The 72089-nt window shown below is 34.8% G+C and overlaps 3 protein-coding genes across 4 annotated transcripts; 2 read left to right on the top strand and 1 right to left on the bottom strand.

Moving 5' to 3' along the window:
* The first annotated feature begins 25376 nt into the window (after positions 1-25376).
* LOC108483826 (protein IMPAIRED IN BABA-INDUCED STERILITY 1) lies at positions 25377-30546 on the top strand. 2 transcript variants are annotated; one of them, XM_017787421.2, is made up of 8 exons: positions 25377-26520; positions 26911-27195; positions 27399-27716; positions 27830-28057; positions 28406-28503; positions 28971-29562; positions 29713-29824; positions 30096-30546. In XM_017787421.2, the coding sequence occupies exons 1-8, from the start codon at positions 26098-26100 to the stop codon at positions 30113-30115; spliced, it is 2076 nt and encodes a 691-aa protein (XP_017642910.1). In that variant the 5' UTR covers positions 25377-26097; the 3' UTR covers positions 30116-30546. The 2 variants fall into 2 exon arrangements, with proteins under 2 accessions (XP_017642910.1, XP_017642908.1); XM_017787419.2 differs by having other exon boundaries at positions 25394-26520; positions 29713-29845.
* A 28232-nt stretch (positions 30547-58778) lies between these two features.
* On the top strand, positions 58779-60834 carry LOC108483716 (probable xyloglucan 6-xylosyltransferase 5). The gene has a single exon (XM_017787274.2). The coding sequence runs from the start codon at positions 59138-59140 to the stop codon at positions 60515-60517; it is 1380 nt and encodes a 459-aa protein (XP_017642763.2). The 5' UTR covers positions 58779-59137; the 3' UTR covers positions 60518-60834.
* A 1430-nt stretch (positions 60835-62264) lies between these two features.
* Positions 62265-67686, bottom strand: LOC108483240 (two-component response regulator-like APRR1). Its single transcript, XM_017786522.2, has 6 exons — positions 66908-67686; positions 65790-65951; positions 65544-65677; positions 65106-65273; positions 64319-64403; positions 62265-63746 (listed from the first exon to the last, which is right to left on the bottom strand). The coding sequence occupies exons 1-6, from the start codon at positions 67062-67064 to the stop codon at positions 62794-62796; spliced, it is 1659 nt and encodes a 552-aa protein (XP_017642011.1). The 5' UTR covers positions 67065-67686; the 3' UTR covers positions 62265-62793.
* Between the last annotated feature and the right edge of the window lie 4403 nt (positions 67687-72089).

Genomic DNA, 72089 nt, shown 5'->3' with positions numbered 1-72089 from the left:
TTGTGTTCCCAACAATTGATTTAAAGAATGATATTCTTTTCAAGCACATAATAGTATGTATTCTATTCATCCGGTAGTACAAAATGTATGGTGATCTGAAAAAGACATATTGGTGGCCTAGTATGAAAAGAGAAATTTGAATTTATTGCAAAATGTTTGATTTGCCGCAAGTTAAAGCAGAGCATCAAGTGCCAACGGGTTTATTACAACCCATTATGATTCCCGAATGGAAGTGGAGCATATTTCAATGGATTTTGTGTCGGATTGCCGTGACTCAGAAAGAAAGATTCGATATGGGTGATTGTTGATAGATTGACAAAGTCAAGACACTTTATTCTAGTCGAATAGATTTTTCACTTAATAAGTTAGCGTAATTGTATGTGTCGAGATTGTGAGACTACATGGAGTTCCAATATCTATCATTTCGCATCGGGATCCGAGGTTTACTTCAAGATTTTGGAATAAATTGCAAGAAGCCTTAGGCACCAGATTGAATTTTAGTACAAAGATTTCATCCTCAAGCAGATGGACAATGATGGGCGAGTGATTCAAATTTTAGAAGATATGTTAAGATGTTGTATACTCGAGTTTGGTGACAGTTGGGAAAGGTATTTACCGTTGGTGAGTTTGCTTACAACAATAGCTATCGGTCTAGTATAAAAATGACACCATTTGAGGCTCTTTATGGTAGAAAATGCAAGACTCCATTGTGTTGGTCCGAATTGAGTGAATCAAAAATAGTTGGGGTTGATTTGATTCGAGAAACCGAAGAGAAAGTCCGGATTATTCGAGATAGTCTAAAAGCTGCTTCAGATCGTCAGAAGTCATATGCAGATTTAAAACGAAGAGACATAGAATATGCAATGGGTGATCGAGTATTTTTAAAAGTTTCACCATGGAAAAGGGTGTTACGATTTGGTAAAAAGGGAAAATTAAGTCCGAGATTCATAGGGCCATATGAAATTGTGGAAAGGGTTGGTCCTGTGGCTTATCGTTTGGCTTTACCTCCGAACTTGAGAAGATTCATAATGTGTTTCATGTGTCTATGCTAAGGCGGTATAGGTCAGATCCTTCACACGTAATTCCCCATACTGAAATTGAGCTTCAACCAGATATGACTTATTCAGAAGAACCAGTGAAGATTTTGGCTCGTGAAGTTAAGGAATTGCGGAACAAAAGAGTACCATTGGTTAAAGTATTATGGCATCGACATGGTATGGAGGAGGCAACCTGGGAAACAGAGGAGTCAATAAGATCACAAGATCAAGAATCTATTTTTCAGTAACAAATTTCGAGGACGAAATTTTTAAAGGGGGAGAGTTGTAATGGCCTAATTTTCAGTGGTGTCGGAAATGGTGATTTGAGATCACTAAATTCGACAAATAAGATTGAACAAGATAGTAATTTAATATTTATGAGTCAAGTAAGAATTTAGAAGAATTTGTGAAATGGTGAAATTAGTGAATTAAAAGAATTTATTAGGTCAAACGGGTCAAAAATGAGGTATCGAGACCTCAAAGTTGAAAATCGAGCTATAAATATTTTTATAAATATTTATGGAGTGTCATTGAGTTAGTATTAAAGTTTCGTTAGAAAATTTTAACGCTTGGATGGCTAATTAATTGAAAAGGATTAAATTGAAAATAGCACAAAATTTGTTAATTTGTGAGTAAATAGCTTAAGTATTTAAAAGATGGATTTAAAGAGCAATTAGACCCAAAGGTTAATGGCTGGACGGTTTGGGTATGAAATAAGCAAGAAAACAATGTGAACAAGGGCAAAATTGGAAATAGATAAAAGTTAATAGTTAAATAATGATGTAATTGAAAAATCTAGACATTTTCTTCATAATTTCTCAGCCAAAACGCCATAGAAGGTCTGGAGAAAGCTGGTTTTCATATTTTTACATCATGTGAGTCTAATTCTTGCTTTTTCTTGATAATTTTATGTTTTTATGACTTTTACAATTAGGTCCACTTGTAGAATTCATTAGTTTTTGATTTTATGGGTGAAATTGGAAGTTACCCTGGATGGATAAGGAATTTTATGATGAATTATTATGAAATTTAAGTTCTAATTTCATATTAAGGTGGTTTTATTAAGTGATTTTGATAGGAAATGATATTTAGGACCTAATTGTGAAAAAGTTGTGAATTGAAGGTTGCTGTTGAAATTCAGAATATAAAAGGTTTTGAAATAGTTTATAATGATAAAATAAAGTGTTAATTGAGAAAAATTAGTTCAATTGATGGGTGAATTGAGTAGGGACTAAATTGTGAAAATCGTAAATTTTGGGGTAAAAGTGCAATTTCGAAATTTGAACAGCATAAATTGTGAAGTGAAATAGAAATCAAATAAATGCTAATGAGTAGAAATATTTTATATTATAGATCAAGAATCCAAAGAAGAACGAGGAAAAGAAAAAGTTGGAATAGTCCCAAAATTTCAATATCTTCTACAAATTAGCGGGTAAGTTCATATGGTTGAAATTAGATGTTTATTTGTGAATGATTGAAGTATATAATGTGTTATTATATACTGAATTTGTTGTGGGATTGTGTAGATTTTGTTAATGAAAGAATAAATGTGGAAATGCAAATTAGGAAAACGCAGGATTGAGTACGTTCAGTATCGTGACGTGTGATGAATTGATTGGATAAGACCATGGTTGTTCCATGGCAAAGTGTGAAATGTAGGTATGGTATCATCTATCTTGAGTTGTGAAATGTAGGTATGGTATTATCCATCTTGAAGTGTGAAATGTAGGTATGGTATTATCAAATCCATCTTGAGTTAAGAAATGTAGGTATGGCATTTCCCATACCGAAGTTAAAAAATGTAGGTATGGTATTTCAATGAGGAAAACCATACTGAGTTGTGAATCGTGGCATTGAGCAACGACGTACTCAATTTCGTAAGCCGCTTCCTAATTTGATTATAAGAAATAAAGAGAAGTGATCCAAATGAAAGAGATTGAGTAGTTGTTCTTGTTGAGCTCAACTATGTGAATTATTATAAATGGTTGTGAATCGCAGAAACTTTAGTAAATGTTTTGGTATTGTTTGGAAATATTATGTTTGGTAAGCATTACTTTTAACCTATGAACTTACTAAGCTTCAATAAGCTTACTTGTGTGTGTTTAATATTTTATGTAGATTGACTTGAAGTGAAGTGGGTAGATCGGATCAACACAACAAAGCACACTATCCAGATCAATTCCGGTAGCTTTTGTTTTATGTTTGAAGATTTATATGGCATGTATAGAGTTTGAATGAATTGAAGTAAAGATGTTATAAACTAGTTAACAATATTTGTACTAAAATAGTTTTCGGTAAGTAGCAGTAGTTTGACTTTGAAAAATCACTAAAAATAGTAGAAATGGAATTAAATAATGAATAAATTATGGAATTGAATCTCGATGAGTCTATTTTCATATGGAAGAAGCAAAACAGGTATATGAGCTATATTTTATGAGATGTTTAAATTTTTGTGAAACAGGGCCAGAGCGATTTTTGGATCCCCTGTTCTGAATTTGGAAATTCACCATAAATTTTACAAAGATAATTAGAAGTCATAATTTATATGTACAGATTCCTTATTGAGTCTAGTTTTATTAGAGACAAAAGGCATAGTCATTGAAGCTCTGTACAGAGAGATATCTGATTCGTAATACACAAAGGTCAGAGTAGTCAAACCCTGAAACAGGGGAGATTTTAAATAATAAACTGTACTAATTGGCTTGACCAAAAATTCTAGAAAAAAAATTGGTAAGTAGATATATGAGTATAAATTCAGAGAAAATTTACGGATTTTGATTTCGAGTTTTATAACTCGAGATATGAATTATTTAGCAACTATGACACAGTTGGACAGCTTGTCTGGAAAGTGTGATATAAATTGTTTGAATTTGTTTAAGTGCTCAAATAAGTTTAGTAATGCCTCGTGCTCGACTCCGGCGACGGTCTCGGGTAAAGGGGGCGTTACATATTATCTATTTAAATCATAAGAAAATAGTTTGTTAACTTTGCTTTGAAGAACTCCACGAGATTTGGATCAATTTGAGCAAAAAGGTGTTAAGAAATAATGGAAAGTTGGAGAAATGATTAGTTTCTTTTAAAATTGAAGAAGAAAAATGTGTTTGGATGCTTAGAAAATCAGAATGATTGAGAGAAATTTGAGAGAAAACTCATAATTTGGATCTAACAAACTTTTCAAATGAATGGAAATGTGGAGGGAAGAGACAATAGGTGTTCTTGTATAGCTAACCAATTTTCAAATTTTGGTTTATTTCCCCTAAGGCCTCTTCCTGTTCTCTCCCTTTCTCAACTCAATCTCATTTCAATTAAAATTCTTTATTTTCATATTTGACCTCTAATTTAAAATTCGTTTCAATTTAATCTCTACTAACACATATATTTATTAACCTGATTATTACTATTATTTTATTTTAATTTCTACTACTCTAATTCTGATATCTCTCTCTTGAGCCCATGTCTTAATTAACAGATTTTAGTAACTCAATTTTCAGGGTGTGACAGTCTCGGCACGCTTGGATTACATGAGTTATGTTGACATAGTTTAGAAACCAAAATGCATATATAAAATATGGAAATCTAAATTCCCACTTTTCCCAAATGAAAGTATGTGGTCACCTATCTCGATATCTCCATTCAAGTTGGTACTACATATTACGTTGCATCGCAAGCCAAAAGGTCGACTTAATTTTACTTGAATATGCAGCAACATGTGTAACACCCTCTACCCAACCCGATCTCTATGTTCGGGTACCGAATGCTACACCAACTTGAATGACTTAACATGAGTTTCTACTTCGGGTTTAGTTACATATTTAAACAATCTAGTTTCAAAATTCTAATCGAATTCACAACTTATATTAAACTAGTAATAAAACTTTAAGGCTTCGTTCCTTCAGCCGATTACAATTTTTTTTTTTTTGAGTAAAGACTCTATAACATAAAATGATACTTATCCCTAATGCGGAGCCTCTACAGGTGCCCCTCTATACAAATGCACAACAACTGCATTTTACTTAGCTCTTAGCGAAGCCTGACTTGGTCCCTCTCAATTTTCAGTTCATTAACTAACCTGCATTTGAGTAGAAAACTTATAAGTTTAGGTGAACTTAGTGAGATCCGCATATACAATTTTAAGAAAAATTTGAGACATTCAGCTCAAAATTAAACTCCCTGATAATCATGTTCATTATTTTAGGCAGACAACGTTTGGTGCTAGCCCAAGTGTTTCATACATTAGAGGTCTTTCTTAGATTTCAATGACCCCACTGCCTTAGAGTACTAGAGCTCACTAACAACACCAAAACTCTTGCTCTGTCGATCTGTTTCCAAGGGTGGCTTCTTAGGACAGTAGTCCCTGCCTTTGGGGAAAACTTAACAAGATCTCTGCCACTCTCCATGGCCATGTTCGACCTCTACTTTCCACTATCCCCTAAAGGACTTTCTCACTCTTTCAAAAACAAGTATACATTTCCTCCTATGAAATATTGATTGGCATTTTGAACCCTTCAACAAGATTTTTTCAGTTTGCAATGATCGTATTCTACTGTAGACTAATCCACAATTGTTTAAGCTGTGTGGAATCCACAGCTTTCCTAACGGACTAGGACTTTTGCGTACCAAATATACCTTTCTATCTAAGGAACCTCTTTTTTTTTTCGCCCTAACTAAGGTTTGGATATAACCTTGACATTCCTCATCGTTTTGGTGGTCTATATTCCCCAGACATGCCGAGATTATTCATTTTTGAGACTTATCGCTCCAATCACTCCGCGAACACTACTTTCACTCTAGACATCATTAATGAATCATGAATTGTCCAATTATAACCCTCATGTTTGACGTTCTAACTAATTTCCCTTAATTACTATCCTGATGACCACCTCGTGTTTTCTGTCTTGGTGGACTACCCCATGTTTTTTGTCTTGGCAAACTATCTAGGTCGCCGTAGGCGAGCTATGGTCTTACAGCCTAAACATTTTGAGATGTCACCCCGAAGGTCCTTACCACTGTCATGATGCCACCCTATAGAGCCTATTGATCGCCATCACGAAGTTGCTCTATAGAACCTAATAATCATCAATATCGTTTTATCATATATCCACTTTGATGCTTAAACATCAAAATATCCTCCCCTCTGCAAGGCCCAGAGCTTTATACATCACAGTTTGCTCCCAGTAATCTCGGATAGTGAAAATCGAAATGGAATTCCAATTTTCCTTTTTTCCTATTCCTCTGCCCATTCCTCCATTCACCAGCCTAACTTTAATGCTTGAATATCGCAGTGTCCCTACTGTAAACCCTAGAGCTTTGCACATCACGGTTATACTTAGCAACTCTGTATGGTAGTAACTAATAGAATCACCATTCTCCCAATCCTATCTTTATCTAACCCGTCAACATTTCCCTCTCATACCATGCATACACCAATCATGCATACAGTACAATTTAACTACTGACAACAATCAACACATAACTAACAAGATTGCACAACAATGTTTACAGTTAAGAGGCAAGGCACAGAAACTCACCTGATGCTTCCTTACCTCGTCAGTTTAGCTTTTTCAAATGGCAGAACCTCCTTTGTCCTAGCAGCTAAGCATGAAAACTATATATTGGTTAAACTAAAGCTGTTCGTCCCTTAAAACCCAAAATCCACAATTATTCAGAAGTTTTGACAGTTCTCACTTTACTTCTTTTCTTTAATTCACAAGTACAGAGAGATAAGGAAACTTACTGGTCCTTGATTTCTCCCTCATCGAACTTAAATTCACACATCTACTGTGACATGTATAGCTTCCTTCATTTGCATCTCCCTCTTCTTAAGAACGACTGAAAAAGATGATGCTACGGAGAGGAGAATATTTATATACAAAATTGAGAAAAATATGTCTCCATTCATGCCTATATATGCTCTTTGGGCACAATCTTCACCTGTCATTCTTACCATACATTCTTAATCATTTTGTCTCTCACATTCGAAGTAACTGGTTCCAATGTAACTAATCTAGAATTGAAATCCAACTATTCACAATTCAGCCACTAAAATTTTCAAATCTCCCATTAGAGTCTGACAATTTACTAGTCCTTTTAATTTAATCCTAGTTTTCCCAATTTACAAGTCAACTAGAGTAACCGAGTGTTACAACACCCCCACCCTTAAAGAAAAATTCATCCTCAAAATTTTTCTTTCTCACCTAATCTTCTCAAGGCGATGTCTAGTTTAATTTCTCTTGTATTAGAAAATATTCTGCATACCTAAGGAGCAGTCGCTTCCACTTTTATTGGGGACATATCACTGCCTTGCCACCTTAATTTTCATCTAGATCTTATCCCTCTCATCGGTGGCTCTACCGTAACTTTTTACAAGGAAATTAGCAACAAGAGGACCATTTTGTACTTATTTTTCCAGATTCTTACTTACATCATCAACTAGTCATGCCTCAGCACAACATTAATAGGCATTTCCCGAAGTTAACATGGGTCGTATGAAGGAAACTCGATAAACGACCAGATGACAAACATTTTTGCTTTTTCAATGATCAATTGGCTTAAGAAAAACCCTTTCCAGCTTGACAAGTGCCAACTATGGATTCGGGAATTTGAATTGTTTACTTTGAATTCCCCCAAACTTCCTGTAGATGTTTGGCTACTTAAATCAAGACGTTTGGGAAGAAAGACCTTCATCTAAAATTACTCTTCAACTTTTTACTAACTAAGTCTCTTTCTAAATCTCTAGTTTCTCTCTTAGCCTTCTTTTTTCCCTTTTCTAAATCCCTCTTCGTTTCTTCCTTGATCTTTTCTTAGCACGTCTTCCAAGTAATTTTTTAAATCCTTTATGTTTCTTTCATCTTTTCCCTAAAATGGTCACAATTAAGCAAAGTCATTGTGATGGTACCAGTCATCATGACAGTAGTAGTAAGAGAGGTTGTAATAGTGTCAATGAACGTGACAGCGGTGGACCTAATGGTCGCGAGGTAAATATCCCAGTAGAGACCCCTCTTTTCCACTTTACCATATCCCAAAGGAAATGGTTTGCTTCCTTGGTGTTAGAGGAATGCAACTTCCCAACTTTGCTTACGATTTCAGCCTTGTTCAATGTGAGTGTCAACTAAATGACCACTCTGATAGTATCCTCCTCCTCTCTCTATTTGTTCAAAGTCGGGTTTCACCTACCCCTACATCCCTTCTTCTAATCTGTCCCTAACGAGTATAGAATGGCGTTGGGGTAACTTGCCAACGTATCTTGGTAGACCTTGGTAGCTTACTTTATCGATTGTAGCTTGAAGGGTGAGCCACTCATCATTGGTATTTTCTAGAGAATTTACCAAATAAAGGTGACCTCTCGTGGGTCCTCTGTTGGGCCAACCCATTTTTGTACCTGCTAGAGGTGTGAGCTCATTATCAGAAAATGGGACTCTAACCTTCACCTCAATAGAAATAAATTCATCCGAATAATGTATAATCTAAGGGGTAAATTCTAGTTCCCTAACCAATGGCCTATTCCTCCCGACTCGATTTGTACTCCAGGAAACAATTAGGTAATGAGGCTATGGAGGATCAATTCAATTGTTTGAACTTGGGTCACTCTCTCATGTTAGAAAGCCTTTTTACTGTCAGAAACGTATTTTGTTTCTACTTAGAGAACCATAGCCCAAACAGTTATAGGCCCTTGGGCTCTACTTCTAAAGCTATTTCTCAAGCTGTACGTCTTTCTGATTTGATGTGGCCATACAATGCTTTTGATAATTTAACTGTTGTATTGGTTGACAGGAAAGAGGAACCTCTAAACTTCTTTTATACTAATTGTAGGCAACGCGTGTGCCACTAGTCCATTCCGCCAACAATGGTTGTTGGTGAATCTCTTAAATAGAGATTTTATTCCTTGTATGGCTAATTTCTAACTTTTCTTTTGTGGGTACTGCTCAATCATCCATTCTGTATCAAACTTCAAGCAGTATGGATGTGGAGGCCATTATGGACAGGGTCGTAAGAGGCTGAGGGCTAAAGGGGGATCTTGACATACCAATGATAGCAATGGCAAGAGGTTGGTCTACCGTAAATGAGGTAAAAAACCAATTAATTCTAAAAGGGAGCTTACTCCACCCATCTTCTTGTCTCTTCTTGAAACTCAAACTGAGTCCATCACCCCCATGGACATTTCTCCCATTGCACAAAGTTCGCCTGATGAGTTTACTCCAGAAGCTACCCCTCTTGCACCGCCATCTCTCCATACTAAATCAAGGTAACTTGTTACTTCTTCTTGTGGGATATCGATTTTGCTCCTATAAAGGGACCATTTTTTTTGTGAGCCAAGCTCTCTTCTCCCCAATTGAAATTAGTCAATGCTAGGAGAGGAACCTACCTCAAGAATTGAAAGAATATACTCTCCTCTTTTCCTTCGAAGGTCATAAACCAACTTTTTTGGAGCCGGTGGACTTTTACCAAATCAGGCGGAGGAATCTAGTGTGATTGGCTGGGCCCTCCGTGACTGGTGTCATAACACCCTTTACCCGACCCGAATTAACATATTCGAATATTAGGTATTACAAGACCTAAACACTTAAAATTTTTAAAAATTTCTGTAACTTAATTACAACAAACTTCTTGTTTATTTCTTCACAACCATTAAAAAGAAATACTCATTAAATACAACAAAACTTAAATATGGTATATGTAACACCCCAAACCCGGCCTAGACGTTATGGTCAAATCTGGTGATGTCACATGAAATGGGATTTGAAAATTGACTTTACCAAGTTAAAACCGTTCCCTTTTATTAGCTTTTATTTATCTCTCGTCAATTTAAAAAATTATTTTCTCGTTAATTAGATTCGTTTAAAAATAAATTCTATAGCGAAAGCTTTTAAAACCGTGACATTTATGGGAAATCGTTTGAGCTTAGGAAAAACATTCTTTTTAATTAAACCGAGTTTTCATTGAGTTTTGCAGTTTAAAAGTCCATGAAAACAGTCAAAATCCAAAACATAAGCAAACAGTCCAAAAGTCCTAAATTACATCAAAAATACCCCAAAAATAATCGGAAGTAAAGAAAAAACCTTAAATGAAATTAAGTCAGTTCAATAATCATGTGGTCACTGTTGAGTCCTCCACTGCACCAATCCGCCTAAGTCTGGGGATTACTTGTACAGATAAATAGAAAGAGGTGAGTTTACGTAAACTCAGTGTGTAATCCCCACAAGAGATGTGCATACAGTCAAACAACAGTAATCAATCAAATGCAGTCTAGGTCTAAGCCCATTACAGATTCAGATATAGTTTAGGTCTTAGCTCATCTTAGATACAGTAATAAAAATCAGTATCCTACCCACCAGCCTCTACACACCATCTCCGACCATCCCTACACACCATGTGGGGTTTAAAACACCCACCCAGCCCTACACACCAAGTCGTACTGAATGCGGCACATATCAGTAATATTGCAGCTGAGCTGCCAAGTAAAAGGCATGAAAGCCTTTCAATACATTTCCTCCAATAATCAATTATCCCGCCTCAATGCATATGTAACTAAACATGCTCAATGCAAATATACAGAAATATATGCTTAGATGCTAAAATTTAGTTATACATACAGATCAGTAAACATGCATAAGTTTAACATGCTCGATACATACATTATATATTTAGATCACACGATTTAAGGTCTGAGTAGCGCTTACCAACACTATAATAGGCTCACAGTCAACTTAGGCGACCCGTGCAACCCTAAGAAATAGTTTAGCTCAATAGGCCCACACGCCTATATGGCTTGCCCTTGTGGGCCCACACACCCGTGTTGTCAAACACGACCTACCACACGACCGTGTGGCATCATCAATAAAGTTTTCGACTTTTTCCAAAAACTTATTTTCTTGCATTTCGGGTATACACATGTTACAGATTCGATGTAGAAACACTTTCGAGCCTTCCAAAACCTATAATTGACATATAATGCTTCAAAATCAATCACAATTCTCTATTAAACCGAAAACCCACATCAATAATAGTCTAAAAAAAAGCGTCCAGCACTTACACCAACTATCATGAATGATTGGCTACGATTCTGTAAGAGGAGAATCATGATCAAGACGCCTCGCTACTGCCAAAAACACAAGTTCAATCATCAATGGGAAAAATTACACATTGCTCAAACGGATTAAAAGAATGACTCTAAATTCGAACAAAAACCTCTTACTTACCGAGCGTAAAAACATAATGCCGAAATAAATAAATAAGTATAATCCTTGTTGAAACGGAAAAGAAGAAAAAAGATTTTTGTTTGAAAAAAAAAGGGAAAAACGGATGAGTAAGAAAGGTGGACGTCAGTTTTCTGCAGAGAAATTCATTTGGAAAACAGATTTACCTAAACCCCTAAATTCACTTATCCACTCACCCACTACTTAGAGTTCCATCAGAACTGAAACACTTGTGCAACACCCAGCAAAAATAAACTCCCACGCTCACACAGGTATTCGAACACTTGACCATCAGCAATCCTAACACTCCACTTAACCACCAGACAAGCAGGCCTATTCTGATATGTTTCTACAAATACTTAAATATAAGCCTGCTGAACAAGGGTAGGTCTTTATTTTAAAAAAATCACAAAACTTGCCAAATGCAGGGCTTGAACTTGGGACCTCACACACACACACCTAGAACACTTAACCACTGAAACAGATACACATTTGTCACATTTTCAAAAAAAAAAATTAGGGCGTTACAGTATATAAGTCATTACAACTCAAAACCTTGTTAAAGACAGACTCAAATATAGTGTAGAATACAATTTTTCATATCCCTATAGTGTCTTCTATATGCACAATAACGTCATTTGAGCAGCCTCTATGGTGCATTCCTGGCTTGATCTCTCCAAAATAACTGACCTATTCTTACCTATTCTCAGCACCTGCATCATAAATAGACACTTTTAAGTTCATATATGGATTTGGCGCCCAACTCACAATTAAACTCATTGATAACGTGTTCATTATTTCTGGTGAACGACACCTGGCGTTAGACTAAGTGTTTCCTACACAAGCAGTCTTTCAAATTTCAATGACCCTACTGCCTTAGAGTACTAGAACTCACTAACAACACTAAAACTTTTTCTCTATCAATCAATTTGCAAAGGTGGCTTATTAGGACATATAATTCCTACCTTTGGGGAAAACTCAACAAGATCTCTGCCACTCTCCATGGCCATGTCTGACCTCCGCTTTCCATTATCCCCTAAAGAACCTTCTAGCCCTTTCAACCACGAGTCTACATTTCCTCTTGTGAAATCTTGATCGACCTTTTAAACCCTTTAGTGAGCTTTCGTCAACTTGCAATGATCGCATTCTACTGTGGACTAATCTACAATTGTTTAAACTGTGTGGAATCTGCAACTTCCCTAGAGGAGTAGTATTTGTGTGTACCAATTATACATTTCCATCTAATGAGCCTTTTTTCCTTCCTACCCTAACCGAGGTTTAGATATAACCTTTGCATCCCTCACTATTTCGGTAGTTTATATTTCTAAGACAGGCCAAAATCATTCATTCTTGAGACTTATTGCTTCATTCACTTCACGAACTCTATTTTCACTCTTAACATCCTTCACGAATCGCGGATTATGCAATTATGATCTCTATGTCTGACGTTCTAATGAATTGCCCGTGATTACTACCCTAGTGGACTACCCTGAGTTTCCTGTCCTGATGGACTATCCCATTTTTCTGTCCTGATAGACTACCTAAGTTGTCATAGCTGAGCTATGGTATTACACCTTAAACCTCTTAGAGGTGTCGCCCGAGAGGACCATACTGCCATCGCGTTGTCGCCCAATAGAGCCTATTGACCGTCGTCGCGGAGTTGCTCTTTGTAACCTAATAATCGTTAATATCATTTTATCATATATCCACATTGATGCTCAAAAACCGAAGTGACCCCCCTCGCAAGGCCCAAAGCTTCACACATCATGGTTTTCTCCCAACAATTCTAGATGGCAAAAATTGAAATAGAATTCCAGTTTTCCTTTTTCCCTATTCCTCCGCCATTCCTCCATTCATCGCCCTAACCTTGATGCTTGAACACTACAATGTCCTCTCCGCAGGGCCCGGAGCTTCGCACATCACAAGCGCACTTAGCAACTCCATATGACAGTAACTAACAAAATCACCCTTCTCCCAATCCTATCTTCATCTAATCTGCCAACATTTCCCTCTCATACCATGCATAAACTATAACACCCCATACCCAGTTCGGTTATCAAACTCGAGTTACAGGATGTTATTACAGTTACCAAAACATTAGAACACAATTTATAACACTTAACTGAATCTTAAATCATTAATCACTTTAATTGCATTGACAATAAAAGTTATAAATACATCAAGGACTAAATCGAGCATAAAAACATAAATTAATAAAATCTAACATAAATTAAGGACCAACTTGAAAATTTTCAAAACATTGAACTATGTATTGATACCAAAGAAATAAGTATCGATATTTTTATGATAATTATCAATACGAAAATCTATATCGATACCATTTTTGCATTCTGCCAACTTTGAAAAGTTGAAATCAAAGCCTTTTTATCGATACTCTAAAAAAGTATCAATCCTTGTAAATAGATATCAATACTTATTAGAAGTAACGATACCAAATTGTCATACTGTCCTTTTTGAAAACTATTCATTTGGTAAAATATTGATACTTTGGTCCTCAGTATCGATACTTTTACCCAGATGGTTAAAAATCTAATTTTAAAATACTTTTTATGCCCAAATATATAATTCGAACATTGATGCATCAAAGCACACAACCAACCTGCATAATTATTATTCAAAGCATTCCAAAACATATCACATATCATCCTAAGAATACCTAACCAATATGCCATAAGGATTACCAAAATAACATAACTTTTTATCACCAACAACTAGCTATATCTAATGCATATATCCTTCTATACATTTGGCACTAAGAGATTGATGCACATATCATTTTTATGACATTCAAATCACATATCAAACTATATTGCTATAAATTCCAACCAAATTTTTATCCAAGTATTTCATATAATGTTATAACTTACCGATACTTACTTCATTCTATCACATATCAAGCTCAAATACCACATTCAAGTCACCAAACCAAATCATGAGCAACCACACCATTAGTAAACAAGCATACATTTTTTATGCATTCACAAAACATACCACTTTTACTAAACACTTATATACATGTACAAGTTACTCCTATTACATGCCACATATCCTAAAATAAAACATTTACAAAATCTTCCAAACGAAGTCTGGATAGTGTGATCTTTGAATTGATTCGATCGCCTAGTTTCGCATATGAAAATTACAGGAAAAAAGGAAAATAAAACAGAGTAAGCTTTAATGGAAATTAGTAAGTTCATAGGTCAAAAAAATATAACATACCTTATAATCAAAGTTTAACTAACAAAACATTTAACTACATTTAACCCTATCATCACAACTATATCAAGAGGTGAGTTTATCATATGCCAAGTCATATAATCTTTCAAGTAAGCGAGTTGATTCAATAACAAGTCACAATATACAATCTATAAACATGAGTACATTTTCAAGTTATTCACCAAGTCGTTATTACCATACTTCAATACAAATTATTATATCCTTTAAAAATTTTGATTCAGCTCAATAAACTAATAAGAACAGATATGAATACACGGTTATCCACCAAAGACATGCTAGAATGCTCAACCAAGCTAATCCAACCAAGAACATGGCTAAGCATTGAGTGTCTAGCCCGAAGGTTAACATCCCTCCAAAAACAAGTCTGGGCACCAAGTGCCAAGCCCGTAGGCTTCACATCCTCCCCCAGAAACACGTCTAGATCATTGTAAATATAACTCGATAATCCATAATAAATGTTGGATTCCGATACATTTAGTGTATAATAGCATGTCATATATCATCATCTCATCACATATTGGTCCCATACAATGCACAAAAGAACTTATTGGTATGTCAATTGTACCCTATCCTAATTTCATTTGAGCTCGATACAATAAACAATATAACACTTTCAATTCAATCCATTTTCTCACTTTGTACCAATTTGCAATATTTAAGTTACATACAACTTCCCAAAATACACAATTCAATATAAACATTCCAAAATACACAAAAATATATCATATGAACTTAACAAGGCCAAACAACAAAGATAGGAGTGTTAGGGACTATTTTGTAATTTTTTCTTTTCCTCGATTATCTACCGATTCTTAATCTATACAATGATTTATTTCAATTTATCTATCTCAATTATCTTATAACATGCAATTTAATGCATATGACCTCCTATTAACATTTTTCATAATTTCCCTAAAGTTTTACATTTTATTTAATTTAGTCCCTAAAATTGAAACAATCTTATTTTTATAATTAAGCCTAAAGCCATATTGTTGAATTCATTATCATCCCCATACAGCTCTCAAATACTAAAATTTTACAAGAACTTCATGCTAAATTTTACTTTTAGTTTAGTCCCTAAACTTAAAACTATCCAAATCCACTCTACAAAATAGTCATATTTCAACACTAAGCTTCAAACTCAACCATTAACATCTAAAAAGCTTCAAGAACATCTATGATAACTTTTCAAAACTTCACCAGTATATCAAAATAGTCCCTGGGCTAGCGAGATTAAGCTACAACGATCTCAAAAACATAAAATTCATGAAAAACGGGTGAGAATTTAACTTACATACAAAGGTCCTAGCTTGGCAGAACCTTGGAGGCTTAACAATGGCTTCTCAACCTTTTTTGTTTCTAATTTCGGTGGTGAAGGCTAAATAGGAGATGATGATCATTTATTTTTATGTTTTTTAATTACTTTATTTTATAAATTTACATTTTTAACTAATAAACTTTAAAATAAAACATCACCAACTGCCCATAATATTTAGCTATGGTCTAATTACAACATAAAACCTCTCACTTTTACTATTTAAGTTGTTTAATTAATGAAAAAATAATAGTGAGTAACTTTTGCAGTTTTTACGATTTAATTATTTTTTTCTCAATTAATTATTCTAACATTAAAATTTCTAGACTAAACTTTAATATGATACTCTAATGACCTCGTAAATATTAAATAAGTAATATTTATGGACCCATACATTGAAATTGTGGTCCTGAAACTATTATTTTCGACACCACTAAAAATGGGTTGTCACATACACTAGTCATGCATACAGTACAATTTACCTGCTGACAACAATTAGCACATAACTGGCATGATCACACAACAACGTTTATCATTCAAGAGGCAAGGTGCAGAAACTCACCTGATATTTCCTTGCCTCCTCAGCTTAGCTTTTTCGAATGCCAGAGCCTCCTTTGTCATGGTAGCTAAGCATGAAAATCATGTATTGGTTAAACTAAAGGTGTTCAACCCTTAAGACCTAGAATCCATAATTATTTAGAAGCTTTGAGAGTTCTCACTCTACTTCTTTTCTTCAATTCACAAGTACAGAGAGATAATGAAACTTGTTGGTTCCTTGTTTTCTCCCTCACCAGACTTAAATTTACACCTCTGCTGCGACATGTAGAGCTTTCTTCATCTGCATCCCCTTCTTCTTCAAAACTACTAAAGAAGATAATGCTATGGAGAGGAGAAGATTTATATACAGAATTAAGAAAATTTTGTCTCTACTCATTCCTATATATGCTCTTTGGGCATGGTCTTCACCGGCCATTCCCACAATCCATTGTTAATTATTTTGTTTCCCACTTTGAAACCAGTCGATTTCAATTTAACTAATCTGGAATTGAAATCCAACTATTCACAATTCAGCCACTAAAATTTTCAAATCTCTCATCGAAGCCTGATAATTCACTAGTCCTTTCAATTTAATCCTAGTTTTCCCAAATTCTAGGTCAATTAGAGTAATTAGGTGTTACAACATAGATATTCGGAAGAACAGGACTTCTCCTAACTTCCACCTTTCACCTTCTGTAAGGAGGAAGAAGAAAAAAACGCTTTTCTTTAACAAGGAAGTCTAAGCCAAATATAGTACAAAGAGTATAACTTTAATCTCTAACTATAACTAAGTATTATAATGTTTTATCCGCTCGCTATTGGTCATTTAGTAAAGGTATGGGCCTTAGATTAGGATTATGGGCTAGTCCTTTTTGTTGATTTAACTGTTAACACAAATTTTTCAAGGTTGGAAGCAATGATACGGACGACTAGAAGGGACCTCCCACACAAAGAATAGAGAATAGAGAGGAGGACCTTTCCTTCGAGTGACTTGATTATTTGCTCTTCGACAGCCCTAACAAGTCACCTGAAGCTCCTCTGGCGTGCTCTAGCCAAGTGGTCCTCGCCTGCACAAGCAAGCAGAATAGCGCCCTCATTCTCTTATTGTGCCGGCAGGCCTGGGCGAGCAAGGTAGAGTTAGATTAGAGGGAGGGGAACTGTGAGCGCCCGTCCCATGAAGCGCTAGGGAACTATGCATTCCTCACAGGAAGGTAGTATTCTAATATTTTTTACGAACTTTGACTCTTTCTACGAGCTTTAGTAGTTTAAACCTGATCTCTCAAAAAGATAGGAACCCAGAATTTAATAAGTTACTACTATCTATGACTGGCCAGCAGGCGCTACTATATGTATAGAAAAAGGATAGGAGAGAACAAGGGCATCTCATTGATTCTTTTAACCCTAAGAAAGATTAAGGTGGGATGTCAGCAGAGTTAGGAAATGATAGAAGATAAATTTGTCCGTGAAGCGTATTCTTCCGAAACTCTTCTTCTTATAGTTGATGTGATAGAAGGTCATTCGGCTATAGCAACTAAACAAGTACTTGCACGCATAAGAAGAAGTTTACTTAATTAGGGCTTCAGATTGGATCCATCACTTAGATAAATGACGTATCTTACCATCCATCCCCGGATCCATCATCCTCAATGAGGAGGAAAGAAAAGTCCAATACTCTTTTTTTTGTCTTGGAAGACTAGGGATTGCTAATCTACCCACACAGGAAGCCTTCCCCCTCTCAGGCTAAAGAGTAAAGATAGCCCTTGCCCTATAATACATGTCACATTGGATTTTCTAGTATTCCTACGGGGCCTTATTATTCCGAAGAGTCATCCTAATTATACCGAGCCTGCTAAGCGGGAAAAGGGGGCGAAAGAAAACTCAGGAATGAACCAAGAAGGGCATATCTTCCTGAAAAAAAATGCTACTCTGAATGTTGATCTTCTGACCACGAAACTGAGCAATAAGTCCATCCGATAGTGGGTGGTGTATTTGGAGATCCAAAAGTTCTGTTTTTATGGGCAGAGGTATAGCTAAAAAGTATAAGTCTTTCGCTGTGACTAAGGATAGACAGGACTCTCGGTTCGTCTGAGCCTGAGTCGAAGACTTCGGATCCTGCATCTGCTTCAGTTAATTAGGTAAAAATGTGCCTTAAATGGTGTTTTGATCCTAATCCTAGCTATTCATCATCCGAAGTTGAGGCATTCAACAACTTTCTGAGACACCATTCTTTCCATAGGCAAGGGCCAGCCCGAAGATCAACGGGGTCTTTCTACAAACTCAGTTTCTACCCAACTTTTTCCGAGAGAACCGACTACGGGGGGGTGTGCTGATAAACTCAAACTCGTCTCCGCTCATTTCATTTTACCTAGAAATTGAAAAAAATTTGTGTACCTTACCCACATCATCTGAGATGAAGTAATTTCCTACTTAAGATTCAGATGCCTATGTTATGCAATTATTGTAGGAACCCAAGGCATAGTAAGCTAATATGTCCACACTTGAGGCAACATTGAGGAGAAGACCTAATTAAAATATTTATTCATTTTTTTGGTAAACAAACAATTTGTTCTTTTTTCATTGCTTCTCATTTTTTTTGTAAATTGTAAATAAGTATATATTATTGATATAAATACAATAGAATGCAATACAAATGATTTTTAAAAATTTTTCGTAGATTGTAAATAATTATATTATTGATGTAAAATATAATAGAAATTTTTTGATAAAATTAGAATAAAGACATTATGGATGAAAAATTTAATACAATACAAATTAAAAGTTAACAAACTAAATGATGATTTACATGAGAAAATTTTAAAATAAAAAATTCATCGGCGTTGTCGACCCGAATGTGTGCCACAACTTGGTGGGTGTCAGTTACTAGAAGGATTTTGTCATAGTTAGGATTCTGGCTCCACATCATCATCATCTTCATCTTCACCTCCACTTCCACCTCTATCTTGATCTTGATCTTGATCTTATTCTTATGTACTAGATTGCATTTGCATCTTAGGTTCCCATCGTATGCCGTCCGTGGTATTAATAGGTGGTTGCGAACATGACCCATCTTTGAAGAATAATGATGCTGTTGGTGTTTGAAATACTATTGGCGGAGAAGTAGGTGGTGTCAAATAACCCGGTTTTGGATAGAATGTTAAAATAATAGGCGATGGCAGATACATTGGTGTTACTGTCAGCAGTGGCGTGTAATATGGTCCTGGGGATGGAGGTGGTGCAAAAAAAATTTCATGGAGAAGGTGTTGATGCATAGTATGATGGTGCATAGTGTGGTGTTTGTGTAAAAAAAAATGGGGTTAGTGGAAGTAACAAAAAAATATGAACTATACTGATTGGAAGGTAGTGCACCCATCGGTATAGTATTTGGGGTTGGAGCTGATGATGATGAACTCGATGCATGTACTCCCGATCGTGGCCTCATATGGGGTCATTTTGGCTTTCTACAACAACATTACCTACTCCTTTCCTCCTCCGACAATATATATGACTTATCGTGAAGTCTAAACCATGTCATGTAATGCGAAGAGGTTGTCAAATCCGGTTGGACAATTGGCTCACGCATAGGTATGAAATCGTACCTATGTTCCCAGATGTAGATATATTTGGCATGGAATTTAGGCCAATCTTCATCAGTTTTCCCCCGCAAGTCAATCTTGTGAAATCCATCGAGCTTCTAGGGTGATAGCAGAATACTTTGCATAAAACTGAACTAACACATCACTCGATCAGATTTGTGCATCTCAACTATTGCAAAAACTACCAATGGCACTTTGACATACCAGATATGGCGATTTGCCAAAAATTTGGTCAGGATGCATTCTTAAATTCTCGTATCAGAATATGACATCCATTCAAACTACAGTACAAAATTATAAATTTTATTATGTACCTAATATTAAATTTCAAATCCTTATGTAAATATTATATGATTGAAATTTTCAAAAACTAACATTGGCTTCAGATTATTGATCTAGCAATAGCCTGATATCTTCAAGCTGGTTCGATATACCCACATAACTCATGTCAATGTTTAACCTATTCAAATAATATTTTATTTCAAAAATACAATAATGAAAAAAATATTATAATAACTATATTATTAAAATAATTTTACCTTATTACAAGTGAGAATCCATTTACTCGGAAACGTAAAAATAGTAGCCGGTGCCATGCCCATAACTGAAGAAGGGGTATGCAACCACTGATTTTAATTTTTGTGCTTCCGTTGCCCAACACATCTCTCGATACAATGTTGCCAACACAGTTAATCTCCAACTAAGTCGCTTCGTTTCTTTTAAGTCAACTAGTTGTAAGAGCCACCTTAAATGTACCAGATTTTGAGATTTATCTAGCGTTAGAAGACCCCTGATTAACCTCAGTATTAATGCTTACGCATATTGTTGTCTTTCAACGGCACTAACGGAGTCATTGATATATGAGAAATTGTCTTCTAACCATTTCTTCTCTATTCGACTACCACTAAACTTGTCTGGCACCTTACCTAATAGTTGGTCGCAAATTGTGCTCCAATCTCCAACACCCACTACCCCAATAACGACTGCCCCATCAACGGGTAAATCGAGTTGTAATGCTACATCCTCGAGTGCAATTGTTCACTCATTGCACGGAAGATAAAATGTGTGTCTCAAATCTCTATTTTTTCACAAAAGCACTGATAAGTGCAGGCTCAAATTTAGTCCCCACGAGCATACGAGACACGTGCAAGAATCCTGCCTCTTATAAGTGTTGTTTAATACCACGAGGTGCCCTCACACTTAAATTGTGTATACTTCTCGATAATCTGAACTTTAGTCTAATTATATAAACATAAAAAAATTTAAAATTAATAATGTTATCAACTTAATAATTATATCAATTAAAATAAAAATTAATAATATTTTCTTACCATTTATAATTGGACGCTAGAAATGTGTTTACCATCCAAATAAATAAGAGGTATTGACATTTTAAAATAATAAAAATCAAATCAAATCAAAGGAATTATGAAATATAAAATTAAGACAAGAATAATTTGAGAGAAATTGAATGAAAAATTGAGAATAAAATAGTTGAGAGAATTGAGAGAATAAGATTTGAATGAAAAAGAAAGAAAATGAGTTGCGTATATATAGCACATAAACTAGTAGTTAGAAAAAAAATCCTAGCCGTCGGAAATTAAACCATTAGATTTTTTGACCATTGCAAAAATTACCATCGACTTACTATTGGACGAAAACGTCTCCTATAAGAGGCGTTTTCTATTTCTCTCTCTAAAATTGGTCTATTTCTTTAAATTTGAGAAAATTCGGCCTAATTTGCTAATTAAGTTTAAAAATTGGCATTTTTCTCTAATGAACCCCTTATAAGTGCGTAGTAAAATTTTCAGTAAAAGTATCATGAAGGCTTTTATATTAAGAGTTGAATTGCATTTTGTTCCCTTTACTTAGAAATAGATAAATTAATCCATGTATGTTAGATCAAAGAGCAAACTGGTCATTGTGTTAAATTTTCTATCTATTTTTATCTTTAAAAACTAGTTCCTGTCCACGTGTAACTGTTTAGTTATTTAATCATCAGCTTTTAACAGTAAAAATAAAAAAATTTAATAAAAAAAGTTAATTTACTTTTCAATTTAATGTATAAAGATTAATTTATTTATTTTTTAAATAAAAAAAAAGAAATAAAATACATTCTAGCATTTAATAAAGGTCCTCCATCTTACTTTCACTTAAAATTTCTCTTACAATTTGTGGAATAAATGCTGACAGTTACGGATGAATGGATGCTTGAAAGTTTTCCCACTCTAAACTTTTGAAAATTCCTACCTTCAAAATGTCGTCCTCATACTTGGCCCTCAATCCATGACATGATAGACACACAATTTGACTTTAGAATTTGTAGCAGAAGCTCGACCATTGCTTCATATTTTCCATTCCATATTGACTCATGGGGATACCATTTCCCTCCATCTTTAGATTTTACTAATATTTTATATGGATTTTTTATTTTAATTTTTTTATGACTCTTTATATTTACACACAAACTCTTGTAATATAAATAAATGTTGAATATTAATGATTAAAGGAGATAAAGTCAGAAATTTTTTTAATAAGTAAAAATTAAAGAAATAAGATAAAATATGATTTTATAATTATATCAATTCATAATTTTACAAAATTTAGAGAGATAATATATATATATATATATATATTAGGTTTTGAGGATCAAAACAACTGTTTGCTCTTTTGTGCCAACCCTGAACATAAATGCACAATTATAAAAATTAAATTAGATTAATTGATTCAATTAATTGAGTAACTAATAAATTGATCTAGAGTTTCAACTATTTAAATTAAATAGAATGTTTTAAAATCAAAAATAAGGAAAATTAACAAACTTTCTTTTCCTAATTTTAGATTTTTTTTAAAAGAATTTTTTCTTTTTTGCAATCATGCATAAAAATGATCTCGATTTTGATAAAAGAAAAAGAAATGTTGGTAAGTGGATGAAAAAAAAGGGTGGACACCCCCCCACTTCCACTAACCCACACCAGCAAAAGTCTTTCCATGTGGGGGATGGCCCTTACAGTCTTTTTTAGTCTTCATTAATCTTCCTTTTTTTTCATTTTGGTTGAAAAGTAGTTGTTGAGTAATCCTATGAGTTTGTATTAAATAGCACGATAAAGATAGATGTAAATCCCCATTGTTAGGGTTGAAATTCCGTAAGTAATGATTAATAATAATAAGCCCAAGCTGGCAAAATCCAACTCTTCATTAGTGTAATTATTATTGGTTTTAAGCATAGGGTCTTGACCAAATCATAGACTAGTGGATTAGGATGTTCATTGTGAGGATTCTAGCCTTAAATTTAGGTGCATTTGGGTCTTCCTTTTTTGGTTCCTATCCATTTCAACCCTTGGTTTCTTTTCTTTTTCTTTTTTATTTAATATATTTTTAATTGCTAATGGTAATTTAAGTTGAATTGAAGAAAGTCGAATTCTTTTCAAGGTTAAATTTATTAGATGGAAGGATTCTTCGTTTTATTGAGTTTAATCTATAATACATATAAGTATGAATTTCAACTAATAAAAATACCATTTATTATTTATATTTTATTTTTATTTATTAACGAGATACTTTTGTTAAAGTTAAAATTATTTAAATTATACTTTTATTAAAGTTTAAATTATTCAATTTTGTGGTGTAATTTTATTAATATTTCAATCATATAAAACTAAAACTTATCAATAAAAAATAGTTACTTTTTATATTTATATATTTTTAAATCATTTTATCCCTCCATTTAAATCTTTGTCTCTTTAGTTCTTAAGTTTGTGCTATTTTTAAATCACTTAAAATGGACAGAAAAGTTAACGTTTATTAACTTTCTTGATATGAAATACATGTGGATTGTCATGTAGATGCTATATTAGTAATTAATTAATTTTTAAAATTATTAAAATATAAAAATATTTTTTAATTTTTAAAAATTAATTAATTTTAATATGACATGTTGTGAATGCCATGTGGATGCCACATTAGCAAAGTTAAGAAACATTAATTTTTTCCATCTATTTTTAAGTGATTTGACAAACAATGCAAGTTTAAGAGCTAAAAGAGAAAAAAAATTAAATAGAAGACTAAAATGACTTTTTTTTTATAAAGTTGGAGGCCAAATAAATTTTATGCCATTATTATAAAAATATTTAAAAAACTAAAATGTTATAAAAAGTTTATACTTAATTACTATTATTTTTCATACTTTAATTATGATTTGAATTTTTATTGTTGTAATATTTTAATAATAAAAATAGTTAAAATGTTTTAATTAGGTTAAATAATTCGAAATTAATTTACTTTAATTAAAAGAAATAAAAAATAATATTTAATATCTTCAAAAACATTAATATTTAATAAAAGTGAAGAACAAACCTATAAAATCACATAAACCTAAACCCTAACTCCATCACATTAAAAATTAATATTTATAAAACAAAAATAACCCTAGATAGACGATAAAAATAAAAAGTTTAAATATAGTAAAGGTTGTTAAACTCTTTTGGAATTTAAAATTGTAATTATGAAAAGGTAGAGTAACTTTATTAATCCTCAATATTAACATTTTTTTAATTTTGTCCGTACTTTTTAAAAGTACATGAAAGTTATTTAAAAGTTTTAAAATATTTTTTTAAATTTCAACAAAAACTCCTAAAATTGTTTTAAAATTACAATATTTGTTAAAAGTCATTTAAAATTTCAAAGAATATATATTATTTACTTCTTGAATGATGTTAAAGTCTCTCTCAAAGATTTAGTTATTTGTTCAATTAGTATTAAATTAGATTTTAATATAAATTTTGAATTAAATAAAAAATACTTGTTTAATTTCAATTTTAATATGTTCTAAACCAACAACTCAAACTTTGAAGAAACTTTATTATCATTCAAGAAATAACTAGCACATTTTTTTTCAAGACATTTTATATATTTTTATAGTTTTATGAACTTTTAAATATTTTGAATTTTTGAATTTTTTTGGAAATTCTTTAAAAGGTTACAAATTTTCAATTTTTTTGAATTTTTATTGAAAATATAAAAATAATGTTTATAATTATTTTTAACAAGTAAGGACCAAATAAAAAATTCTATTAAACATTGAGGGATAAAGAAGGCATTCTACCTCTTTTATAATTGTAAAATTAAGAGAAAGCATCAATATATTTAAATAAAATGTACAAGTAATCATTGTTTCAAAATTAAAATAAAAAAATTAATTTAAATTTTTTAAAAAAACAGGGACCACAAACAAATTTAAACCAAAACTTAAAATAAAAAAGGAAAAAGAAAAACCCTAGTTATGAATTGCATGAAAACAAAATTGGTTGTTTCAAAAAATGCCTTTTTTAATGGTGCAATTTGTAAATGTGAAAACAAAAGTTGAAACTTTGAAAAAATTCATTGACAAATACCTAATTCAACCAGCAACAACCCAACACTTTAAATTAATCAATTGAAACATTAGATACTGTCTAATAACACTCGTTAATTACTTCTTTTAATAACAAAATAAATATATTCTATGTACACAAAATTAAGAAAAGAAGAATCCACTTGCAGTAAAATGCCAGACAATTTTTTTGGCTTCATTTGAATTGTCAAATTCAGACTGATAACCAAACAAACTTCATTAACAGAGTTGACAAACAACTGTTTTGTTCTTTTTTTTCTTTCATTCACAGAAACAATAACAAAGAATACAAATTCCCTTTTCCAAATCCTTTTTTTTTCTAAATTTTTTTATTCATTAATTTCTCAAAAAAAAAAAACATCATCAAAGGTGGGTAATCGGCAGCCACATTTAAAATCCTTTGATTTTCCATTCAATTATCTTCCGCAATCGTCGCTTCCCATAAAAGTACAATATTCTGTACAGATTTTCATATACATATATATATATGGATGTTTATCGTATGAAAAGGTTTCATTCTTTTTTTGTGTCTTCTTAAAAGAAGGAAAGAGGGAAAAAGAATGAAAAAGAGCTGAATCCTGAAGGGACTGAAAGCGCTCTAAACTCAGTTTACAACTCAACTTTCTTCCCCACTGTTTGTTTCTTTGTTTTTTTTTTTTTTTTGTGTGTGTGTGTGCTGGGTTGGCGCCAAAAAGGAAAACACCCAGAAAGAAAGTTTGGGGGGGATCTTTGGTTCTTGATCACATGATCAACGGCCATTGAAATTTAAAAAATGGGTTGCGTCAGTTCGAAACAGGCGGTGTCGGTGACGCCTGCGTTAGACCATTCCGGCGCTTTACGTGACAATGCCGGTACAGTTAGCTTTGGTAGTAATTCGTGTCGGTCTCGGATCGGGTTCACGGAGCTGGAGAAGAAGACCACCGCCGGCGGCGGTAAGAAGAAGAAAAAGAATAGTAATAGCGGTGGTGTGAGTGATTTCGACGGTGTTACGGGAGCATGTGGGAACGAGTTGGGTGACTCGGGTCGGGCGAATTTGAGATCCGACTCGCTGAGTTTGCGGTTGGGGAATTTACAGAAGTATGTTGAAGGTGAACACGTGGCAGCCGGCTGGCCTGCTTGGCTTAGTGCCGTCGCCGGAGAAGCCATCCATGGTTGGGTTCCACTCAAGGCCGACTCTTTTGAGAAGCTTGAGAAGGTTAGATTTTGTATATTAATTTGTTTGGGTACCATAGAAATATTATTTATGATTTTATTTACTGTTAGTAATACCCTAATAGGGAATTTTTTTATTCAGTTTATGGCAAGTAGATAAAGACATTTCTTGTTGTTTTTTTTTTTTTTTGCCCATAGACATTTCTGGTTTAATTCATGCATGTTATATGCATATATTTGGATGTTAACCCTTTTTAAGTTACTTAGTTGTTCAAGTAATGTTTCTGATCGTCATTTATGTTGCTCGGAATCTTCATTTTTCTTAAACTATGTTCCGATTTCTGTTTTTACATATTTAGAGATGAGTATGCCATACCTTTCCGGATATTTGATGTAATAATCTTTGTACCATTTTCATCTGTTTGTTTAACAGATAGGGCAAGGTACATATAGCACAGTGTTTCGGGCTCGAGACCTTGAGAGTGGGAAAATAGTTGCTCTAAAGAAGGTTCGGTTTGACAATTTTGAGCCCGAGAGTGTTCGATTCATGGCAAGAGAGATCCTGATCCTTCGTAGGCTTGACCATCCGAATGTCATAAAATTGGAAGGGATAATTACTTCCCGAATGTCATGTAGCATATTCCTCGTATTCGAGTACATGGAACATGATATTACCGGGCTTTTATCTTGTCCCGACATCAAGTTCAGCGAGTCACAGGTTTGTTCACTTTGCCTCTGTCATTAAGGTTAGTCTTAAATGTTTGAGGATGGCTTGTGTATGTGACATATGTTACTTGGACTTTGATGTCAGTATCCGATACAGATGACACGGAAAAATAAAGAAGACATGCAGATACTTGAATGCCTTAAATAGAACAGAAAAATGTATCTTTGACAATGAATATTGATTGTGTTTTGTAGATTAAATGCTATATGAAGCAGTTGTTATCAGGACTTGATCACTGCCATTCACGGGGTATAATGCATCGTGACATTAAAGGATCAAACCTCCTCGTAAATAATGAAGGAATCCTAAAGATAGCCGACTTTGGTTTGGCTAACTTCTACGGTTCAGGGAAACGGCAACCGTTGACAAGTCGTGTTGTAACCTTATGGTACCGTCCCCCAGAACTTTTGTTGGGTTCTACAGATTATACTGCAGCTGTGGATCTTTGGAGTGTCGGCTGCGTGTTTGCTGAACTTCTTCTTGGGAAACCTATCCTGCAAGGACGAACTGAGGTATGCACCTTGTCTAATGATCATTGCTTCTCTTCATTGCTTTCTAGTGCTCCTTATGATATATATATATATGTATATATCAGAGACTAATGAAAGTAACTGTTTTTCTTCAGGTTGAACAACTGCATAAAATTTTTAAGCTCTGCGGTTCCCCACCCGACGATTACTGGAAAAAATCCAGACTTCCTCATGCAACTCTATTCAAACCACAACAACCTTACAATAGTTGTCTTCAGGAGACTTTTAAAATTTTACCGGCAACTGCTGTTAACCTAGTAGAAACTTTGCTTTCAGTGGAGCCGTACAAGCGTGGAACTGCTTCCTCAGCTCTTGCATTAGAGGTAATTATTCAATGTATCACCGTCATCATTGCTTGTTCGATTTTGTCATTTGTTCTTCTCCCTTGTTAAGTATCTAATCTGATAGCAACTGACTATAGGTGTTGTTAGAATAACACTACTAAATGTCCTTGAATTTAGGTGCGGTGCTAACAAATGGTACTGATGGCCTATAGCATGGACAAAAAATTTGGGGCTACAAACTACTTATAATGTGTCTTTATTGTTCTTATATATATCAGCTAGTGTTTCTTTAGAGCATTACAAACGCAATATCCACTACATGCATGCTTTTACAGTACTTCTTCCATCATTTTGCAATAATTCTGTTTCTTAATCTTCAATTTTCAGTATTTCACAACAAAGCCTTACGCATGTGATCCATCAAGCTTGCCAGTATATCCACCTAGCAAAGAGATAGATGCAAAACATCGTGAAGAGGCAAACAGGTGAGAACGTGTTCTGAAAATGTGTGTATGGAGACATTGATTTAGATTAAGCATCTAACATAAAATAGTATCAATAGTCTCTAAGATCGCTACCCCAGTTATTGGAGATTTCGACAGACGGAATGGTTTGCTGCTTGATGTCTGTGTCTGATCTTTTTTCTTTTTCTGAGGTTTTAGAGAATGCCTAGTCAACTTATGCATGTTATAGTACTTACACGATTATCTGCAAATCTACTATATACGCACATATATACGACTCGACACCATTTGGTATCATCTTCAATGAGTTTGTCATGGAATGTGGAAATGCTTAATCCTGTGTTCATGTATCTGCTCCTTTTTTTTTGTTTCCCAAGGTTTTGGAGAAAGTGTAGTTGCATTTTACAGTACTTTCGCTATTGTGATCATCAACAAATTACTACTTTACATTAGCGTCTTAAATGAGCTTGTCTCAATGAATTACTCAGGAAAAAGATAAGCGGAAGAGTTCGTCGGCCTGAAACAAGAAAGCCAATAAGAAAACCCCTTGGTGCTGCCGCAGATACTCGAGGTTCTCGGAATAATGGTAACCATGAAATCTCAAAGCAAAGAAATGCTACTAACAATGAGGGAGCGTCAAATCCATCTACTGATGCACTGGAAGAGACTTCTCATGTAAAGCATGAATCCCAAGGTGATATTCCCTTTTCTGGTCCATTACAAGTTGCTTCATCGAGTGGCTTTGCATGGGCAAGAAGACGAAAAGATGATGCATCCGGAAGATCACTTAGTAGGTCTATCTCAAGAGGTCACATTTTCAGTTCTTTAGAACCTTCTGCTCCATTACATACACGAAATGATAATGATTTGAAACGGCATGAAAATGAGGATGTTATAAATGGAGGTCGAACTGATTCTAGAGGCCATGATTCATATGAAGCTGCCAAGCGTGACATGCAGAAACAGTGGAGCCAGTTCGAACACCCAGATTCTTTTGATACTTCTGATGGATACCACTCGCAAGAGCTATCATTGGCACTTTATCGAAGAGAGGAAATGGCGGCCAAGAGAAATAATCCGGTATGTCCGTAAATTTTAGGACCAGGAACTACGTTAAAATTTTGTTCTTGAAATCTAATTTAAACATCTGTTGCAGATTATTCAGTTCATGAAGAATCTTGTTTAGAATTTCTCTGTCGGTCGAATTATATATATTGTTGTTTTTGACAGGATTCCCAGGATGAAGTGGACAAGGTTGAGTTTTCAGGGCCTTTGTTGTCTCAATCTCACAGAGTTGATGAACTCTTAGAACGACATGAACGAAAGATCCGCCAAGCAATTCGTAAGTCATGGTTTCAAAGAGGTATAATAAATAACATCAGAAACACTATATAGTTATCTATTCTTTTAATCAATGATTTGTTTCACCAGTTGTGACAGCTCTTTTGCGCCTTTAGTTTGTTAGCTTTATGAATTACCGAATATTTACGTATAATTGAGAACAGTCCATTGAATACAGAAATGTGTTTGGCATGGAGTTCTTTCTTCATAAGTTCATGTGTTTGAACAAGATTAGATAGGCCAGCATTATTGATTAATCATTTGCATTGCAGGCAAAAAACATGGGAAATAGTCTTAAGCTACTCTCATGTCTAATGGCGGGGTACGAAGAAGCTTCTTCCTCTACTCCAACTGCAGCAGCGATAAGTTGACCACCATGTCTATAAAAGCATGCCATTAACAACCTCGAACTGATCCTTGTGCTCCAAAGCGGCAAAGAACGAAACTCAGAAACTGCAATATGATGGTACGGGGGCGTGTATGATTTTGTAGAGCCTCTAATGGGAGAGGGACCTTAGGTGACTTCTCAGTCCCTTCCTGCAATGAACCATACTTGTTTCTTTTTTCTTCCATTTTTGTTTCATTACTTTCTGCTCATCAAGTTAGACACTAGAATGTGTATAGGTTCATAGTAACTGATTCTGAGAGCCATCTTGTTTATGATCATTGGTTCATATCGATATCAATTTATGATATTATATATAAAATTTGACATTCTACTAATTCATGTTATATGGATTTTCGTACTCAAATTTGCTCGAGCTCAAGCTCAATTATGTTTGTAGTTATTTAAGCTCGAGTTAGAACTTGACTTAATAATTAAGTTTAGAGTTAATATGATATTAATGGTAATAACATAATGGTAATTAAGTTTAGAGTTAATATTAACTCTAAACTTAATAATTAAGTTTAGAGTTAATATTATATTAATGGTAATAACATAATTTAAAAATATATTATATATCAAAAAATGTTCGCAAGCCGTTTAAGTTGAGTTTTACTAAGCTTGAATCAACTCGATCAATAATTGAAGTTGCTTGAACTCAAGCTTAATTCAATAATTATTGAATCGGGTTTGAGATTTTTTAGTCAAACTTAAGTAGTTTGTAATTACCAATATATTTACACCCTAATTCAATTGATTTCTAAATATGTTCAATTATTAAATGCAATGGTACGTTATTATAATATTAATCATTTGTACTTCTACATTCGTTTAAGAGGGAACTCCCATTACTAGAAAAGGATGGGTGCCAACCATGACATTCATATCAAAGTCCAGGTTTGAAAAAGCATTTATATCTAGGTTCACAAGTTTATAAAGCATTAATAGACAATGGTCATTTGTTTTATAGATGTGATTTCCAGTCACCTTGAAAAGTGTCTTGTACAAATTCATCCAAACAATGACGGAGGGTAGTAGAGACCTAGGAGAGCTATGGTCCCCCGTAAAATAGTGAATTTTTAATTTAAGTATTTTATAATTTATAAAATTTTAAATTAATAATGATAAAATTATACTTTGGCCTCTCAAAATGATAAAAATTTGATTTAACCTTTTAAAAGTTATAAATATATAGATTATTAAAATGATGAAATTATATTTTACTACCGTAAAAATATATAATTTAATTCTAATCCCTAAAAAAATTTTAACTCCATACTGCACCCAAATAGCTAAACCTCCAACTAATTGTATCAAAATCTTTTAGTAGAGAAAGATGCATGACATGATCCTTGTTGCGATACTTGCCTAGAAATAGTATTCCTCCTATCATCTAAAATGTCTAAGTTTTAACATATCGAACAATCTACTCCACAATTACTTATAAAAGAAGAGCCAAATCGACAAGTATCTCTAATCATGTGCATTTCACTCTATTCTCATCGCATTCTTTATAATTAGTACAAATTATATTTTTTTTGTTTATTTACAACATAATATTAAAGTTTATAATTCTCTTTTTTCTTTTCTTGTTTGTTTCTTGGGAAAAGTAACAGAGAAAAATGATGATAGTTTTGACTTGTTTGAGAAGCCATCCATTATATGACATGGGTTTTTCTTAATTTGTGATTTAAAGGTTTGTTTTTTGATGTTTAGGATGTTGATGTGGGAAGATAGATGTTTCAAAGGAAGGGTTACAGCGAAAACTTATTTTGTTTCTTTGACCCGTGCACATGCTGAAAGCATTTTACACATCATGCATGCTTATGTTCTCTAAATCATGGTTAGTAGGTGCATATGCTGGACAGGGAGTGCTTTTCATACTTGAATCGCGCTTTAGAGAGCTCACAGTAATTTTGGCTACAAATAGAGACATTTGTAACGCAAGTGTCAGAATTTTTGAAATATCGGCAGCTTTTAGAGGGTTAGCATAGTTTTACATGTTGCAATTTGAGAATCCGAATATATTAAACCTCTGCTGCAAGATGAATATTATTTTTTTGGTTTTTGGCCTCACTTATATTTTCTATAAGTTTCGCTTGATATCATATCCATTGCTTGAGTTATTTTGGTTCTAGTCTGTGTCAAATGGATGTCCGTTTTTGCAGATATGAAAGGAGCATACCTGTCGACTTATTGGACAGAATGGTGATCATCCGTACATAGATTTACGTCCTGCTGAAACGATACAGGTTAAATGGATGTCCATTTCACTGGATCTTCTCTTTCAATCTCTTCCAAAATATCTGTTGTAATCCTTCCTTTGCAAAATCCTTCGTCCTGCATCAACATCCTTCACCACATCCAAAACACCAAAAAACACACCTTTAAATCACAAATTAAGAAAAACCCATGTCATAGAATCATGGAAACAAACAACTAATGAGTATATTCTCAAACAAGTCAAAACTATCTTTATTACTTTTTTGGGTAAACAAACATTAAAAAGAGAAAAAAAAAAAGAAAGAAAACTTACAAACTTTAGTTTTATGTTACAAATAAAAAAAATATATTTTGAACTAATTATAACGACTTCATTAACTTTAGTCAAATGTAAAAGAAAGAAAAAAAGTCAATGGATTAGACGAATTCGAGTAATTATCCTAATCAGAGTGATTAAATTAAAAAGTCACTTTGCGATGGTCTTGTGTCATACGTGCAGATGTACATGTATAGGGCTCTTCAAGTTTCCAAATGCACCACTATTGAGTCCCCTGCTCCAATACAGTTCGAATCTGCCATTGACAACCTTTCCCGGACTTTCAACATTATCCAACATATAATGTTGATGTAGACTTGATGAGTTTGTAGTCCACTGACACCTTCATGCTGTACCACTTGATGGCATGTAAGCAGTCCTGCTTATTTGGGAATCACTGCCTTACGAACAAATCTTTTGTTTCTGAAGATGTCATCAACCGATGAGCAAATAGTATATCTTCATACTCGGGCAACTCAAGTGCATGTGTCGCATTGGGGTCAACACTCAACATGTCAGCCCCAAGGTCATTTCGTAAAATAATCCCATGACTTGAGTGCTCGACCAAAGGGGTTGTAGATTTTCACCGTCTTCTACGCCTTTATTGTAACGCCCCCTTACCCGAGACCGTCGCCAGAGTCGAGCATGAGACATTACAAAACTTATTTTAACATTTAAACAATTCTCGTAATAAACTATCCATCTGCGTCACGGTCGCTAAAAAAATCATATCTCGAGTTACAAAACTCAAAATCCAATTCCGTAAATTTTCCCTAAAACTAGACTCATATACCTACTTACTAATTTTTTTCTAGAATTTTTGGTCAGGCCAATTAGTACAGTTTATTAGTAAAAGTCTCCCCTGTTTCAGGGTTCGGCTACTCTAACCCCTATTCACTACGAATCAATTTTCTCTCTGCAAAGAAATCCAATGACTATGTCATTTTTTCAATTAAAAATAGACTCAATAAGGAATCTATACATATAAAGTTTGAGTCCTAATTATTTATACACAATTTATGGTGAATTTCTAAAGTCGAATAGGAATCTAGAAATTACTCTAACCCTATTTCACCAAAACATAAATATCTCATAAAATAAAACTCTTTTACCTATTTTGTTTCTTCATATAAAAATATATTCATTAAGCTTCAATTAAATATTTTATTCATATAAAAATATATTAAAGTTAGACTCACGCATTGTCCAAATCTGTTTTAGTATAAAATGTTGATAACTAAGTTTATAACATCTTCATTTCTTCTCTCTACAATATTTACCATCATTTCCTCTTATTACTCTTCACTAACATATCAAAAACATACCATACTTAAGGTTTTGGTAACATTTACAAAACATATCAAAATATCACTTAACAACTTAGGTACTTTCAAAATGACCAAAAGACATCCTAGGTACAATGCCATTTTCCAAAAAGATAGAAACTTCACCAATTTGAGTACGGGGATCGGCTTGTATACTGAGTCCTTATACTTTCGTACCTAGCCTGCGCACGGAAACAAACCTTACGCTGAGAATATTCTCGGTGGTATTTCTATAAACAATAGCTTAGTCAACTTTAAAACATGGTAATTCAGACACATTATTGCTATTATTCAATATCAATCATCATTTCAATAACAGTCAATCAATCAGTACTTTAATAATCTTTACTTTATTTACCCTTATTAACATAACTCAAACATTGAGGGATGCACGGATCCAACCCACACTCCGAGATAAGCACATAGTGCTTCATCGGAACAAATCCGGAACTTTAACAGTAGTTGACACATAGTGTCTCATCGACTCAATGTCGGAATATCCCAATACTTCCAATTCCTATGACATGTCAACTATATCTGACTAGCCCGACACTGTTAATAGGGTATTCAAAATCACATTCATTTCAATATGGTAAGAATACTTACCTCATTCACATTTTCATGCAATATAAATATCAAATACAGCAATAACGATTAAGCTCGGTTTATAGAAATACAAACCACTATTTATCTAATTTAATCGATATCTTCGTTTACTTTCTCTTTTCCCTTCTTGGATGATGTATCCGGTGCTACGTTAGCTACGGACAATCATACAATTAAAAATCATTAATATACTAATTCATAAAACACATTTTCACTTTCTATCAAATTTTTACAAAAATTCCAATTTCGTCCTTTTCCCATTACTAATCTTTTTTTTTTAACTAAATCATCATATTTTCATTTAATCAACTCATTAACAATTTCAAGCTCAAAAAAAAAATCATCATAAAACATAATTTTGAGCTCTATACAACTTAGTCCCTAGTTAAACCTAACTTAAAAATTCCTTTAACAAATCACTTCTAACTTCAATTTCTATCAATTTAACCCATAAAACCTCAATTTATTCAACTAAATCAATATCTAAAAATTCTCTATTTTTTTCTTCATTTTAGCCTCATACATGTAGAACTTTGAATTAGGCATTCATAAACATAAAAATCACAAGAAAATGAGCTAAAACAACTTACCAATCAAGCTTTAGGGCCTTAATACTCAAATTTTCCCTTTTCTTTTTCTTTCTTTCTTTCTCACATTTACTCTCTGTAACTCTTTCTATCTTTCTTTTTTTATTTCATTTCATTTATTCATAAATCTATATTCAATATAATAATATTAATAATATAATATTATTCTAATAAAATAACTTAATCCATAAGAAAAACTATTTTAACACATTTAATATTTTTACCAACTATTACACATGTTATACAATATTAACACACATGTCACCTAGGGTCTAATTGCTAGATTAGTCCCTTTACTAATCTTTAATCTATAATTAAACTTTTATACCTTATGCAATTTAGTTCTTATTCTAAATTCAAGCTACTTAACTTAATCAAACATTAATCAACCACTCAACTATAATTCATAAATATTTCTAATAAATGTTCATAAATTAATTTCACGGAAACAGTACTCAAGACTCGATTTTCGTTACCGTAACTTTCAGTTCATTACAATTTTCTCCCCCTTAATAAATTTCATCCTCGAAATTTACCTGAAAAGAGATGAGGGTACTGAGATCTCATCGTTTCTTCCGGTTCCTATGTAGCTTCTTCAACAGTGTGACTTCGCCATAGCATTTTCATTAAAGGAATACGTTTATTACGTAATTCTTTTACCTCTCGTGCTAGAATTTCAACTGGTTCTTCTTCGTACGATAAGTCAGGTCGAATCTCTACATTCTCAGTCGTAATAACATGTGAAGGATCCGATCGATATCTTCTTAGCATAGAAATATGGAAGACATGGTGCATTTTCTGTAGTTCAGGAGGTAAGGCCAATCAATACGCTACTGGTCTAATTCTCTCAATAACTTCGAAAGGCCCAATAAAACGAGGACTTAACTTTCCTTTTTGACCAAATCTTAGAATTTTCTCCTAATGTGAAACCTTTAGAAATACTTTATCCCTGACTAAGTATTCAATATCCCGTTGTTCCAAATCTACGTACGATTTCTGTCTGTCAAAAGCAGTCTCCAATCTTTCCCGAATCTTCTTAACTGTACCTTCCGTTTCTTGAACCAATTCACGCCCAATCATCTTCTTCTCATTCAGTTCTGTCCAACATACGGGTGATCGGTATCTTCGTCCATACAAAGCCTTATACGGTGCCATCTGTATACTTGACTGGAAACTATTATTATACACAAATTCGGCTAATGACAAATAATATTCCTAGTTAGACTCAAAATCAACCATACAGGCTCGAAGCATATCTTCTAAAATTTGTATTACCCGTTCAGATTGACAATCAGTCTGTGGATGAAAAGCTGTACTAAAGTGAAGTCGAGTACCGAAAGATTCATGCAATTGCTTCCAAAACCTTGACGTAAACCTTGGATCTCTGTCAGAAATTATTGATTTTGGAATACCATGTAATCTAATGATTTCCCGAACATAAACCTCAGCAAGTTTCTTTAACGACCAATCGGTTCTCACAGCTAAGAAATAAGCTGACTTCATAAGTCGATCAACTATTACCCAAATAGCATTCTTTTTATTTGCAGACGTTGGTAATCCCGTTACAAAGTCCATCGTTATTCGGTTCCATATCCATTCAGGAATATTGAAAGGCTGAAGTAATCCTGATGGAATTTGATGTTCTGCCTTCACTCGTTGACAAGTCAAACACTTTGCCACATATTTAGTTATATCATTTTTCATTCCCGACCACCAATACAATTCACATAAATCACGATACATTTTTATACCTCCAGGATGAAATGCAAATGGACTATTATGAGCTTCTCGAAGAATTAACTCTTTCAACTCAGAATTAGTCGGAATGCAAAGTCGATTCTGAAATCTTAAACAGTCATTTCCATCAATGCTAAAATTTTCTATTGTACCATTCCGAATCATCTCTCTTTTCTTTAAAACTTATCATCTTCTAACTGTGCTGATCTGATTCGATCAAACATTACTGGCTTTATTCTTAATTCAATCAAAAGACTTCCATCTTCAGTGATACTAAGTTGTGCAAACATTACTCGTAATTCAATTGCAGCCTTTCTACTCAGTGCGTCGGCTACTACATTAGCCTTCCTTGGATGATAGTCTATGACACAATCATAGCCTTTCAGAAGCTCTATCCAACGCCTTTGTCTCAGATTCAATTCTTTTTGCGAAAGCAGATACTTCAAACTTTTATGATCCGTATAAACATAGCACTTTTCACCATAAAGATAGTGCCTCCAAATCTTCAAGGCAAAAATCACAGTTGCTAATTCTAAATCATGAGTTGGATAGTTACGTTCATGTGGTTTCAGTTGTCGTGAAGCATAAGAAATGACTTTCCCGTTCTGCATCAGTACACATCCCAGTCCACTCAATGAAGCATCACTGTACACTACAAAATCTCTTTCTGATTCTGGTAAAGTCAACACCGGTGCCTCTATTAACATTCGTTTTAATGCTTCAAAACTTTTCTGACATTGCTCATTCCAAACAAATGAAATATTTTTCTATAGTAGCTTGGTCATCGGTAAGGCTATCTTTGAAAATCCGTTGACGAATCTTCGATAGTAACCAACCAATCCGAGAAAATTTCGTACCTCTGATACATTCTTAAGAACTTTCCACTGAATAACTGCTTTAATCTTCTTTGGATCCACTCTAATTCCATCCGTTGATACGACATGACCAAGAAACACAACTTCTAATAACCAGAATTCACACTTGCTCAATTTTCCGTACAATTGCTTTTCTAGTAGTATTTGCAAAACAATCCGGAGATGTTGCTCATGGTATTTTTCTGACTTGGAATACACCAAAATATCGTCGATAAAAACTACTACGAACTGATCCAAGTACAGCTAAAAAATCCGATTCATAATATCCATAAAAGCAGCAGGGGCATTTGTCAGTCCAAATGGCATCACTAAAAATTCATAATGCCCATACCTCGTACGGAATGCCGTCTTTAATATGTCGCACTCTTTTACTTTCAACTGATAGTATCCCGACCTCAAATCAATCTTTGAAAATACAGAAGCTCCTTTCAGTTGATCAAACAAATCATCTATTCGGGGAAGTGGATACTTGTTCTTAACAGTCACTTTGTTGAGTTGTCGATAATCAATGTACAACCGCATCGACCCATCTTTCTTCTTAACAAATAACACTGGAGTATCCCCATAGTGATGTACTAGGTCGTATAAAACCTCTGTCCAATAAGTCTTGCAATTGTATTTTTAATTCCTTCAGCTCAGCAGGTACCATATGGTACGGAGGTATCGATACTAGATCTGTACCTAGGTAGACTTCAATCACAAATTCTACCTCTCGATCAGGGGGTAATCTAGGTAATTCTTCAGGGAATACATCAGAAAATTCGCATATAGTCCGAATGTGACATCCCTAATTTGACCCTAGTCGAAAAGTGGTTTCGGGACCACTAAACCGAGTCTTATAAGTAATTAAAAGTTATATTCTATGTTTATGATGTTAGTAAATGCATGTGTGAAAGTTTCATGCATTAATTTGATCATTTCTATGTGAATTTATTAAAATGGACTTGTATGAAACATTGTTGAAAGGTGATAGGCTAATCTTACAATGGTCTAATAGTACATGCATGCAAAAGAGTGGTTTTGCATGTCAATTTGCCCAAAAAAAGGGAAGAGTGGCCGGCCATGACAAGAATATGGGCAAGGGAACATGTAGAAAAAAATAAAGAAATGAAAAAAAAAATGAGCATGGATGCCCCCCCCTTTTGTTGCCGTGAGTAGAGGAAAAAGAAAGGAAAAAAATTTGTTAGTGGATTATGTAGAAAAAAATAAAGAAATGAAAAAAAAAATGAGCATGGATGCCCCCCCTTTTGTTGCCGTGAGTAGAGGAAAAAGAAAGGAAAAAAATTTGTTCATCCATTCTCAAATCTTGGCTGAAAATACTAAGGGAAAAAGGAAGGATTTTTGCTTCATGCTTGGTTTAGAAGAGAACTAGAAGGAGATTTGGTCATACTTGTGTCAAGATTAAGGTATGTTTGAGGTTGTGTCATGAGATTCATGCATGTTTTAGTTGCTAACTTGATGTTCATGTTAGCCCATGGTTCAAATCCTTGTTATGCCATGGAAATGGTATTTGGCCAAGGTTGATATTGTGTTAAAGCCATTGCATGCTAAATGTGAAGCTTGTTGATGATACATGTAATGATGGATTGACTACTCTTGAAATTTCTTTTAGCATTCTTGAGTAAGACATGGAGTTTTCTTTGTTTAACCATGACCAAAAATTGAAAGGGGATGGTGTGGGATGTATTCGCCATGGCATGCTCATAAGTGCGATTTATGCTTGTTGCATGATAGGTAAAAATTTGTGTTTTGATATATGTGTATATGTGTTTGTACATGATGTTACAAATGGATGTGAAAATATATGCTAGATTGGGAAAATTTGATTAAATGTTCATGAGATGAAATTAGGTGATTAAAAGATGTTAGTTGACATTGTACATATATATATATATATATTCGCCATTAAAGTGAGTATGTAGGTAATGTTGAATCAAGTTTTGGTGCATATTCGGTTAGGTGTATAATCGACCAAATGGGCGATTAGTAAGAATGGTTGCCGAATATACAAGCATACATATGCATGTGTAGTTGAATTATGAATGTTTAGCAAGATGGTTAAACTAGTGATTTATTGATTAAGCTCAAGGAGTTAAAGAAGGAGAATCAAGCAAGGGAAAGACGAAGGTCATCGAGTAGCCGACTTGGAACTATTTTACCCAACACGAGGTAAGTCATTAAGCACATATGTTTGATATTGCTTAAATGATTGGAAAATCTATGCAATTGTGTTTAATGGAATACTATATATATGTATAAATGAAATTGTATGTGTATGGAATGAGGATAATTGTTGAATGTAAAAGAAATAGTGGAATGTGTAGAAAGTTTGCTTTCGGCACTATGTGTCTTGGGCAATACGTGTGTATGGTGACGAGATTGGAACTAAGTGTGCGTGCTGGAAATATATGGCACTAAGTGTGCGTGCTGGAAATATTTGGCACTAAGTGTGCAAGCTGGAAAAATACGGCACTGGGTGTGCGAGTTCGGAGGGTATGGCACTGTGTGTGCGAGCTTAAATTACGTGGCACTAAGTGTGCGAAATCGAGTGGTAAGCACTGTGTGTGCGTACTCTGTATATATGGAGGTGTGTCTCCATTGAATTGAGTATGGACAGCGGATCGGTAAGTACCTCGAGCTCATGACGAATAGAGAATACGTTCATGCTTGGGGTTGAATTTGGTAAGCCTTAAATCTATGTGATGATTGAAATTGTATGGTTGTGCTGGAAAATGAGTTAATGTGTAAAATGCTTGATTATCTTGTTGTGTAGAATATGAAATGTGGATGTATGAATTGGTGCGAGATTGGACCGAAAGGTCCGAGGTATTATGGTATAGATTCGATATGGACGAGTACCTAGCCTCATTTGTTGTACATGTAGTAGTAACTTTATCAGTGGATTGATGAATGCTTATGACTTACTGAGTTGTAAACTCACTCGGTGTTTTCTTGTCACCCATTTTAGGTCTCTTGGACTCGTATTGTTGCGTGCTCGGAATTGTCGTTGAAGTCATCACACCGGCTGAAATCTTGTGGTATTGTTTTTGTTGTTGAAGAACATTTGGCATGTATAGGCTATTATATTTTGTCGAATTGTGGGTTGTAAACTTTAAGCCATGTGAAAATGGCCTATGTGGTCGTCGAGTGGGATGCTAGAACCTATAGCCACGAGTCTTAGAAACTCAAATTTTGATAAGGTGGCCATAATTTGTGTCATGTATGATGGATGATTAAGGCCAAGGAAAAATTCATGAAATTGGCATAGTCTACCGCAGTAACTGTTGCGGACAGCAGCAGTGAGATGAGATTGAAAAATCACTAAAAATAGTAGAAGTAGAATTAAATAGTGATAAATTATGGAACTGAACCTTGATGAATCTATTTTTATATGGACGAAACGAAACGACCATATGAGCAGTATACTGAGAAATATTAAAGTTCTCGTGAGACAGGGCCAGAACGGTTTCTGGGTCCCCTGTCGCGACTTTGAAAATTTACCATAAATTATCCAGAAATAATTAGGAGTCATGCCTTATATGTACAGATTCCATTTTGAGTCTAGTTTCATTAGAAACAAACGGCACCAGTATTAAAGCCCTGTACAGAGATATATTCAAGTTGTAACGCGCGAAGGTCAGAGCAGTCGATCCCTGTAATATGGGTGACTTTAACTAATAAACTGTACCAATTGGCCCAACCAAAAATTCTAAAAATAAATCCATGGACGGGTATATGAGTATAAATTCAGGGAAAATTTACAAAACCAGTTTCCGAGTTTTGAAACTCGAGATATGATTTTTAAGGCGACGGTGACGCAGTTTTCCAGCCTGTCCAGAAATGCCAAATTGGTCGGTACTTTAAGAGGATTTGTCTCGTTAACCCCTCGTGTCCGACACCGGCGATGGTCTCGGGTTTGGGGTGTTACAATTTAATTGGTATCAGAGCTATGGTTTAGTCGATTCTAGGACTACCATAGCGCGTGTGAGTCTAGCTATACATGCCAAATTGTTAGTGCTTAAAAATGTGATGACTTCTGACGGTTGAAATTTTTGTTTTGATTAGTAAATGGAACCCGGGGGTAGAGACCCTTGGCGGATGACGTTGAAAGTGTAGCGGCTGCTCCGCGCAAGGGACACCGCTGTTGAGCCTCGATCATCCGCGAATAATCAAAATGAAGGCGAAACAAGCCTTCTTCACTATGATGAATGAGTGGGTCGCATAATATGCCCGAACCAACCCGGCTGTCCAACCATTCCCGAATTTAAATACTCCACCCCAAGAGCCCGCAATGCCTCCAGTTATTAATCCTGTGAGGTGAGTAAACCACCGTGGACTTGATTAGGAAGCGGGGCCGAGGAGTTCAAGGCCATAGTTCTTGATGATGCCGAAAAGGCCGAGTTCGCTCGATAACACCATTAGAGTGTTAGATGAACTCATGCACACCGATGAATGTCTTAAGTGTGCTATATCCTTGTTGCGAGACTCACTTACTATTGGTGGAGGACTTTAATTTCCATAGTCCCAAATGAACGAGTTACTTGGGATTTCTTTCAATCCAAATTTGAAAGAAATACATTAGTCAACGGTTCATCGATCGAAGCGTAAGGAATTTTGGAACTCAAGCAAGGCGGATGATCAGATCTCGAATCGAACATGAGTTCGTAAGACTTAGTCGGTATGCTCGGAGTGTGTGGCTGATGAGGTTGCGATGTGCAAAAGATTTGAAGAAGGATTGAATGAAGAGTTAAAGTTACTAGTGGGAATTTTGGAGATAAAGGAGTTCGTGACACTAGTCGAACGAGCTCGCAAAGCGGAAGAACTTGGGAAGGAGAAGAAGAAGGCTGAATTTGAAGCAAGAGATTACCGTAAAAGATCGACGAGTAAAGCTCCGTTCTCGGCTGTAAAGAGGTTCAGGAGGACACCAAGAAGTCGAGGACGATGCTGGAATTTCCATTAGAGCCCGACCATTGACGGACTCGAGCTACTTGATAGCTAGTGTGGGCAATAATCGTCAAGAGAGACTGAATGCCCCCAATGTGGAAGACGACACCTAGGTGAATGTTGGGGTAAGTCATTAATAGGGCCTATTATGGATGCGGTTCAAGGACCACTTCATTAGAGATTGCACGGAGCTAGATGAGAGGAATAAGACGCAAGGTGCAAGACCTAGTGGAACGACGGTGGAGGTAGGCCCCGAGAATCTCTGGAGGTAGGGGTGGTAATCGAGAGGAGCCTCTAATACGGCCGTCCGATCCGAGACCCGTGCTCTGCTAGAGCATATGCCATCCGCGCACGAGAGGAGGCATCCTCCCCGACGTTATCACGGTACTTTTACTCTCTTTGATACTATTGTGATTACATTGATTGACCCCGCTCTACTCACTCATATGTATGTGAAACCTTAGCATCCAAGAAGACTCTACCGTTGAGTCTCATCGAGTTCGTAATTCGAGTGTCAAACCCTTTGGGTCAATACGTGCTTGTTGATAAAGTGTGCAAGAGATGCCCCTAATAATTCGAGAATCTGTTTTCCTACCGATCGATGCTTCTACCATTTCATGAATTCGATGTTATTCTTGGTATGGATTGGTGATCAGTACATGATGCAAAGGTGGATCGCAAAAGGAAAACCATTGATTTGAGGAGTGCAAATAATGAGGTAGTCCGAGTCGAGTCTCTCGATTTAAAAGGAGCGCCAATGATAATATCTTCTATGACCGCCGAGGTATGTGAAAAGGGTGTGAAACATACCTTGCGTATGTGTTTGGAAGTAAAGAGACGGAAAGGAAACTCGAATCGGTACCAGTGGTTTGTGAGTATTCAGATGTTTTTCCGAGGAGTTACCGGATTGCCACCGGTTCGAGAAGTGGAATTCGCATCGGTTGTACCGGTACTACGCCGATTTCAATAGCCCCGTATCGTATGGCATTAACGGAATTAAAGGAATTGAAGGTTCAATTGCAAGAATTGACGGATAGAGGTTTCGCTCGACCGAGTTTTTCTCCATGGGCGCACTGTATTGTTTGTGAAGAAGAAGGACGGAACCATGAGGTTGTGCATCGACTATCGTCAACTCAATAAAGTGACAATAAAGAATAAATATCCATTGCCACGAATTGACGATTTGTTTGGTCAATTAAAGGGAGCCTCGGTGTTTTCAAAGATAGATTTGAGGTCGGGTACTATCGGTTGAGGGTCCAGAATCGGACATACCCAAAACCGCTTTTAGAACGAGGTACGGTCACTACTGAATTCTTGGTGATGCCGTTTGGGCTCACTAATGCCCTGCGGTGTTTATGGATTTAATGAATAGAATTTTCCGCCATACTTGGATCGGTTCGTAGTTGTATTTATCGATGACATTTTGGTCTATTCGAGAGATGAAACGAACATCTTGAACACCGAGGCTAGTGTTGCAAATCTTACGAGATAAGCGATTATACGCAAAGTTCAATAAATGTGAATTTTGGTTGAAAGAGGTTAGCTTTTTGGGGCACGTGGTGTCCGCGACGGTGTCGGTGGACCCGAACAAAATTTCGCCATAGTCGATTGGAAACCACCAAGGAATGTTACCGAAGTTATGAGCTTTTTGGGGCTTGCGGTTATTACCGACGATTTGTAAAGGTTTCTCGACGATAGCCACGCCAATGACGGCTTACTCCAAAAGGATGTTAAGTTCGAATGGACGGAGAAATGTCGAAAAGTTTCGATCAACTGAAAGCTTATTTGATGAAGCCCCAATTCTAGTGCAACCCGAATCGGGCAAAGAGTTTGTCATTTATAGTGACGCATCCCTACTTGGGTTGGGTTGCGTATTGATGCAAGAAGGGCGAGTTGTGGCCTTTGCGTCGAGGCAATTAAAGCCACATGAGAAAAATTATCCGACCCATGATCTCGAATTGGTCGCCATCGTATTCGCTTTAAAGATATGGCGACATTACTTATTTGGTGAGAAGTGCCATGTATTCGGATCACAAAAGTCTCAAATATTTGATGACCCAAAGAGACTTAAATCTGCGACAAAGGCGATGGCTCGAGTTGTTAAAAGATTATGAGCTCGTCATTGATTATCACCCGGGAAGGGATAATGTGGTTGCGGATGCCTTAAGCCGAAAATCACTGTTTGCTTTGCGAGCGATGAATGTACACTTGTCTATCCTACCCGACAATGTGTTAGTAGCTGAATTGAAAGCCAAACCATTATTGATACGTCAAATTCGTGAAGCTCAGAAAGTCGACGATGAGTTGGTTGCAAAAGCGGGATGAGTGTGTTCGAACAAGGACTCGGAATTTCAAATCGATGATGACGATTGTTTGAGGTTCGAAGTCGTGTGTGTTCCAAAGAATTGAACTTATTCCAATAATTTTGAACGAAGCCCATTGTAGCCGAATGGCAATCCACCCGGAGTACGAAGATGTACAACGATTTGAAACGTCGGTTTTGGTGGCATGGTATGAAACGAGACATCTCGATTTTGTTTGAGATGTTTAATATGTCAACAAGTGAAAGCGGAACATCAAGTGCCTTGAGATTACTTCACCGATCACGATACCCGAGTGGAAATGGGATCGAGTCACAATGGACTTTGTATCCGACCGCCATTGTCGTTGAGTAAGAAGGATGCGATTTGGGTCGTTGTCGATAGATCGACTAAGTCGGCTCACTTTATCCCGTGACGTAAGGATTTTCAATGGACAAACTAGCCAATTGTACGTTTCTCGGTTGTGAGATTACACGAGGTGCCTATTTCCATCGTGTCGGATAGAGATCCGAGATTTACCTCGCGATTTTGGAAGAAGTTGCAAGAAGCTTTGGGTACCAAGTTGCATTTCAAAGACCGCTTTCACCCCAAACCGATGGTCAATCCGAAGCGGATAATTCAAATACTCGAGGATATGTTGAGATGTTGTATCCTTGAGTTTAGTGGTTCATGGGAAGCAGTATCGCCTTTGATTGAATTCGCTTACAACAATAGCTTTCAATCAAGTATTCAGATGGCGCCTTACGAGGCTTTATACGATCGTAAATGCCGTACCCCATTATTCGGTGAACTTAGTGAAGGTAAATTCTTGAGGTTGATTTGGTTAAGGATGCCGAGTAAAGAGTTCAAGTAATTCGTGAAAGTTTGAAAGTCGCTTCGGATCGCCAAAAGTCGATGCGGATTTGAAAAGAAAAGATATTGAATATCGTGTTGGAGACAAGGTCTTTCTCAAAGTTTCACCTTGGAAGAAGGTGCTTAGATTTGGCCGTAAGGGAAAATTGAGTCCGAGGTTCATCGGTCCGTATGAAGTATCCGAACGAGTTGGACCAAGAGCGCATCGATTAATTTTACCCCGAGCTTGAAAGGATCCACAACGTTTTCCATGTCTCGATGCTTGACGATATAGGTCGATCCATCGCGACGTAATCGCTCCGTCTCGAGATTGAGATTCACCTAATTTGAGCTATGAAGAGGAACTGGTTCTCATTCGATGCGTGAAGTAAAAGAGTTGCGCAATAAGAAAATCCCATTAGTGAAGGTGTTGTGGCATAAACACGGAATAGAAGAAGCCACTTGGGAACTCGAGGACTCTATGAAAGAGCGATACCCAAACCTATTTACTAGGTAAGATTTTCGGGACGAAAATTTCGTAAGTGGGGAGAGTTGTGACATCCCTAATTTGACCCTAGTCGGAAAGTGGTTTTGGGACCACTAAACCGAGTCTTATAAGTAATTAAAAGTTATATTCTATGTTTATGATGTTAGTAAATGCATGTGTGAAAGTTTCATGCATTAATTTGATCATTTCTATGTGAATTTATTAAAATGGACTTGTATGAAACATTGTTGAAAGGTGATAGGCTAATCTTACAATGGTCTAATAGTACATGCATGCAAAAGAGTGGTTTTGCATGTCAATTTGCCCAAAAAAGGGAAGAGTGGCCGCCATGACAAGAATATGGGCAAGGGAACATGTTTCCAACATGTTTAGTTAGTGGATTATGTAGAAAAAAATAAAGAAATGAAAAAAAATGAGCATGGATGCCCCCCCTTTTGTTGCCGTGAGTAGAGGAAAAAGAAAGGAAAAAATTTGTTCATCCATTCTCAAATCTTGGCTGAAAATACTAAGGGAAAAAGGAAGGATTTTTGCTTCATGCTTGGTTTAGAAGAGAACTAGAAGGAGATTTGGTCATACTTGTGTCAAGATTAAGGTATGTTTGAGGTTGTGTCATGAGATTCATGCATGTTTTAGTTGCTAACTTGATGTTCATGTTAGCCCATGGTTCAAATCCTTGTTATGCCATGGAAATGGTATTTGGCCAAGGTTGATATTGTGTTAAAGCCATTGCATGCTAAATGTGAAGCTTGTTGATGATACATGTAATGATGGATTGACTACTCTTGAAATTTCTTTTAGCATTCTTGAGTAAGACATGGAGTTTTCTTTGTTTAACCATGACCAAAAATTGAAAGGGGGATGGTGTGGGATGTATTCGGCCATGGCATGCTCATAAGTGCGATTTATGCTTGTTGCATGATAGGTAAAAATTTGTGTTTTGATATATGTGTATATGTGTTTGTACATGATGTTACAAATGGATGTGAAAATATATGCTAGATTGGGAAAATTTGATTAAATGTTCATGAGATGAAATTAGGTGATTAAAAGATGTTAGTTGACATTGTACATATATATATATATATATTCGCCATTAAAGTGAGTATGTAGGTAATGTTGAATCAAGTTTTGGTGCATATTCGGTTAGGTGTATAATCGACCAAATGGGCGATTAGTAAGAATGGTTGCGAATATACAAGCATACATATGCATGTGTAGTTGAATTATGAATGTTTAGCAAGATGGTTAAACTAGTGATTTATTGATTAAGCTCAAGGAGTTAAAGAAGGAGAATCAAGCAAGGGAAAGACGAAGGTCATCGAGTAGCCGACTTGGAACTATTTTACCCAACACGAGGTAAGTCATTAAGCACATATGTTTGATATTGCTTAAATGATTGGAAAATCTATGCAATTGTGTTTAATGGAATGCTATATATATGTATAAATGAAATTGTATGTGTATGGAATGAGGATAATTGTTGAATGTAAAAGAAATAGTGGAATGTGTAGAAAGTTTGCTTTCGGCACTATGTGTGCGGGCAATACGTGTGTATGGTGACGAGATTGGAACTAAGTGTGCGTGCTGGAAATATATGGCACTAAGTGTGCATGCTGGAAATATTTGGCACTAAGTGTGCAAGCTGGAAAAATACGGCACTGGGTGTGCGAGTTCGGAGGGTATGGCACTGTGTGTGCGAGCTTAAATTACGTGGCACTAAGTGTGCGAAATCGAGTGGTAAGCACTGTGTGTGCGTACTCTGTATATATGGAGGGTGTGTCTCCATTGAATTGAGTATGGACAGCGGATCGGGTAAGTACCTCGAGCTCATGACGAATAGAGAATACGTTCATGCTTGGGGTTGAATTTGGTAAGCCTTAAATCTATGTGATGATTGAAATTGTATGGTTGTGCTGGAAAATGAGTTAATGTGTAAAATGCTTGATTATCTTGTTGTGTAGAATATGAAATGTGGATGTATGAATTGGTGCGAGATTGGACCGAAAGGTCCGAGGTATTATGGTATAGATTCGATATGGACGAGTACCTAGCCTCATTTGTTGTACATGTAGTAGTAACTTTATCGGTGGATTGATGAATGCTTATGACTTCTGAGTTGTAAACTCACTCGGTGTTTTCTTGTCACCCATTTTAGGTCTCTTGGACTCGTATTGTTGCGTGCTCGGAATCGTCGTTGAAGTCATCACACCGGCTGAAATCTTGTGGTATTGTTTTTGTTGTTGAAGAACATTTGGCATGTATAGGCTATTATATTTTGTCGAATTGTGGGTTGTAAACTTTAAGCCATGTGAAAATGGCCTATGTGGTCGTCGAGTGGGATGCTAGAACCTATAGCCACGAGTCTTAGAAACTCAAATTTTGATAAGGTGGCCATAATTTGTGTCATGTATGATGGATGATTAAGGCCAAGGAAAATTCATGAAATTGGCATAGTCTACCGCAGTAACTGTTGCGGACAGCAGCAGTGAGATGAGATTGAAAATCACTAAAATAGTAGAAGTAGAATTAAATAGTGAGTAAATTATGGAACTGAACCTTGATGAATCTATTTTTATATGGACGAAACGAAACGACCATATGAGCAGTATACTGAGAAATATTAAAGTTCTCGTGAGACAGGGCCAGAACGGTTTCTGGGTCCCCTGTCGCGACTTTGAAAATTTACCATAAATTATCCAGAAATAATTAGGAGTCATTCCTTATATGTACAGATTCCATTTTGAGTCTAGTTTCATTAGAAACAAACGGCACCAGTATTAAAGCCCTGTACAGAGATATATTCAAGTTGTAACGCGCGAAGGTCAGAGCAGTCGATCCCTGTAACATGGGTGACTTTAACTAATAAACTGTACCAATTGGCCCAACCAAAAATTCTAAAAATAAATCCATGGACGGGTATATGAGTATAAATTCAGGGAAAATTTACGAAACCAGTTTCCGAGTTTTGAAACTCGAGATATTATTTTTAAGCCGACGGTGACGCAGTTTTCCAGCCTGTCCAGAAATGCCAAATTGGTCGGTACTTTAAGAGGATTTGTCTCGTTAACCCCTCGTGTCCGACACCGGCGATGGTCTCGGGTTTGGGGTGTTACACCGAATCTTACTACACTGACTTTCAATTGAATCCGAATTAATCACATATACTAAGAAAGCATTACAACCTCGATGAAGAAACTTGCTAGCTTCAATGGCCGAAACAATATGAATTGATCCACTAGTTTGAATACCATTTATTTCAATCCTATCTTCACTTTCATTCTGAATAGTAAACTTCTTCTTATAACAGTCTAAAATCACTTCATGTTCTGATAACTAGTCCATTCCCAAAATAACATCAAAGTCGCCAAATGGCATAATCAACAGATCAACAAGGAATATTTTATCTTGAATCATTCACGAACATCTTCAAAATATATGGTTCACTAAAGTAGTTTGTCCCAGTGGACTAGACACTTCTATCATAACTTTAGACAGCTCAGACTCTAATTTTTCTGTCTCAACTACTTTCGTATTAACATATGAATGTGATGACCCAGGGTCTATTAAAGCATAAATAGGTGCTGAATTCAATAAGAATATACTTGTTACCACATCGTGAGCATCTTTCTTTTCTCGAGTCCTCACACCATACGCTCGAATTGGAGCTCTAGCTTTAGATTATTGTGTAGCACTCTCACTAGTTCTTCTAGCACCACCTCTAGCAAGCGAACTACTTCGGCCTAATCCCCGGCCTTTGGAAGCAGATTCAGATCTTTGCACTACTATCGGTATTGTTCCAAAAATTTTTGAGCAATCTTTAATAAAGTGATCGGTAGCTCCACAACGAAAACAACCTCCAGTCAACTTTCTACACTCCTCTTTGTGCCGGTTTCTACAATGCTCACATATTGGAATTTCAGTATTCAGAACTGGACTTAGGATACTGCCAGTAGACACAGTAGTCTGTCTTTTCTGACCTCGATCACCTTTTTCCGGTAGAGAACAAAATCTCCAATTACCTTGTGATTCATTTGACCGCTTAAGCTGCGGACTTGAGCTAACCATTCTGGGACATTTTTCAGTCGAACGAGCAACTTCAGACTTTTTATCTCTTTCGAGAATTTGTTCAATCATCTTAGCTCTTTCCATTAAATCCGCAAACTCAGTGATTCTAAGAGGCATCAACTGTAGTCTAAATTCATCACGTAATCCTCTTAGAAATCTTTTACATCGGTCGGCTTCAGTCGGTACAAACTCGGTGGCATATCTACTCAATCTTAGAAATTCTCATTCATAATCCACTATGAGCATCTCAACTTGTTTCAGTGTTAAGAACTCTTATCTTTTGTCCTCTATGTACATTTCTCCCAAATACTTCTTTTGAAACTCTTTTTTGAGAGAAGTCCCAACTTATCTGTTCCTCAAGTACATTTTGAATCACTGATTCCCACCATACGAAAGCTTCCTTTTGCAGTAATGAGACAACACACACTAAGCTTTCTTGTAGTATACATTCAAGTTGCTTCAAAACTCTCTTTGTAGTCTCTAACCAGTTTTCAGCAGTAGTGAAATCAATTCCCTTTGCATCCAAAAATTTTGTAGCTTCATATTTTCTCAATTCTTTAATTGGAGCTCTTCGAGTAGTAGGGGTAGAGGATGTAGCAGGCATAGTTCCTACCGCTCTTTGAAGGGCATCGACGATCATTCTGAAGATTTCAGTATTATCCCTTCCAACATTCGGTTGATTTCCTACCGAATTCACACTTGGAGTTGCAGACTCCGATTCATTCACATTATACGGTTCATCATCTTCATTATACATCTCTTGATCAGTAATCTCAATGCTGGTATCAGACATTCTTAATGTTATAAAACAGAAATATTCAATAAACATATCAGCATCCAATCCCAACTCAAATTTGACTCAGTAATGGCATGTACCTCTAGATTCATATTCACATTCGATTTAGTTCTAGAACAGACTAAACCTAATTAGCTCTGATACCAATCAAATTTTAACTCTCCCTTACCAGAGACCGTCGCTGGAGTCGAGCATGAGACATTACAAAATTTATTTTAGTATTTAAATAATTTTCCTAAAACTAGACTCATATACCTACTTAATATTTTTTTTCTAGAATTTTTGGTCACGCCAATTAGTACAGTTTATTAGTAAAAGTCTCCCCTATTTCAGGGTTCAGCTACTCTAACCCCTGTACACTACGAATCAATTTTCTCTCTGTAAAGAAATCCAATGACTATGTCGTTTATTTCAATTAAAAATAGACTTAATAAGGAATCCATACATATAAAGTTTGAGTCCTAATTATTTATACACAATTTATGGTGAATTTCTAAAGTCAGAATAGGGAATCCAAAAATTGCTCTAACCCTTTTTCACCAAAACGTAAATATCTCATAAAATAGAACTCTTTTACCTATTTTGTTTCTTCATATAAAAATAGATTCATTAAGCTTCAATTAAATATTTTATTCATCATCTAATTCACTTTCTACTATTTTTGGTGTATTTTCAAAGTTGGACTACTGCTACTGTCCAAATCTGTTTTAGTATAAAATGTTGATAACTAAGTTTATAACATCTTCATTTCTTCTCTCTACAAGATTTACCATCACTTCCTCTTATTACTCTTCACTAAAATATCAAAAACATACCATACTTAAGGTTTTGGTAACATTTACAAAACATACCAAAATATCACTTAACAACTTAGGTACTTTCAAAATGACCAAAAGACATCCTGGGTACAATGCCATTTTCCAAAAAGATAGAAACTTCACCAATTTGAGTTCGAGGATCGGCTTGTATGCTGATTCCTTATACTTTCGTACCTAGCCTGGGCATGGAAACAAACCGTACGTTGAGAATACTCTCAGTGGTATTTCTATAAACAATAACTTAATCAACTTTAAAATATGGTAATTCAAACACATTATTGTTATTATTCAATATCAATCATCATTTCAATAACAGTCAATCAATCAGTACTTTAATAATATTTACTTTATTTACCCTTATTAACATAACTCGGACACTAACAGATACATAGATCCAACCCACACTTCGGGATAAGCACATAGTGCTTCATCGGAACAAATCCGGAACTTTAACATTATAGTACACAAAGTACTTCATCGGAACAAATCCGGAACTTTAACAATAGTCGACACATAGTGTCTCATCGAATCAATGTCGGAATATCTCAATACTTCCAATTCCTATGACATGTCAACTATATCTGACTAGCCCGACACTGTTAATAGGGTATTCAAAATCACATTCATTTCAATATGTTAAGAATACTTACCTCATTCACATTTTCATACAATATAAATATCAAATATAGCAATAACGATTAAGCTCGATTTATAGAAATACAAAACACTATTTATTGAATTTAATCGATATCTTCGTTCACTTTCTCTTTTCCCTTCTTGGATGACGTATCCGGTGCTACGTTAGCTACGGACAATCATACAATTAAAAATCATTAATATACTAATTCATAAAACACATTTTCACTTTCTATTAAACTTTTACAAAAATTCCAATTTCGTCCTTTTCCCATTACTAATCCTTTTTTTAAACTAAATCATCATATTTTCATTTAATCAACTCATTAACAATTTCAAGCTCATAAAAAAATCATCATAAAACATAATTTTGAGCTCTATACAACTTAGTCCCTAGTTAAACCTAACTTAAAAATTCCTTTAACAAATCACTTCTAACTTCAATTTCTATCAATTTAACCCATAAAACCTCAATTTATTCAACTAAATCAATATATAAAAATTCTCTATTTTTTTTCTTCATTTTAACCTCATACATGCAAAACTTTGAATTAGGCATCCATAAACATAAAAATCACAAGAAAATAAGCTAAAACAACTTACCAATCAAGCTTTAGGGCCTTAATCCTTAAATTTTCCCTTTTCTTTTTCTTTCTTTCTTTCTCACGTTTACTCTCTGTAACTCTTTCTATCTTTCTTTTTTTTTTTTCATTTCCTTTATTCATAAATCTATATTCAATATAATAATATTAATAATATAATATTATTCTAATAAAATAACTTAATCTATAAGAAAAACTACTTTAACACATTTAATATTTTTACCAACTATTACACATGTTATACAATCTTAACACACACATGTCACTTAGGGTCTAATTGCTAGATTAGTCCCTTTACTAATCTTTAATCTATAATTAAACTTTTATACTTTATGCAATTTAGTTCTTATTCTAAATTCAAGCTACTTAACTTAATCAAACATTAATCAACCACTCAACTATAATTCATAAATATTTCTAATAAATATTCATGAATTAATTTCACGAAAACAGTACTCAAGACTCGATTTTTGATATCGTAACTTTCGGTTCATTACATTTATCGTCGATATTATCTGGGACTTCATCTTGATTGGGGTGACTATATTCTTCACCATCATAGTGAGAATGAACATCATTATCGGGACCCTTCTTCATCGTTTGCATCGGTGGCCCTCACCTCGAGATGTATCTCTAAACGACCGGTCAAAATTGAGTTATTATATGTTGTCGACCCATGCTATGTATTTTCAACCCTTGTTGATGACCTTCCATAACACGATTGTTCTGTCCATCTGACATTGAGATCAAAGTCAAACTCGTGTTGTTGACTTAATGGAACGGTATTTTCAACTAGCTCAGGGTTGACTAACTCGACAAACAATGGAATTGGTTTAGTGTTGTTGTCCCCATTCAAGTAATAAATTCCCACCATTGTGCCTAAGTTTTCTTTGTCTACAAGTTCCATCTATTGAAATTTTAACTAATCGAAGGAAATTGAAAATTTGTGGTTTGTTTACACAAATATTATAAAATAAAATAAAAATTCAAAAATGGTATCCCACCTCGATTAATTACGGGAATAGGTTTTTTGGGGGTGGAGGGTGGTATAGAGGCGAAACCACCCATTTTTTCTGATAGTGATAGAAATTACTTAACGAAAATAATTTATTATTATTATATTGATGGAGGGTAGCTAGTAGGCTGCACCAAAATAACCCGTATAACCCAACATAAACTGAGAACTGGTGGTGCCTACCTAACAGACTGCACCAAAGCCTCTGCCCCTGCGTATTAGAAGGAGCTTTTTTCTCCTTCTTCATAAGCGAAATAGAAATATAAAAAAATTCAATATAACTCACTTTTTTCTTTAATTAATTTAATATAATTGAAAAGCTATAATAAATCAAATCTAAAATCTCAATCATCAATGATGAGATCAGTTTTGTAAAAACTTCAATCATATAAAAAAAAGTACAACAAATTAAAGAAAAATAAAACATATTAGATTTAAAAAAAAGGAGACAAAAATGAATAACATAGAATCAAGAAGTGAAGAAGAAGATAGGGTGAAGGAAGAGATGAAGAAGCTTGAAGCAGGCGCAGGAGAAGGAGAGGAACACTACCTTGTAGACGATCCTCGGCCCCATTTGATTTGAAACTTTTGTATGTGGGATTTGATCTTTGATCTCCCTCAAATGCTTCCAGAGAACAAAGTTGCTTCCAATACGCAGGGGCAGAGGAGAAAAGTTTAACTAAAGAAAGAAGTGAGTTATATTGAATTTTTTTTTATATTTTTATTTCGCTTTTGAAGAAGGAGAACAAAGTTGCTTCCAATACGTAAGGGCAGAGGCTTTGTTATTGCCTGTCAGGTAGGCACTTTTGATGTCGCCCGTCAGGTAGCCACCACCAGTTCTCGGGTTGTGTTGGGTTCAAGTTGTGTTGGGCTATAATAGTTATTTTAGTTTCACCTACTAGTTACCCTGTATCAATATAATATTATTTTTTTGGTTAACTAATTTCTATCACTATTAGAAAAAATAGTGGTGCTGTCTCTGCACCACCCTCCACCCCCAAACAACCCATTCCCGTAATTAATTGGGGTGGGATACCATTTTCAAATTTTTTATTTTATTTTATAATATTTGGGTAAAAAAGCTTAAATTTGTACAATAGTCTAGACATTTTCCTCCCACAATGTCAAGCTATTGTAGTACCAATCCTTTTTTTTCATTTTTTGCACCCCTAACATTTTTATCGAATCTCATTCTAACCTTCTGAAAAGATTTAAATACACAACCAACCGCTCTTTCTAAAATGACTCCATCAAAATGAACATAAACAATAATTTAGTTATTCATTTTTTATACAATTTTTATGCTGCACACTCCAACTAAAAAAAATATCGTATTTTTTTCTTATCTCTTTAACAATTAGCAATAAACACATATAAATCATGCCTAGGATGGGGGTTTATATAATATATTGATTTTGGTGCTGCCACTTTTACAGGTGACACCTAAAAAAAAATTTACGTGATGTAGCCACATCTTTAGTAAGGATCAAAAGAATTTTTTTTTACTATTTTTGGTGACACCACATGAAGTGATGGGACCAAAAAGTTCAAAATTTGGACAAACCATGTGAAATGGCGACACCAAAAAATTTTAAAAATAATACTGGTTCTGCCACATCTCATGTAGTCATTAAGGAGATTTTTTTTTTTTACAGATTTTGATCACTCCATAGAAGAAGGCGATATTAAAAAATAATTTTTTAATCCAATTTGGAGGCAGCACCAAAAATAATAAAAAATACATTTTTAATTTAACTGTGAAAATATGTGTAAAAATATAAAAAATTATACCGGTGGCGCCTTGAGAAGTGATGGTACAAATTTTTTTTTTCATCTTATCATTTTTGTAATCATAAAACAATAATTGAGTTACTTTTTGGGTGTTGCCTCAGTTGGAAATGGAGGCACTCATTGTTAGAGTAGAAAGAATGTCATTTTTCTAAATAATTTAATATTAGAGTAATTTTTATAATTTTTTTGTATTTTTAAGTTATTCATCTAAAAAAACTCACATAGTGTGAACTGTAACTATATACGAACTGTAGTAAATTGTAATGTAATTGTTTTGTGTATGTGATTGTTTTAATGACTGTGATAGCATCCTTTAATTCAAACCCAACAACTGAATTGGGTAAAGGGTGTTAGCATTAGTCTAAGTTTTAAATCTTTGTAACAATGTTGTGAAAACTGCTTATCCATCAACTTACCTACTGATATTATTAGCATTTTGCACAGCACTCCCTTACGACATGGGGAAGAATTTTTTGCATAAATTATGTTGGGCCCCTCCACTTCAAGAGAGTTTACCTTGGCAAGTGCCTATAAACTCACTAGTGGTAACCTGGAAAAGTAGAATGATGAAGACGAGGGGTTGTGGAACACTAGTTGGTGAGCTAACCTTCCACCTAAACTTAAAACCTTCTTTTGGAAGTGTGGGCTTCAGATTCTGCCCACAAATATACTGCTTTCAGAGAGAGGTTGTGCGGGAGAGAAGGCTTGTAGCTTAGGCTGCGATACGGATAAAGAAGTTGAGCATATTCTGTTCCATTGCAGCAAAGCCAGAATTAGCTTCGAAGCTCTGGGCTCATAAACCTAAACTTCCTACTAAGTTAATTTTTGCTTTTGGCTTGTGGGAAATATGGCTCCATAGGAATGACTCTGTGTTGAATCCGGGTACAATTCAAAAAGATATAGCCTTATGTGCCATCAATGGGGCTGCTGAGTTCTTTGCAGTTCCTGGAGCCACGAAGAAAATCCCACTTCCCATTTGTGTCGCTATCTCTTGGAAACCACCAGCAGATAGCTCATCCATAGGAAATCTAGGAATTGGGGGAGCTGAGACAATAATTAGAGACCACAATGGTCCTTGGATTATTAGTTCTCACTGTCATTTTCCGTTTGCGACCAACATTGAAACTGAACTTTGGGCAGTTAGAGACCGCCTTACACTTGCTAGGAGATTGGATCTTAGACATTTGGACACTGAAGACGATGCTACTCTTATTATTCATTTTATGTCCAATAATTCTTTCTCTAATCCTATTTTATTTCCTTTAATTGACAAATGTAAGATGCTCCTCTATTATGACTTCTAGGAGCTTTATGGAGAACGAAAGAGATGTGTTGATCCCCTGAGCAACTTGCGATCCACTTCTCTGTCGGATTGTAATTTTGGGTGAAGTGCAGCAACATGAACCTTATCTGTTTTGCAGATGACACATGGCACGTGACACTGGGTTCGAAGGCCGGCATTTGAGATGGGCTCCTCCTTGTCCCATCTAATAAATCACACAAAAGTAATAAATATTTTTTATCCAAAAAAAAAAGTGCATATTTAATTATTTCGATCGTATTTACCTTGATATAATTTATTTAAAAAATAACAAACACCATTAGATTTATTTATTCCTCCAAGTGAGACCTGTCCATGTACGTGCAGTCCACGCTCTTTTACTTGCGTCATTTTTTGGTTTTGCGTTGTGGGACAAGTTGGATCCGGGAAATCAACGCGTTGGAGCTAGCTGTGTTGCGCAAATTTAGTCCATGGAGATGGAGGCGCCCGCCGACACCGCCCCGCTGCTTCATTTTTCGCACCTAACTTCAGTAACAGTAAATTCTTTTGGATTTGGTTAATCTAAATCACATTAAATGGACCCCTTTTTTTTTCTTTTTTGGGTAAACTAATTAAATTATAATTGAATATGTCTTTACAATATTATTTTTAAAAGATTACTATCAATATAAAATATATTAAAAATAGTGAATAGAAATATTATTTTCCAATATATTAAAATTTGTCACATGAAATTGCACTTCCAATTTTATAGAACTGGGCTCTCTCTCCTTACTACCATGTGGCAAATCATTTTTTCTTCATAAACGTATTTATTGTTAACTAATTTTCGTGAATATATTGTTACTACCAATTCTAATTAGGCTTAAAATTTTATAAGGATTAATACATTATTAATATAAAAAATTATACACTATTTGAAGTTTTCTTTAACGTGGTATTTATATATATATTTTAATGTGATACATGTATTTAATAATAGTTTTATATTTTAGTATCCAAAGTTAATTATATTAATTTTTAGTGTTTAATTTAATTTTTAAAATTAATTTGATGAAATATAATTGTTAATGTTAATAAATTTAAAATTTTCATGATTTTATTAATAGAATAAATTAAATATTATTTATGAATTTATTTAATTTTTAGATTTAACCTGTTAAATACTTTGGATTTTTAGGTTGAATTATGAAAAATAATTGTTAACTAATTATGAATTTTAATTAAAGCTAGTAAAAAGTAATGATCAGTAAATAATGTATTATAAATGATTTTTAAAATAATAAGTAAATGATATCTATGAATATAATGAGAAAAGACAGTCAAGTGTTAGGACATAAACATGTTTTCTCCAATCTCGCTGTCTCAATCTTTCCCACTTTCCATCCCTCTTCGTCTCCTTCAATTCATTTCTTTAGTTTAAAATTCTCACTCATCTCTCTCTGTCTCTCTCTCGCTCCACTTTAAAATCTCAAAAAATCCAAAAACAAACGAAGATATAGGAGTATCCCGGTTTCACTGCAAACGCCATTGATGAGAGCTTAGTTTGTAGAGAAAGAGATTCAGTTCGAGCGATTTATGTTTGTAGAAAAACGACGCTTGGGATTTCTTTCCTTGCTCTGTTTTTACTTATTTTGAGGGTCTAACCTTTATGGGTCAAGACAGTTTCACTCCCCAAAAGAGATCTTCCACCGGTGGCGGCGGCTTACCCACGACCAACAACGCTGCTGCTGGTGGCGGAAGATCCCGTGTATTAGCAGGAATGCCGCGTGGGAGGCAGATCCACAAGACCTTCAACAACATTAAAATCACGATCCTCTGCGGCTTCGTTACCATACTTGTTCTACGGGGTACAATCGGCGTTGGCAATTTGGGAAGCTCCGAAGCCGATGCTGTTAACCAAAACCTAATCGAAGAAACGAGCCGGATCCTAGCTGAGATCCGCTCCGACTCCGACCCTACCGATCCGGACGAACCTCCTGAAACCGAGATCAATCCCAATACTACCTACACGCTCGGACCCAAAATCTCGGATTGGGACCAGCAACGTAAGGTTTGGCTTTCAGAAAACCCCGAATTCCCTAATTTTGTTAATGGCAAAGCTCGGATCTTACTTGTTACAGGGTCGCCCCCAAACCCTTGTGATAATGCTATAGGAGATCATTATTTGTTGAAAGCGATAAAGAATAAGATCGATTATTGTAGGCTTCATGGGATTGAAATTGTTTATAATATGGCTCATTTAGATAAGGAGTTGGCTGGGTATTGGGCGAAATTGCCATTAATTAGGAGATTAATGTTGTCTCATCCTGAAGTTGAGTGGATTTGGTGGATGGATAGTGATGCTTTTTTTACAGATATGGTGTTTGAGATTCCTTTGTCCAAGTATGATAAGTATAATTTGGTTGTTCATGGTTACCCCGATTTAATGTTCGAGCAGAGGTCGTGGATTGCTTTGAATACGGGGAGTTTCCTGTTTAGGAACTGCCAGTGGTCGTTTGATTTGCTTGACGCGTGGGCGCCAATGGGACCTAAGGGTTCTATTCGTGAGGAAGCCGGGAAGGTTTTGACTGCTAACTTGAAAGGAAGGCCGGCGTTTGAAGCCGATGATCAGTCAGCTTTGATTTACTTGTTGCTTTCGCAAAAGGAAATGTGGATGGATAAAGTGTTTCTCGAGAATCAGTATTATTTGCATGGTTATTGGGCAGGTTTGGTTGATAGGTACGAGGAGATGATGGAGAAATATCATCCAGGTTTGGGAGATGAGAGGTGGCCGTTTGTGACTCATTTCGTTGGTTGCAAGCCCTGTGGGAGTTACGGAGATTACCCTGTCGAGAGATGTTTGCGAAGCATGCAAAGGGCATTCAACTTTGCCGATAACCAGGTGCTTAAGCTGTACGGGTTTAGACATAGAGGATTGTTAGGCCCCAATATTAAGAGGATCAGGAACGAGACGGTGACTCCTTTGGAAATCGTTGATGAGCTTGATATTCGACGATCAACGCACGAGAAAGCCGAAACACGGAGCTAGTGATGGAAAAGATATATAATGTGCCATAATGTGTAGGTAATGGTCATTCCTTTTGATGAAAAGCAATTTCCAATATATTTTTTTTAAGGTTTGAGTAAGTTTTGATGATCTGTTGTCATTGTGATGCTGTTGGGAACAAGATAGGAGAATTCTTTTATTAACCTTGAATTTGTCTTCCTTTTGATATTTGAGTGATATTTATGAAGGAAATTAATAGCCAATGTTACTTCATTTCCTTTTTTGCATTCTTAATTTCACTTCTCCTTGTTTGGTGGTGAATGAAATGGAGTTTATGGTTTCCATGCCTATTTCAAGAACCTTTATGTCGGACACATACTCATATTCGATGAGAGAAGTTAGGGCTTAAGTCCGTGTGCATGCAATGTAGTTGTTTATGTTACTTGGACTCGAGTATAAGTACTATCGAAGACTATTATTTTCAATGGAATCATTTGAAATGGCAAGTGATGATAGGTGAGAATAGAGGAACTTTGTATTAGCTAATTGGTGAAGTTTAACATAAAATGAAAGTTTTTCATTAATATTGGAATGTATAACGTTTAGAAAGATGAACAAAACCACACGATCCACCCTCTCTCCAATGTGAAGTGATAATGTTATATAATGGCAAAAGACGTGATTCCAATCTCTATTTCCATAAGCAATAACAAAAATCATGTCCATGCACAAGCTGTCATTTCAAATGTCAAACAAATAGTAAAAGCATAAACAGAGCGAAATAAAAATCCATTTTAAACAAATAGTAAAACAAAAAAAATATATAAATACTTTATTTAAAAAGAAAAACAACTAAGTATAAAAATATATACCATTTGACTTTTAGAGTTGATTTTGTTTATTTTTCCATTCAAGTTGGATTTAGATACTTCCGATTTTTGGCTTTTGAAGGAAAAATTATTAAAATATCTTTACCTGTATTAATCATTTAAAACGTTTATATGTCATTACATTAAATTATTTAAATATTATTTTTATTATATTTAAAATTTTAAAGTATTTCATGTATCATTAAATTTATTAATTATTAAAAAATATATTTTATGTATAATTATATTAAATGTAATTTATTATTAAATTTCTAACCTCATGTTTAAAATAAACATTTTAACTTTTCACCGCAAAATTAGACAACGATGTCTGTCGGCATTTAAAATTAACAAACCACACATGCTATTCAAACATTTACTCTTGTCAAAATCTAGTGACCTTTTCAAACAATACCAAATTCGCCTTGCATTTCAACATATACTTTCGCTGAACCCTCAATAGTTTTATTTGATTTCTACTGCAAAGATGTGATAAAAATGAAAACAGAATGTGTTTCACATGCTATTCAACCATTTACTTTTGTCAAAATCTAGTGACCTTTTATTATTGAAAAGAATACAAGGAGTAGGGTTATCTAATAAAAACCGAGATGATGTCAGTGCCACCTTCTAATAATCATATTTAACTTGATATGTTAATACTTCAAAAGATTACATATATATATATATTTATTCCATATTCGTTTTACTTTTTCTTTTATTTATTTTTCATGTAACCATGACGTGTTGCATATTGTGAGGCTTAAAACGAGTGGGAAAACCCTTTTCTCAACAGAGCTTTAGGCTCCGGTTCAAATTTGAAGGTTACGTGGTGTAGTACTCCAAGATTCCATCTCACAGAAAGCCTAACTCTGCAATGAGTTTCAACTGGAACAAAAAGCAAGTGATGCACAAAGGAATATGTAGAAGTTGTTTCAATACTTTTCAATTTCGTTGAAACCCAACCTCACTGGAAACTACATTCTCATTCTGAGAACAATTTTGAAAAGTTCACTTCTTCAAAGAGAAAAAAAAAAAAAAAACTGGAAAAAAAGGCCTTTGAATCTGTTTAAATTTGTGAACCACGGAAATAATACAAACTACCAAGGTGTGATCTCTACCAATATGCAGTCCACAGTGGAACTGCTTCAATCAAATTCAGGAGCTTCTCTGTATTAGTTCCCTCAGCTGCTGACCATCAATAAGCTGAACCAGGGTTCACAACCACGTTGCTATGGCTTAAACTGGGCTGCTTTCACCTCATTGATATATTTGGGAACACTTCATGGTTGTTCAGATCTCTCATCTTTCGACTTCTTCACTCGATATTACTGATGTTTTTAGATATATTCAATGGAACACTGCCACTACTTCTCATTCTTCCATGGAGAAACCCGGCAGAGGTATGCGCACAAATAAAAAGATGGTCGATGAGCACAGTTGAAAACATCAACATCCTGAAGTATCATCTTCAGGTGATGAATCCCTTGATGCCTGCTCCTCTTCTTCATCCTCATCGTAATCAGCAGAAGCAGGTTGGCCATTGAGATCAACTGTTGCACCATTCTTCCTCACAAATTGTCCCCTCACACGAGGCCTCCTTTCAGCTAGCCTTTTCCTATTAACATATCTGATCTTCTTATCGAAACAGCGCTCTTTCCTTTTCTGCCGAAATTTGATTAATGCTGCCTCTCTTCTGTCAACCTTACTTGGTTGCACTTCATTGGAAGATGAATTTCCAAATGATGGCCATGAGTGACCGGTTGGCATCTGACCCGGTTGCATGCACATATTAACAGGGTAGTATGGAAACGACGCCATCCCACTTACATGAGGATGGGGAAGACATTGTTGAAGATGATTATATTGAGGGACCAAAGGAGAACTAGTATGATTATGGATGTCATGGAGGTTGTTCTGAAACAACTGGGTCGATGATGGCATCATAACTTGATTTAGAACTCCTGGCATGTAGTGTAGATAGGCACTTTGTGTAGGTAAACCGGATACATCATGTTGAGTTTCATTACTAGGAGGCACAAGTGCCGGAGAAAACTTGTCTTCCTTAAAATCCCTTTGTTGTGAGAACTCCATTGATGCAGGGGTCGAAGACCTCTCCAAGGAAAGGGAATCCGGAACGCTACTGCTGCTACGAAACTCATCACCTTGTGAGTTGTTTTCCCATGTTTCACCATTCTCATGTACTCTGGTATCACTAACCACTTGTTCACCAGGTTGCGGGAGATGCTCTTCACCGATCTTATTTTCAGCAGCACTTTCATGATTAGGGGTTGCAACTTGAGTACTGCTGGTTTTTACTGCACTTGACTTCACATAAGTAAAGAAGGCAGATGACTCGCCAATCTTTAGCTCACTCTTCTTTGGAACAGATGAAAATTGCCCTGCAAAATATCCCCAACATTCCAACATCTCCAGATTAAGTGAAATACATGAATGAAAAAAGGTTTGGAAACTAGAAAGTGAACTATAAATTTGAGACAAGACAGACTACTCAACAAGAAGGCCATTATCGGCAATGTGAAGCCTCAGATGCACAAACATCCATGTAGTATCAAAAAATAAGACAGAAATGTGAGAGGCAGAAATCTAGCCATCACAAAGCTAAACTTAAATTCCATGAACTTTACAAATCTCATGAAGTCAAACTCTTTTCTTCAAAGCCAACGAAAAACAGTCTGACTTGATTAATGGTAAAACATAATAATATCCTGTGCATTAATGGACAAAACATTAACAGAATTTGCTTCAAACTGAAGAATTCAGTTTGTTATAGAATATGAACACAGATGGCAAAATGATGTCATATCAGACTATTCTAAGGAATAGCTAATGCATTAATGGACGGAGTTTCTCCCAAATATGGTACACAACAGTAAGCTTAACACAACATGACAAGTCATATTCAAGGGACAGGCAAACAGGATTAAGACAAGAAGCAGTTAAGAGAATCAACCTGTTCGACGGTCACTTATTCCAGGAACATCAGGACGGCATTCTGGTGAATCAGACTGAGGAGGCTCGACAGTAGCAGCAGCAGACTGAAAGAGGAAAAACTCTTACATGAACACAAACCAATTGTTTCACTCTTAACATCATTGATTCGCCATACATTTCCAACATTAACTATGCACTGTGAAAGTTATGACATGCAAACAGTGGCACAGATGTCAATGAGTATCTTAATTGCCACAAATTTTCCCGGAAAGAGTCATACAGCATGCTTGATGATGGTTCTTCAAATTTAGATACTCACACATAGATATATGTAATATATATTTTGTTGACTGCTATAAATAGTTTGAGACGTTGCAAATCTGTAACTACAATTTTTTGTTTTCTTTTTAATTTCAGCATGGGGCATCAGCAAAAAAGTTCCGTCCCTCAAACCTCTAAAATCAGAGAATAGGATTCAGTAATCTCAGAAAAAGTAACATTGAAACTGTTCATAGAATTCAAAATCCAGGGCCAACCATGCAAGTTGAATACATAATTCTGTCTATAACTAGGACATTAACTAATATATGTAAGCAGAGTTCAAACATATAAAAATAATTTTTTTAGAATGATTAGAACTTATAACGGAATCATGCTTTTATACACACAGTGATCACAATTCGCAAGGTTGTTTCCTAGAGCATATGAGTTATGATCTCTGCATCTCATGTGCGCAATCAAACATGCTTTTCCCCTAATTTTAAATGCACAATAACACATATTCAGTTGCCAACTTCAATACTCACTTCATCTTCTTGATGAGTTGAAATTCCCATCTCTGGATTAGAGCTCTTCCGGGACCTCTCATCTGTATCATCCGAGAACAAAGTAGTACTGTTTGTATTAGCATCACTAGGATCTGATGCCACTAGATCAAAGTCACAGTTTAAGATGTTCTTTTCCGAAAGACCAAGCTGTCAGAGAAAACATCTTAGTTAATATAAATGATTTTTGTTACACATCCATATATATATCCAACTAGTGAAGGAATGCTTCTTAATGGGATTTCAGTTCCTTCTACATTTTTTTTTTTGGTCCTAATTATACTCTCACGACAATCAAGTGCCATGGATCTAATTTTATCAAATTTTTTTGTCCTAATTATACTCTCATGACTATCAAGTGCCATGGATCTAGTTTTTATTATAGAAGAACAAAGGAAAGAAAAAAGAAGGGCAACAAACCTCACGTCGCCTTCTCCACATGTGTGTCCACAAGTTCAACAATTCATTGGTTCGTAAAGGCTTGACAAGATAGTCAGCAGCACCAAGCCTCAGGCACTTAACAACAATAGAGACCTCATCCTGGGCCGACATCACTTGTCATAGAGAAGAAAGAAATGTACATAAATGATCAGACCATGAACACCAGAAGGAAAATTCACTATGATGAAAGTTTGATGTCTGAAGAAAGGTACAAGACGAACTTACTAATAACAGGAATGCGCCGCAGTTCATTATTCCGCATAATATACTTTAACAACTTCATTCCTTTTGTCATTGGGAGGTCGACTTCAGTAAGTATTATATCAATGTCAGGTCCCTCAGCATTAAGTGCATCAATGACCTGTCTGGCAGACCTTACTGTAGTCACTGTGAATAAAAAGTAACACGGAATCATAAAGCTGACACATCACTTCACAAAATTAACATATGAGAAGTGTCATAAAACTACTATGCACTCCTAAATGCAATATACAATCATCAAAGTAAGACAAGTAGTTGAATTACTCGAAAATATTGAAGCTACCTAAATGTCATCCCTGTGAATTTCAGTCTACTTCTACTCTTATCATCTATAAGTATCAAAAGGCTCTATGATATAACAAGGCCCTATACCAAACACACATAAGTTAATACTTCCCAACTTCTCATTAACTGATGATTACTTGCAAGTGAATTCATTTCTCATCCTTCTTTCTTTTCTTATCAACACTCTACAAAAAATTCTCACTTTGGCCACAGCCCACAGTTGTTTATTTACGAGGCAAAGCATGAGAATAAGGAACTAGAAGACAACCAGATAAGGCCGTTAAACATATAACCCAAATATCCTTTTTATCAAGTTTCTCAAATTAAGCTCCCATGAAGCAAAGCAAGTCGAAACAAAAGACTAGATTCAGTAAGCAAAAGTAGCATAATCAGAAAATAACATAATGAACTTATAGAAGAGAATAATATATACACACACACAAATAATCATTTACAGCTGACAGAATCAACTTCTTTTACATATCATTTATTTTTTCAAAACTATAATAGCAAATTTTCAACTGTACTTTAACCTTCAGAGTCCTAAATGAAAATTCAACCAGTACCATCAGTTGCACTTCAACAGCCATTTAAATCACACAATTCAAACAAAACAAAACAAAAACAAATAAATTAACAAATAAACTCAACAGATACAAATCATAAAATTTGACTCCAAATACCCAATAACCAACAAGAACAACAACAATAAAATCAGCATAAATAAATAAACATATTCTACAACTCAATAAGATATGAGGAAAAAAAATAAACATATTAATAAAAGCTCAGTATACCCTGATAAGAACATTTCAAAAGAAGTGAAAAAACTTCCTCACAGCTCTTAGTATCATTATCACATAGCAAAATCCTCACTTTGCTCCTATCTATAAACCCATTTCCTGCTCCTCCTGCTTTAAGCTCTTTATTCAAATTCAGTTCTTTGCTCTCCATATTTCTACAACCCAGAAAAAATATCACTTTAAATTTCTTTTTCCCAATCAATATCTCACAAAACAACAAATCCCCAGAAAACCCTTTTTTTCTAAATTAAAAAATTGACCAAAAAAAAAAAAAGGGTAAGCACTAAAGAAAGCCCAAGATAATCATCTTCCCTCCAACAATCCGAATTGGAGACAAAATTGGGGTTAGGGTTTCCAATTTTCCAGAGGCCATCTTCAGATTGAATCCCTTTTTTCCCCGTCCGTACGCTCCCACCTAATAAAACACTATAAGTGAAATAAGTTACTAATTTCCCCCATTCTTAAATGAATCCCTTTCCATTAACGGCAAGCAAAAGCTCAAGTGGACCCAATCGGACGGTCGGATATAAGGATGGCGACAGCCATCAACGACTCAAATTTGAGCTTAACAAGGATCTGATACACACGTTAACATAACTCCAAAAGGGAAGGGGCGAAGGAGAGGCTTTTCTGAATTTCTGCTAAAAGTGCGTTTTTTTTTTTGGTGTGGGTGTGTGTCGTGTTTTTCAGACAAATATTTTTTAGAAGATAGAATTTGGGGTATGCTGGGAGTGGCTAACGTACGCCAGATAAGGGAGGTGAGATTTGGAACGTTGGATTAGAGTGAGGAAAATCGGAAGAGGAGTGCGTAGTGCGCATGGTGGAGTGCGATAGAAGACATAATGACGTGGCAAAATGGGGGACCGCGTAGTGAGAAAGTGGATGAAAAAGCGAAAGCGCAAGATGAGAAAGGTCATGTGAGAAGCCAATCCCAATAGCACACGTGTCTAAAATAAGGTTAGGTTTAGTTTTGTTTAATAAAAAGGGTTTGCTTTCTAATTGCATTGATTATATATAGTTTGCTAAGTCATCCTTTTCTTTTGAAGTTGTCCCATTCATCACTATTTCTTTTTAATTGCGTTAAGCCCTTAATTTATGGCATGCAAGGTAAAATTTAGACATCACAATAGAATAGGGTGGGATAATTTTACATCCTCAAAACTTATCTTTATCTCCTTTAATCCAATTTTATTCCAATCTTCAAAATAAATGATTCAATTTATATGCTCCGATAGAATGAGTTGATATCATGAATTAATCAAGTATTAACTCGATTACAAAACTACACATATGTCCTTTTATTAAATAATTATTATTATTATTTTGATAGTCTTTTATAATTTTAAATAAAAGCATGTGTATATGTGTTTAATAAATTTACAAACAAATTTTTATCACTACACTAATAATAATCTTTGACTAAATTTTAAAAAATTAACTTCTAACATAAAATGTTTTCTCTCACCAACTTTGTATATATAGATAATATTTTGATCGCCTTGGTGTTACATGTTAAATTTTATTAAAATAAATCTACAATATAACTTAATAAACTAGGATCATCATGTCAAATTATTAAGAATAAATCAAGAACAAAACTAGATGCGAAACGCATCTGAATCCATGGATTTCTTGAAACTTTCTGGAACTTGGGGATTTGATCTTCCAAATTAGCACACAAGAAATTCAGAGAATATCTGCTCTCTCTTTCCTAATGATGGGATATTAGAAAAGATATATTGTGTATAATTTGGGGACCATAACCCTAATATTTATAACCTTTGCATTCAAATTCAAATTAGCCCATCATTAATTAGAATTTGATTAGAAGAGTATCTACACATATTTGACCCATACTTTATTTAATAATTAAAAGCCCAATAAAATTTTAACCAAATTAGATCACTTTTAATTTGGGCTAACCTATCATGATAGTAAATAATAACATGTACTTATCCTTATTATATATGTGATGTCCAAATTTTCCAACAATCTCCCACTTGGACCACATATATATACTAATTATTTTATAATTACATGTCATTATATAACCTTATGAGCTCAAAATTTTACTATCATATCCAAAAGGCATTCGCATGCGATCTCGTCCATTAATTATGTTAACATAGAACCAAGGCGACTTTCGTTACAAATATCGTAACTAAATCCATCTACGATCACGTATATTAACACAACCAAATGACATAGATCAAGTATGGATGTGTAGCATGGAAATTACATGCAATATGATCTAAACATGTCTATTTCCAACTGGTCCTCCTCAGTGAGATCAAATCTTACCAAAATCGAGTGTGAATAAACCAAATAAACTTTATTTCGCAGAAAATAAACTTATTATCTTTAAACCTGAAATAACGAAAATGTGTCTATAACATAAAAGCATTTAAAATACAAACTCCCACTAAAACCAAATATCATTTAAATGACATTACACCCATATGAGCAATATGCTCTTATAAAACCTTAGGTGTAGTTCCTTAGTAAGCGGATCCGCAATCATGGAGTTTGTCCTAATATGCTTTATAAGCACTTAACCACTCTGAACTTTTACTTTAACAACCAGGAGCTTAAAGTCTTTGTGTTTTGACTTTAATGTGCTACTGTTGCTATTGGAATAAAAGACTGCAATTTGTTTTCACAATTTGCACCTTAGTGATAAAATCTTATATCCATATTCCATCAAAATCGGAGTCTATATACCTGATGATCTCTAACTTATTAGACCTCCAATATGTGAATATGTAATATTTTATTCTCTGAAAATACCTTATAACCCTCTTGGATGCTATCTAATGGTCCAAACCAGGGTTGCTTAAAATATCTGCCTAACATCCCAATAGTGTATACAAGATTCCAATGTATACAAACCTGAACATACATTAGACTTTCCACTGTTAAAATGTAAAAAATCCAATGCATTTTTGTAATCTTAATATCATTCTTAGGGCATTGATTGAGGCTATACTTATTATTGACAAGCAGTATGTCGTTAACTTATAAAACCAAATATAAAACTTTACTCCCACTAAACTTATGGTATAAACAATTATCAACAAAATTCATCTCAACCGAATGAGATAATCATTTGGTAAATTTTGTAATATTATTGACGAGAAGTCTACTTAAGCCCATAGATGAAGTTCTTTAATTTGTAAATCATTACTTTTGTATCATCAGACACAAAGTTTTCTAATTGCACCATATAAATGTATGATCAATGTTACCATTGAGAAACCATTAACTTAATATTCATCTGATGTAGCTTAAGGTCAAAATATTCCACTAAAGCTATTATAACCCTTTCTCTAGTGAACTTTTTAATGACATTCATTCTTGAGGTTGCTGAGTTTGTTCTTTTGGAACAATTACCTCATCTTGAATAGGGAGTTGTTTAACATTGTCTTATTGAGGTTCTAGATTCATTTCTTAATCAATGATAGGTATGAGAGTCTAAACATCATCAAAAGTGATAGTAGGAACTGAGTTAAAATCCAATTCCTCCTCAAAAGCAATGTTTCTAACCTTATTTCTCCCCCCAAACTCAACATCCTCAAAGAATGTTGCAATTCTTGTCTCAAAAATATTCCTAATTGTGGGATCATAAAATTCATAGCCCTTAGATTGCTCAGAATTTCCTTAACCCTTAACTTTACAGACATCAAAAAAGTCATAAGTGATGTCATTTCAATCTTATCGTTTTTAGCAAAACGTTTCTCAATTTCATCAAGGAAACCTTGGCCTGAGTAATCTTTTCAGATTCTATGCTCTTAAAGGCTTCTAAAATGTTGTGCTTCATGATCATTAGACTCATGCAATTTGAACGATTCCACCTCTCAAAATCCCTTTTAACATAAGGGGTGCTTTCCGCAATGAGAGGTGTGAGTAGTTCTTCCTTTAGTGCAAAGTCTATGTTCATATAGCCAAGCACTATAAGTAAGTGCCTTTTCCATTCATTGAAATTAGCCCCATTAAGTATGGGTATAGAATTTATATTAGCAGATATTGTGGTAGTAGAATATGAATTAGCTGAATATAGAACAAAAAATAAATAAAAGTAAGCTCACATCAATATTCATAGTAAACAATAAATTCAAGATAATGACTAATCCCATCTCAAGATACCAAACACAACATTAATATCAAGTCTTTGTACAGTAATATTAATAGTATGCGGTACTCTTGTTGTAGCAATCAAATATTGACAATAAACTATATCAAACAATGAATTAATCTTTGGACTAACTTATTGCTATATAAAATACCTTATAATTGTTACACATTTATCACCACAGATGTCGTTGTAATTCCGCCAAATATTAACTTACCTTTGGGTAAATTAATAAGCGCATGAATCACAAAAACATATAATCATCTTAATATTTCAAATAAACTAATCTACACAAAAGAGGTACTTTGGGGGCATTTTGTTTCAACTAATTTATTTAAAATATTAGACATCCTTAATTAAAAGCCAAAATCAATTTATTTGTTTCAAAATATTTACCTTAATTTCATTTTTCAAACAAATTAAAAGATAATATATATATATAAAATATATATATATATATATATATATATATATATACCCCAAAACAACATACAATGATGTTGGCAAATATAATAATAGTTGAATAAATCATAAACCATAAACAACTTCACATAAGACTTTAAATTTAAACTAAAATAATTTGAATAAAGGTAAACCTCATTTTAAGATATCGGACACTCCATTAATATTTCATCTTTGGACAAAATATTAATTTGTAAGTGATATCTTGGTGTAGTAATCAAACATTGACAATAAGAGCATGTCGAATAATAAATCTTACTTTGGGCTAATTTATTACTCACTTGTATAACCGAATAACCGTCACATGTTTATCACTATAGTTGCACATGTAATATTATTAACCTTCACTTGGGCCAATCAATATTAACATAACTTAAGTTACATGCACACAAACTTTTATATTTTAAAACAAAATAATTTATACAAAAAAATATCACTTTGGTGACTTTTTGCTTCAATTAAGTTATTTTAAAATATATATAAACATACCAATATTCAAATTTAAATTTCCCCAATAGTCAAATGTCAAAACTAATTTTTTTATTGCTTTATAGACTCTGAAATAACCCAAAATAAGTTTTTCTT

The sequence above is a fragment of the Gossypium arboreum genome, chromosome 1 (assembly GCF_025698485.1).
Source record: "Gossypium arboreum isolate Shixiya-1 chromosome 1, ASM2569848v2, whole genome shotgun sequence".
Taxonomy (NCBI): Eukaryota; Viridiplantae; Streptophyta; class Magnoliopsida; order Malvales; family Malvaceae; genus Gossypium; species Gossypium arboreum.
The sequence above is the reverse complement of the archived record's forward strand: the minus strand, read 5'-3'. Positions and strand labels throughout refer to the sequence as shown.

Coding starts and splice junctions, on each gene's coding strand:
- LOC108483826 (XM_017787419.2), top strand. CDS start 26,098: ATGGGTTGCGTCAGTTCGAAACAGGCGGTGTCGGTGACGCCTGCGTTA. Junction 26,521..26,910: donor CTTTTGAGAAGCTTGAGAAG/GTTAGATTTTGT, acceptor TTTGTTTAACAG/ATAGGGCAAGGTACATATAG. Junction 29,563..29,712: donor CGGCCAAGAGAAATAATCCG/GTATGTCCGTAA, acceptor TGTTTTTGACAG/GATTCCCAGGATGAAGTGGA.
- LOC108483716 (XM_017787274.2), top strand. CDS start 59,138: ATGGGTCAAGACAGTTTCACTCCCCAAAAGAGATCTTCCACCGGTGGC.
- LOC108483240 (XM_017786522.2), bottom strand. CDS start 67,064: ATGGAGAGCAAAGAACTGAATTTGAATAAAGAGCTTAAAGCAGGAGGA. Junction 65,952..66,907: donor TTTGAAATGTTCTTATCAGG/GTATACTGAGCT, acceptor TTTTATTCACAG/TGACTACAGTAAGGTCTGCC. Junction 63,747..64,318: donor AATAAGTGACCGTCGAACAG/GTTGATTCTCTT, acceptor GATATTTTGCAG/GGCAATTTTCATCTGTTCCA.